Source organism: Lepidochelys olivacea (assembly GCF_965140295.1).
Source record: "Lepidochelys olivacea isolate rLepOli2 genome assembly, chromosome: 28".
Lineage (NCBI taxonomy): Eukaryota > Metazoa > Chordata > Testudines > Cheloniidae > Lepidochelys > Lepidochelys olivacea.
The window spans coordinates 5356434-5426948 of NC_140438.1; the positions used below are offsets into that span (position 1 = coordinate 5356434).

Below are 70515 nucleotides of genomic sequence, written 5' to 3' on the forward strand. Positions count from 1 at the left end.
TGTGTCCACATATCTATTCAGGGGACACCATCATAGGGCCTAATCACATCAGCCACACTATCAGAGGCTCGTTCACCTGCACATCTACCAATGTGATATATGCCATCATGTACCAGCAATGCCCCTCTGCCATGTACATTGGCCAAACCGGACAGTCTATACGTAAAAGAATAAATGGACGCAAATCAGACGTCAAGAATTATAACATTCAAAAACCAGTCCGAGAACACTTCAATCTCTCTGGTCACTCGATTACAGACCTAAAAGTGGCAATTCTTCAACAAAAAAACTTCAAAAACAGACTCCAACGAGAGACTGCTGAATTGGAATTAATTTGCAAACTGGATCCAATTAACTTAGGCTTGAATAAAGACTGGAAGTGGATGGGTCATTACACAAAGTAACTATTTCCCCATGTTTATTCCACCCCTTCCCCCCTCTCCCATCCCCGCTGTTCCTCAGACGTTCCTGTCAACTGCTGGAAATGGCCCACCTTGATTATCACTACAAAAGGTTTTTTTCCCCCCACTCTCCTGCTGGTAATAGCTCACCTCACCTGATCACTCTGGTTACAGTGTGTATGGTAACAGCCATTGTTTCATGTTCTCTGTGTATATAAATCTCCCCACTGTGTATTTTCCACTGCATGCATCCGATGAAGTGAGCTGTAGCTCACGAAAGCTTATGCTCAAATAAATTTGTTCGTCTCTAAGGTGCCACGAGTACTCCTTTTCTTTTTTTGGAGGACTGGACCCACTGCGGCTCATTGATGCCATAGCATTGTACCCCCTTTGGCACAGCAGCCGTGAGGAGCATCTTCAGTGACGAAGGCAGCTCTCCGCAGCAGTGGCTAACCGGGTTTCTGTGGCCCTTGAACGGCTGGCCATGGTGGGAAAAACACCCTGAGTCAGCAGCAGAGCGGAGGCGGGCGTGGGCTGGGCTCTGGGACCTGGATGGGCCTTGATTCTGTCCAGCTGGTCTCTGATTGAGGGCAGGGAAAGGGTGTTCCTGCAGCAAGTGGGAGCAGTTGGTATCCGTTCCTCCAGGTTTCTCGTAAGCACAGAGGGACATTAGCGGGTGCTCTCAATGCAGGATTGGCCCAGATGCCATCCGTACCGGATTTACCATGGTGAGAGTGGCGCCATGGCGCCGGGCCCATGCTCCAAAGGGGCCTGGCCCCACCACTGTTCTCCGGCCCCGGCTCTCTCCTGCGGGGGCAGAAGCTTGGTGCTCCCAGCTCCTGGGGCTCCTGCTGCAGCCGGGCAGGCTCCGCCGGCAGCCAAGCTCCTCCCTTGTCTCTTCCCCTAGAGAGCCGCTCAGGGCAGGGAGCTGGGAGCACCCCCACAACCCCAGCCCACATCCCCAGCCCTCCGCCCTGACCCCTGCACCCCCTCACCCTCCACGACCCCAGCCCTGACTCCTGCACCCCCCCCACACACACACCCAGCCCCCGCCACGCCCCAGGCCCAGACTCCTGCAGCCCCCCACATCCCCAGCCCTACCCTGAGCACCCAACGGGAGCTCCCGCACACCCCTCCCCCACATTCCCACCTGCACCCCTCGCAAAAAATGGGAGCTGCCCCAGGTAAGCGCTCCACACCCCAACCTCCTGCCCCAACCCTGAGCCCCCTCCCTCGCCCTAGCTTCTGGAGAGACCCTGCACCCCAACCCCCAGCCTGCTCCTGCACCCTATCTCCCTCCCAGACCCTGCACCCCCCACCCTGTGTTCAGCGCACCCCCACCCTCAGGCCAGTGCAGAGAGAGATGGAGAGAATGGGCTAGAACCAGGGAGAAGGTAGGTACCCGCTCTATGTGGGCAGGGGGGGGATCCTGTTTACCCCCTCCCCAGCCCTGCTGTGCTTGCAGTTTACCCCCGGCCCCTCCCTTGCTCCAGGGACCAACCCTAGCTCCCACCCCACTGTGCTTTTGCCCCCGGCCCCTGCCTTGCTCCAGTCAGCGGGGACTAATCCTCCCCAAATACCCCACTGTGCTCATCTTGCCCCTCGCCCCTGCCTCACTCCAGCTGGGGACCAATCCTTCCCCACCAGGCCCCACAGTGCTCTTTCCCCTGGCCCCTTCATGCCACAGGGGGGCCCAGAAATATGTTTGGTGCAGGGACCACAAAAAGCTAATCCGGCCCCGGATAGCGTAATGTGATGGGGATGGCGTTTTCCTTTTTTTTTTTTCCCCGCATTTTCCATGGCATTTCTGTCTGTGATTTCGATTGGCTTTGTAGAACCATGTTTTCTTCTGGGGCCAATATTTAACTGAAAGAAGAAGAAGAAGAGCTCATGGCACTGGATGGAAGAGCAGGCTGGGGCTAGGGCTGCTAAGAGAGCAAGAGTGGCAAGTGGGGGGAGGGATAGCTCAGTGGTTTGAGCGTTGGCCTGCTAATCCAGGGTTGTGAGTTTAATCCTTGAGGGGGCCATTTAGGGATCTGGGGCAAAAATTGGGGATTGGTCCTGCTTTGGGCAGGGGGTTGGACAAGGTGATCTCTTGAGGTCCCTTCCAATTCTGTTTTCTGTATTGTTACCAGCCCTCTTTTTCTTGACTAGTTTCTCTTCTGCACCAAACTTGCTCTCTCCCAATGGGAGCCTGGCTAGCTCAGTTGGTAGAGCATCAGACTTTTAATCTGAGGGTCCAGGGTTCAAGTCCCTGGTCAGGTGCACAGGAGGATCATTTTCCCTTTGTGGTGTCCCCCAAGAATATCAAGAAGCAGCTCTTTGAGGTTACTTTTTTTAACTTTTCAGGACTTGGGCTTTCCTAGGAAGGGCCCTTTACTGCCAGGGACTGAAGGGGCAACTTCCTCACACGTCCGCCGGCCTCGCAGCCTGGAGGAAGAAAGGCCTCTGGGTCGACAGCAAACCGCTGGGTGCCGACTTGTTGAGCAAATGCAGGGCTGGCCAGGGAGGCAGGAGAGGCCTTGAGCAAGGGAGGCAAAAAATTGTCCACCCAGGCTCTTCCACGCCGGAAGTCAGAACACGCCAAGGTCTGGTCCCATGGTGTCAGGGCCAGCCCCCAAGGCTTTGAATCCTGCAATCCCAGTTCAAGCCTCGGTTAGGACCTTGGCAGAGCTCTTTTGCCACCTAACCCTACTGGCTTCTTCTTGCTCTCTCTCAAATGACGTGGGAGCCTGTCTTTTGCCCGCTAGCTCTTGTGACTTGAGCGCAAGAGGGGACGTTTGATCCAGAAGGCTGGCCGCGCCTGCAGGATGCGAGCTGCCTTTCCTCTGAGCCCTGAAGCGGGGCTGCAGCCTGGCCCAGGAGGCCGCCCAATTGGTTGACCCACTGGCATGGGTGGCGAGCTCTATGGGCCCATGCTCCCTGGGCACCAGGAATCTTCCTGGCCCGGGGCCCGGGTCCAGCAATGTTCGAGGTCGGGTCTCTCCCTCGGCCCTGCCTTCTGCCCCGGGGTGTCCCCGCCCCGCGCGTGGCTCCAGGCCATTTAAAATGACCTGGGCCCCGCAGTCACCACCGGCCGAGTGGTCTCCTGCCTGCTCACTCCACGTGGCTGCCGGCCCCGCCCTGCTGCCCCTGTGTGGGGTGGGTCTGTGTCCAGAACTGGGGGGTTTAAAGGGCCATGGTGCCCCGGTGGCCAATGGGAAACTGCGGGGGCACTGCCCGGGGATCGCAGCGCAGGGAGGCCCCCCAGCCCGCCCTGCCTAGGAGCCGCAGGTAAGCGCTGCATCCCCCCCCCCACCTCCTCCCACCCCTTTCTCGCACCGCCCTTCCTGCCCCCAATCTCCCTCCCAGAGCCCGCACCCACTCTCTCCGCACCCCCTCCCACCTCCAAATTCTCTCCCAGAGCCTGCACCCCCACCCCCTTCCCACACCCCCTCTCCGGCCCCCAAACTCCCTCCCAGAGCCTGCACCCAAACTCCACCCCAGAGCCTGCAACCCAGACCCCCCACCCCCACCCAAACTCCCTCCCAGAGCCCAAACTCTCACCCCTTCTGCACCCAAACTCCCTCCCAGAGCCTGTACCCTGCACCCCAGTTCCCTGCCCCCGACCAGGGCCTGTACCCCAGACCACCTCCCCCCACACGAACGCCATCCCAGAACCTTAGGCAGGTGGGGAGCAGAGTTTCGGGGGTGGGGGGCTGGGCTCTGAGCATTCTGGGAATCACCAAAATTTCTACAAACTTCCCGCCTCTGCCTACGGGTCCAAAGTCACTTGGGCGGCGTTGGTGTTCCCCAGGAATGCTGAAGGGAGGGAGACTTAATACTCCTCCCTGTCGGTCAGGGCGGAAGAGGAGGGCCGCAAGAGTTGGCAGGCTGATGAGCCGGGCCTTCTCGCATGAGGTGGAGAATGAGGTGGGGAACGCGAACTGGGAGAGGCAGTCGCTGGCCTGCGAGGAACGGCTCGGCCGATGGCATAAGCGGACCTTGTCGTTAGTCTGGAAGGTTGTCGTGCTCAAGACCTGTGTTTTGGCCCTGGGGAATTTCCTCAGCCATGTGTTTTCCCCCTGCTCCGCGAGCGCGGCTGAGACCGAACACGGTGGCCTTCCACTTCCTGTGGGGCAAGAGGATGCCCCTGCCTAGTCAGGAGAAGTGCGGCTTTTCTGCCGTATTATAAGCGGGGGTCGAGCCTGGTGGGCTTTGAAGCCTTTTACGGCTCTCCTTTTTCGGTTTTCCATTGTCAGCGGGTGGCTGAGCCGGGGGGAGCAGGTCAGGCCCGAGGGGAACGTCGGGGGCCACGACAGAGAATGCAAACGAGTCTTTGGATCTGGCCGTATTTTTTTCCAAGTTCAAATAAACTTCTTGTCAGGAGTTTTTGTAGACATAATTATTTTATCTAAAACCGTCCAATTATGAAGGGTGTCCGATGGTGACGGAAGGAGGAGGAGATTAGAGGGGGCCGCCCCTCGCTCTCTCTCTCTAGTGTTCATCCACTCCCGCCTTACAGGCTTTTCAGTGGGGGTCTAGGTGGAAGGTGCTTGCAGGATGGTTTCAGCCACAAGCTTGGCCGCCCCCACAGCAGGGGCAGCCAATCTCGGCATCGGCAGCGAGGCCGTCCCGCTTCAGCTCGGTCTATACGGAGGTCAATATACCACCGGGTGATCAAGGCCAATTTCAGGGAGCTTCCTCTGAAGGTGACCAACTGTCCCCAGAACTTAACGACAGGCGTTTTAAAGGCTTTGCAGATGGCACGGGTGCCCGGTAAGTACCGAGATGCGCGATGGCTCCTCGTTCGTGGGGGAACTTGTCGTTCCACGCAAATGTGCGCGGCCGACATGTGCAGAGTAAAGGCTGCCCAGGGGCGCTGTGTCAGGCTCTGGCCCCGCTTGAGACGACGGCCCACCCTCTGGTGGCTTGTTTTCTTACTCGGCAGGAGTGGGGGCGCCTGGCCCCACCGTGGCAGTTGCCAGAGTTGGGCGGACAGGATTATTTACGGCTAGCCTTAGGCTTGTTCCTGGACGAAGGAGGGCAAGCCGCAGGGCACCAGCAAAAGTTGGAGCAAGGGTGCGCTCAGTGTCACGGGACATAGATGCATGGGACACACCGTGCCCAAACGATGCCATGGTATCGTATCGCCATTGTCAGGGGCGACGTCAGCAATGAAGGCAGTTCCCCGCCGCAGTGGCTCACCGGGTTTCCGTGGACGCTAACCGTCTGGCCGTGGTGCAAAAACGCCGTGCGTCACCAGCGGAGTGGAGGCGGGCCTGGGCTGGGCAAGGCTCTGGGCCCGGGACTGGCCTTGATTCTATCTTGCTAGTATCTGACTGATGGCAGTGAAGGGTTTTTCCTGTGGCTACTGGGAGCAGTTGAGTTTCATTTTCAGGCTTTGATATTGCGTCCTGCAGGTTTTTGGTATGCACACAGGGAGCTGAGCGTGTGCTCTCGATGCAGGATTGTCCCGGATACCATATGTTGATAGGGATTGAATTTTCCTCTTTTTTTTCTTTTTCTTTTGTCTTTCCACTGGCATTTCTGGGTGTGATTTCTTTTGCTTTATATAATGGTGTTTTCTAGCCGATGCTTTCCTAACCAAAGAAGAAGGCATCAGGGTGCTGAATGGAAGAGCAGGCTGGGGCTCGGTCTGTTAAGAGAGCGAGAGTTACAGTTTTTCTGTAGTCTTTCCCCCTCACTTTTTCTTGACTACACCAAACTTGCCCTTTCCTCATCCGAGCATGGCTAGCTCAGCTGGTAGAGCACCATACTTTTAATCTGAGGGTTCAGGGTTCAAGTCCTTGGTCCAGCAGATAGAACTTCTCCCCATGTGGCATCCTCCAAGGTCTTCAGAAGGCCATGTCCTGCTTCACGTTACTCCCTTCTTTTCAGGACTTGGCCTTTCCTAAGAAGGAACGCCTTCTTTAATTAATGCCTGGGACTGAAGGGGCATCCTCCTCACATGTCCACTGGCCTTGAAGTCTGGAGGAAGAAAGGTCTCTGGGCCTGGAGCAAAGCACTGCTTGCTGACTCTTTGGCCCAAAGCAGGGCTGACAATAGAGGCCTTGAACGAGGAATGCAGAAAATTACCCCTACAATGTCCTCCCTGTCGGAAGTCAGCAGCGCTCGAGGGGTTTCCTGCCGGTTCCATGGTGTAAGGGCCAGCGTTTAGGGCTTTGAATCTTGCAATTCCAGTTCAGTTCGTGGGGGGACCTTGGGATACTTTGCTTGCCACCTATCCCCGGTGGGTGCTTCAACGCTATTACAGTCTGTGAGTTGGAGAGGAGGGCAGGTATTGGGGCTGCTGGCTGGGATCTGGAGGCGCGTGAGAGGTCTGCAAGAGGCGTGGGGTTGGAGGGGGAGTACGTGTCTGCAGTGCCTGGGAAACTTGGGTCCAGGCCTGAGTTGTCTGGAGACCGGGGGGGAGGAGGGAGCAGAATTGGTGGAGCTGGGGAGTGGAGCGCCAGGAGCCGCTCACCCCACCTTGGGGGCACTGAGCTCTCTTTGGGGAGGGATAGTGATGGGCCACCAGAGGATGGGGAGCTACAGTCAGAGGTCTTATTCAGACAGCTAAGGAAACACCCTTATGGGGGGAGCACTGACCCAGGGGTGAGCACAATACCTGTTGCTCAGCTCCCATGGTGTCCTTGGACCTGACATGAGACCGGGGCCTTTGGGAAGAGCCGGCTGAAGAGCCTTCCTAGTAACTGAGAGATCCTGGCTTCGCCTGGTAGTTTTTCCTTGCTGATCGAAACTTGACCATTTGGGCTCCCTTTTTTGTATATCTTTCTCGTAAACAGAAAAGAAGTTCTTGGACAATCCTTGAAAGTGCTTGTTCAAGACACAGCGAGCCTCTGCACTGGGGCAGGGGGGGCCGGGGTATGGGAGGGGGCCAGGGGGGGTCATGCTTACTTTGAGCGGTGCGGTTCACAAAGTGACCGGCACACACTCCCCTCTGGCAGAGGCTCCTAGGTGAGGGGCTTGGGGGGCCAGCTGTGGAGTTTGCACCGGGGTGGGGGCAGCGTGCAGAGACACTCTTCCCCCAAGAGGCTGCAGGGACATGCCAGCCACTTCCAGGAGTGGTGCGTCATGGAGGGAGGAGGGCAGAGGGGGCGCGGAGCTGCCTTAGCCCTGCTGGCATCTCTCGCATTGCTTGGGGGGGACAGTGGGTCTCCGTGGGCTGCCTGGGGTGGAGGCAGTACCTGAGGGGGCTCCGGCCACCCCTTTGTCTCCTTTCTCTGGGCTCCCAGCTCATCTTGCTGGCTGACAGGGATTTTGGGGTGCAGGAGCGCAGGGAGCGGGAAAGGCAAACCTTGGCGGCCACGTCCCGCACGTGCAGGAAAACGGCTTGACCTGCTGGCCCCACGGAGTAAGTCACCCGGCGTCCAGCTCGCCACATTCGACTTAATGGGTTGACTTGGTGGCTAGAATTATTTCCGGCCTGGATTTCCCACCAAAGGTGCCCTACATGGGTTCAGGGTCCTCTCCAGTACAGGCCACACAGGAAGGCTTAATCCTTGAGCTGCAGCTCCCCAAGGCAGGAGAGAAGAAGACGACTCAGGCCCCGGAGGGGCAGACTGGGGCTTCCTGGATCCCAGTAGCTCACAGGCAGCCCAAACCATCAGTCATGTCCCTGGGTCGAGCACAAAGGAGCAGCCATTCTCGCTGCCTCACAGGTGGCAGGGAGTCTCTCAAGACGATTACCACACACCCAGCTTGGCCTGAAAGGAGTACTGGCCCACGACCACTCGGACTCAGCTTTGCCTGTTTTCCTTCCACCCAGAACCCCTCTTCTTCTCCTGGGCTGCAAGTAGCCATCCCTGGGATGCCAAGCGGCAGGCACAGGATTCTGCCTCCCAGCAGCCAACTTCACCTCCCCAGGCTTTGGCAGAACGAACGGTGGTGCTCTAGTAACCCCACTTAGCCGCCTAGCTTCTGCCCTGCCTTCCTCAGCGTGACTTTCCTCTTTTGCCCCATTCCTGCCTCACTTCCTCCTTTGGCAAGTCACACAAAGGAGGCCAGCAGGAAGAGCCGGACTCCATAGGCCAATCTCCAAGGGCAGAGGAGGCCAAGCCACAAACCTCCGAAAGGTGACGTGCCTAATTCTTCTAGGCTCTCCAGACTGACACCAAGGCGCTTTCTCCGCTGATGTCACCACCCTCTGTCGTGCAAGGGTTGGAGTTATCCCAGGGACAGGCCAATAGCAGAAGGAGAAGTGCCTTCCTGGACAGTAAGGGGGTCCAGGAGAATGAAGCCAGGAGGTTTTGAACCAGGGGCCTTTTGCGTGTTAGGCAAACGTGATAACCACGACACAACAGAAACTCCACCCTAGTGCTCTGCCCCTCCCTTCAAATTCCATCCACTTGGCTGGCTCTCGCCCTGGCACACCCGAAGGGCGAACCTGGAGAAAGCGGTGGCAGCCCTTCGATAGGTCAGCTGGGAGAGCAAAGGACTGGAGCCGGTGCTCAGGAAGTCGTCCTTACGTCGCCCTTGTGACTCCAGCTTGAAGGAGAGCTTCTTTTTCTTCCCCTGGCTGAGAAAGAGCAAGAGAAGAACGGAAGGTCTGGTGGGGCAACTCAGTGCAGGGGCTCACGATGTCTTTTCCTGCTGCATAGCCCGAAATGAGGGCCTCATGGGAGGTAAAGACACTGTTGCACTTTCCGAAAACAGCCCACCCCTGCACAAAGAGGGATGGAAGAGCATGCTTGTTAGAGAGCTTATTCCTTCACTCTCCCACTTCCCTGGTCCTTCTCACATGAACAGAGAGCAACAATACCCGAAGTCCGAAGGTGCAAACAATTCGATGTTTATTGGGGTGAACTTCCAGCAAGCTTAAATACAAGTTCCTTTTCCTTATTTCCGAATCCCAACTTACTTCCTGTTTGCCCCTAATTTATATAGTAATATTCTTAGCTATACCTTAACCAATCATTCTACTAAAATTTAACTAACCAATCCTAACATATTGTAACATGATTATGTAACCAATTATATCCCACCACCTTAATTAGTTTACACCCAGCAAAATTAATTATACAGCAGACAGGAACAATCACAGAACCAGACAGAGATTATACAGACAAACAATAGCAAAGTGGGAACTATAATGGCAAGACAATACAGAAGTGAGGATTTCACATCCCAGTATTGATAAGTGAGTTCTTGCCAGACAGGATGCTATCAAACTAAGTTTTCTTTTACATTTTCTAGGCACTTCCCTTTCTCTGGAGGTGATAGGAATACAATCCTGTCCTGATAGTGCCTAACAGCCCAATAGCACCTTTTTTCAATGTGACTAGTTTGGAATGTGAGGATGTGACCGGTCGCTTCCCAGCTTATGGCTGCCTCTGCTGCTTAGCCAAAGGCCTTAGCCTAAGAACAGGGCCCCAGACTGTCACAGTAAGAGAAGGACCTTACATTGGCAGACAGTGATTTTGATTCTTTCTTTTATACCTCTAACTAGCCAAGTGATAAGAATACACCTAGATTCTTAAAGTACAGGCCTTTACAGGCAGGCCTGAATATCTATATCCTAACAATGCTGAAGGCCAGGATTGAACCAGGGACCTGTAGATCTTCAGTCTGGCACTCCCCCAACTGAGCTACTTCAGCAGTGTCTTGGCTTCTTTTTGGCTTGCTGCTTTTCTGGGACGATGGCTTCTGCTTTGGCCTGGGATGATTTTGTCAGCTTTGGCACAGAAAAAGGACGTCCTTACGAGGGGCCCACGAAGGCAAGATGAACTTTTGCCTACCTTGCTCAGCTTGACTTGCTTCCTCGCCCTCTTCCTGCCTGAGTTCCTGGGTTACCTGAAGGCGACTGGGGCCCAGCGGTACGATGAGCAAGTTGGGCAGCTAGACCCTGGTGGCAAGACTCCTGCCTCCACTTGCCACCCCGCTCTCTTCTCCCAGCTTCACCTATTGGCTGCCAGGGACTTGGTGCCCAGCAGCACAACGGAAGGCAGTGGACAGAGCAACCCTCACCTTGAAGCTCCGGCTCATTGAACCATATCTTCAATCGCCGGTGGCCCCTGAGAGACCGACATCGCTTGCTGTTTTCGCACTTGAAAATGCCATTGGCCCGTCTTTGGATTTCTCTAATGCTGCGTTTCAGTTCACGAGGGCAAAGACGAGAAAAGTGACCTTTGAACTAAAGCACTCGGGTTAACATTCGAACGCTGTCTCTTACTTTAACACTATTTAATATTAGTCCACCCCATGTGGATGACCGTTCGATTTCTAGATGTTAGTACGTTTCAGTTACTGTGAAAATTAAAAAGTTTCTATGGGCTTAGAGGAAATGAGTTTGTTTTATTTGCTCATATATGGCACCAAAAAACCCAGGTTTACGGATCCTAGCCTGCAAATGTATCGTCTTATATGACAGAGAAAATCATGCATCCAAATTGTGCATCAAAATCATGAAATGAGCTACAAATGCAATAAAAAATAAGGTATTCAAAGATTTAACATATGGGGAGCGGGGCACCAAAGATTTTTCCTGGGGTGCCATTTGGTACAGGGGAAGCCCCTGTCAGGGAGAGCAGGAGTTAGTTTCACATGTCTATTTTCAGGCTGTAATCTGTGGGCACCCTGCTCTGTGGGAGGGATCCCAGGAGCCCAGACTCAGGGCTGGAACAGGCCCCTGAGTTAGGGGGTGGCTGCATGGTTTACAGCGCTTTGACGTCTGAGACCATCTGTCCCTCCCAAAGCCTCAGATCTGCGTCCCCAGAAGGCTCCTGGACCGCCTCCGCTCCTTTCACATTCTTGAGAAAGGAGCAGCATCGAGGGTTAGGGATGAGCCATAGGGCACTAGGTGGGTGGCAGAGGCTTCAGGAGCCCAGCGTGTTTGCCCATCTGGGGCAATTTGGCTGAGAGCTCAGGGACACATTGTGAGGCAGAATCCCAGGCATCTACATGAAAGGAGCATAAGGACATAAGGACGTAAGAACTGCCTTACTGGGTCAGACCAAAAGTCCTTCTAGCCCAGTACCCTGTCTTCCCATAGTGACCAAAGCCAGGTGCTTCAGAGGGAATGAACAGAACAGGTCATCATCAAGTGATCCATCCCCTGTCACCCATTCCCAGCTCCTGGCAAACAGATGCTAGGGACACCATCCCTACCCATCCTGTCTCATAGCCATTGATTGGACTATCCGCCATGAATTTCTCTAGTTCTTTTTTTGAACCCTGTTATAGACTCGGCCTTCACACCATGCTCCAGCAAGGAGTTCCATAGATTGTGCGTTGTGTGAAAAAATATTTCCTTTTTGTTTGTTTTAAATGTGCTGCCTATTCATTATATTTGGTGACCTCTAGTTCTTGTGTGATGAGAAAGAATAAATAACATTTCCTTATTTACTTTCTCCACACCAGTCATGATTTTATAGACCTCTCTCATATCCCCCCTTATCTGACTTTTTTCCAAGTGGAAAAGTCCCAGGCTTATCATAGAAGATCAGGGTTGGAAGGAACCTCAGGAGGTCATCTAGTCCAACCCCCTGCTCAAAGCAGGACCGATCCCCGACTAAATCATCCCAGCCAGGGCTTTGTCAAGCCTGACCTTAAAAACTTCTAGGGAAGGAGATTCCACCACCTCCCTAGGTAACACATTCCAGTGCTTCACCACCCTTCTAGTGAAAAAGTTTTTCCTAATATCCAACCTAAATCTCTCCCACTGCAACTTGAGACCATCACTCCTTATTCTGTCATCTGGTACTACTGAGAACAGTCTAGATCCATCCTCTTTGGAACCCCCTTTGAGGAGTTGAAAGCAGCTATCAAATCCCCCCTCATTCTTCTCTTCCGCAGACTAAACAATCCCAGTTCCCTCAGCCTCGCCTCATAACTCATGTGTTCCAGTCCCCTAATAATTTTTGTTGCCCTCCGCTGGACTCTTTCCAATTTTTCCACATCCTTCTTGTCGTGTGGGGCCCAAAACTGGACACAGTACTCCAGATGAGGCCTCACCAATGTCGAATAGAGGGGAACGATCACATCCCTCGATCTGCTGGCAATGCCCCTACTTATACATCCCAAAATGCCATTGGCCTTTTTGGCAACAAGGGCACGCTGTTGACTCATATCCAGCTTCTCGTCCACTATAACCCCCAGGTCCTTTTCTGCAGAACTGCTGCCGAGCCATTCGGTCCCTAGTCTGTAGCGGTGGATGGGATTCTTCCATCCTAAGTGCAGAACATTTAAAGAAAGGCGTGCCAGGACCAGGGTTAATAGTTAGGGCGAGGCAGGTGGGAGGAAGAGTCCCAGGCTGGAGCCCAGCACACCTTTCCTCCGCTGGGCACCTAGAGCAGAGGCAGCTGCTGCTGACCACTCCAAAAGAAGGCTTAAAAGCCACAGAGCAATCAAGGGAGGGGCAAGAGGTGGGGAGGACCGTGCCTATGCATGGCCAGCTGATGGCCACAAAGACTCCCGACCAGCCTGCTCCCTGCCCTGCCAAACAACCGCTGAAGGCCACCGGCAGACCATCATGTGGGGCAGCTGCTGATGCTCTGTGGCCCAAATCAGAAGGCGATACGAAAGCAGGGCCAGCCCCCCTGGTGGGGCCTCTTACCGTTCCCATGCAAGGTGCTCACGTTTGCAGTGGGACAGGAGACTTTTTCCCCAAGAGGCTTTTCTGCAGCTGGTGAGATGCGGAGAAACAGGCTCCAAAGGTGCTATTGAGCAAGCTCCCTCACGCATGGGGACAGGCGCACGTTTGGAAAAGGGAAACTACACTCCACACACTAACCCGGGCATCCACCCAATTTCTTTGGCAAATCAGAAGTGGCAAAGGCTAGCCTGGAAGCACATAGGGCTCACACCCTAGCCTTTGTGATGCCCTACCCACAACTCCTTTCCAGGGCACAACTCCTTCCCAGGGCTCTAGCTGCAGCCAGAGCATTGGCCAAGAAGAGGTTCCAGCCCTGAAGAAAGCAGGACTTCCAGCAAAAAGGGAAAACTACACAAGCAGAGATGCAAAGGGACTCAACCTTTCAATCATCCGATCTGAAGTCAGACGCCTTATCCTTTAGGCCATGCGGTCACAGAAGAAAAACCTTTTCAAGCACTTCTTTAGAAAAGATGGACACTGTTTCTCAGGTCATCTACTGAGGGGGCCGAGAGTCTCCAGGCACAAGAAGTAGAGTTCCCAGTGAGATTTGAGACTTAATTCTATGGACTCAGGGGCAGGACTTTGGCAGGGAGGCATCAACATGGGAAATTAAGGTGCAGTGGATGGACTGGCTGTGTAGGTGAGTAGATTTATTTGCCCTGAGGCCCAGGAGGGAGGAGGAGGAATCCTGCTGATAGGCAGAGGCCGTGGAGAAAAAGAGGAAGGGTTCCTGGGACTTTTTTTGCCTCTCTTTTGCCTGCCTGCTTGCTCTTGTCGTGGCAGGAACATCAAGCTCTGAAGGTGAAGAATTCAAGCCCCTGTCCGGGCAGTAAGAAAAGGAGGACTTGTGGCACCTTAGAGACTAACCAATTTATTTGAGCATAAGCTTTCGTGAGCTACAGCTCACTTCCTCGGATGCATTCAGTGAGCTTTTAAGTTGCCTTGTGTGCCAGGAGCCAAATGATTGCTGGTGGTGTCCAGCGCCACACACGGATTCCCAGAAGCAGTGGCAGTTTCCTGGAAAGGCCCCTTTCTCCTGCTGAGTCCTTAGAAATCTGGAGGTGGGCTCACGTCCACAGGAGCAGGCCCAGACAGTGCAGTCTCCGAGTGGCAGGAAGCGCTGTGGGGCCAGGTGCTGAGAAAGCCAACGGGTGAGAGGGAGCAGCTGCGGTGAAGTAATAAGTACAGAATGCAAGTCTCAAGGGGGGTATGACCCCGCTATTGTGGTGAACTTTCCTGGCTTATACACTACCCCAGTGGAATTGGCTAGGAAAAGGATCTGAGTCCTCATTCCCACCCCCTTACCCAGAGGCCTGCCTGACCTCAAGGACTCTCTTTCTACTCTCATTTGTGGCAGAGTCCTCATAACCCTGACAAGGCTGGGCCCAGGATTCCTGAGGGGTTCAACCCCCAGTCTTGTCGTGGTCACTTAGAACAGGGGCTGTGGTGTTTCTTTTACCCCGAGGCCTTGCTTATCTCTTGCTGTCACGGACGAGTGGTTAAACTGTTGGCCTGAAAATCCATGGTGATTTCCCTGCACAGCTTTGAATCCTGCTCACAGTCAGAGGCAAGCACCAGTCCCATCAAGACCAGTAGGGTTAGTGCTCCTCAATCACCTTGGTACAATTGAGAATCCCAACCCCTCTGCTTCTGCGGATAATCGTCAATGATAAAGGAGAAGGGGTGAAACTTTGAGCCCTGGGGGAAAGGTCCCATCTGCCCAGACTAGGAGACTCGTCTGTAAAAGGAAGCTTATTGAAACCATAGGCACCGACTCCGTGGGTGCTCCGGGGCACAGGGAAAAATCCCACCGGCAGCTCCCCACACCCCCGCCCAGCTCACCTCCTCCTCCCCTGAGTGCACTGCATGCCCGCTTTTTCTCCCTAGGTCCCAGCGCTTGTGCTGTGAAACAGCTGTTTCGTGCGGCTGGGAGGGAGGGGGGAGGAGGGGCTGTGGCGGGGATTTGGGGAAGGGGCGGAGTTGGGGCGGGGCCAGAGGGGCGCGAGCACCCACCGGCACCGGGGAAAATTGGCGTCTATGACTGAAACATCTCTGAGGGTGAGGTTTTACCTGTATTTAGTTTTATTACTGTCTCAGAGATAGATTTGCGTGTTTTATTTTATTTTATTTGGTAATTCACTTGGTTCTGTCTGTTGGAAGCACTTAAATCCTACTTTCTGTATTTAATAAAATCACTTTTTACTTAATAATTAACCCACAGTATGTATTAGTACCTAGGGGGGCAAACAGCTGTGCATATCTCTCTATCACTGTTATCGAGTGCGAACAATCTATAAGTTTGACCTGTAAAAGCTTTATACAGGGTAAAACGGATTTATTTAGGGCTTGGAGCCCATTGGGAGTTGAGCATCTGGTGAGTGTCAAAGACAGGAACACTTCTTAACCTGTTTTCAATTGAGCCTACAGCTGTTAGGGGACGTGGTTCACACCTGGGTCTGGGTTTGCGGCAGGCTAGCGGGTCTGGCTCAAACTGGGCAGGGTACTGAAGTCCCACGCTGCCAGGGCAGAAAAGCAGGGGCAGAAGTAATCTTGGCACATCAGTTGGCAGTTCCCAAGGGGGTTTCTATGATCCAACCCATCACAGCAGCCTCCGCTCCTGGGTCCTCCCCAGGGACAGAATATTTTGTTGCCAAATAAAGCTTTTAATTGAAAGGAGTAAAATGAAATGGGCACACGATGGTGCCAGAGACTACGGAATGAAAAGCCCCACGTTTCCTAAATAGTAGAATCATAGAAGATTAGGGTTGGAAGAGACCTCAGGAGGACATCTAGTCCAACCCCCTGCTCAAAGCAGGACCAACACCCACTAAATCATCCCAGCCAAAGCTCTGTCAAGACGGGCCTTAAAAACCTCTAAGGATGGAGATTCCACCACCTCTCTAGGGAACCCATTCCAGTGCTTCACCACCCTCCTAGTGAAATAGTTTTTCCTAATATCCAACCTAGACCTCCCCCACTGCAACTTGAGACCCTTACTCCTTGTTCTGTCATCTGCCACCACTGAGAACAGCCGAGCTCCTTCCTCTTTGGAACCCCCTTCAGGTAGTTGTAAGCAGCTATCAAATCCCCCCTCACTCTTCTCTTCTGCAGACTGAACAAGTTCCCTCAGCCTCTCCTCATAAATCATGTGTTCCAGCTCCCTCATGATTTCCGTTGCCCTCTGCTGCACTCTCCCCAATTTGTCCACATCCTTTCTGTAGTGGGGGTGGGGGGCAAAACTGGATGTAGGACTCCAGATATGGCCTCACCCAGTGCCAAAGAGAGGAACGATCAGGGGAGGGGGTGGGAAGGGGTGGAGTCGGGGCAGGCTCTGTGGCAGAGCGAGGGGCTGAGCAGCGAGCACCCTCCGGCACATTGGGAAGTTGGTGCCCGTAGGTCCAGCCCCGGAGTCAAGGAGCCGCATGTGTCTCCAGAGCCACAGGTTGGCCACCCCTGGAATAATCACCTCCCTCGAGCAGCTGGCAACACTCATATTAATGCAGCCCAATAGGCCATTAGCCTTCTTGGCAACAAGGACACACTGTTGACTTGTATCCAGCTTCTCGTGCATCGTAATCCCCTGGTCCTTTTCTGCAGAAGTGCCGCTTAGCCCGTCGGTCCTCAGCGTGTAGCAGTGCATGGGATTTTTCTGTCCTAAGTGCAGGACTCTGGACTTCTCCTTGTTAAGATTTCTTTTGGACCAATCCTCCAATTTCTCTAGGTTACTCTGGACCCAATCCCTACCCTTCAGAGCTTGGATTCTTTCTGTGCTTTCACAGAGCGAAGAGCACATGTTCCATGATTTCACAGGGCAGAGTTTTATGGCTATGGTGATTCAGACAACTATGCTATAGGGTGCCTTCCCTGTGTGGATCAACATAGATGTCCATTGTGACCCTTCTCAGGGTGCTGAGGGCTGTGACCCTCCTTGTTGGCACCTGCCACTAGGAAGAAGGAGTTTTGCATTCGGCAGCCAGATGTTAGTGACCCAACTCACCCAGCCTGTTGGCCGCTCAAGGATCCTCGTCTGAGCTATAGCAGCCCTGTCAGTTGACATTAGAGGCACCTTAACCCCTGAGTTCCTTAACTGTGTCCCTCTCTGGGTTCCAGCCCCGATCACCAGATACTCAGAGAAATCCCAGATCCTCTGTTCTCAAAGCCATGGTATATCCCAGGTCACCAGTTTTACTGTAGACCACTGCTCCTGTATCACACTCATGTTCAGTTATCGAACACGTGGAAATTTATTCGAGGGAGATTTAAACAGAAACAAACGTGAGTGATGGAAACCAACTGTTACCAACAAAATCACAAAATGCAACCTGCACTTTCTAAGTTACCTTTCCTATCTAAGTAGATTCTCACCTCATACTTTAGTCCATTGCAGTGATTGCTAGTCCCTAGGAGCCAGGGCCCTGCCTTTGATGATGCAACACTGGTTGCTAGCGATCTCCTTGGTGAATGGACCCTGAGTGTTTTTCTCCCCCCGTTATAAACTGACTCAATCTTTTGTCTTTATTCACAGAAAGGACGATCTCTTTATAGTCATAGTGTCCTTTTCATTTCCACAGTGTTTTGATGTCTAGAGTTTGTCTTTGATAGTTTTCCTTTAGTTTTTTGGGGTTGGTGCAAAGGTTGACAAAGGAGCAATACATTGCATAAGTGGTTATCAAGTGACAGCTGACAATTCCCTCTCACTTGAATGGGCCGTCCCCACCAAGACCTATGACTGGGGTGACTCACTTTCATGACAATACCATAAGGGCATAATTTTCCATGTACTTCTATTGCTCCTTCAGTATGACTCACACACGCCTCTCGCAGTGATTAGGGGTAACAATAATTTACAAGCTTTCAGTAGAGAGCTCACTGCAATGCTTCCTGCAGTCATAAAATCAATGTATTTGGTGTGGTGAGTTTGTCAGGTGCGAGACAGGAGTTGCTTGTGAATAACGGTGACCCCTTTGCCAACTGGCACCAATAAGCTTTTGTCACACATGCACTGAACTATGCAGGCACACCCTGATATAACAGAAAGGCCAGCACAAAAAAAGAGGGAAAGGAACAATAAGATACTAAAATGACAATGGTTGGAACTCTCCATTTCTCTCAGTCTTTGGACAAATGGGCACTAAGAGCCATAGCTACATTTGAGGAACCAGGCGACTGGACAGCTGGTTCACCCCTCCATATGAGTAGCTTTTCTCACATACATGGAGATGGATCAAAATTGGAATTGATGTCATGACTTGCTTCCCATAGGGGATCAATCTGTCTAAGGCTCTGTCTACAATTCAAACACTGGAAGTAGTCTTCTGACAACCTAACGTTGTCTACACTATGTCAACATAGCCATCTAAAGGCTGGTCTACGCTGAAAAGCTTTATGGACTTTAGCCTTTTCCTTTATAGTGATGGTTGACAATTGCAGCTTTCCTACCTGCTGGACACATCCTACGACAGATGTCATGCCTTTTGTTTGCAAATCAGAGAAGTGGGGAAGTCAGTGACCCTTATAGTCTAAGTGGGTAAAAAGTTATACAACTTGTCTCCATGAGTAGTTTTCCTTTTAATAGAAATTGATTTTGAAATTAAGCAAAATCAGTGTCATTTGAAATACAGAAAATTAAAATCTCCATTGGGCCAATAGTCTCTCATACACTTTTTCTCACACATATTCTCCCAACCCTAAGCTTTGGAGTGAGGTTTTCTACCAGAACTCCTTATGCTACAGCGGCTAAATTAAATCAAATTAACTTTTCAAGATTTGCCATAATTTCCTGTAAAAACTAACAAAACAAAAAACAAGTCAACTTTCAATTTTCCAAAATAATTCAGATTATCACACAATTAGTCTCTTACTCTTTCACCAATAACTTCACCTATCATTTCATTTTCATTGGTAACAACAACATATTCAAAGATCACAAATTCTTGTCATATATGTTAGTTTTCTTTTATCCCCATTGCCAACAACTGAACCTTGGCTCAAGTTCTGGTTTGTCCCAACCACTTCCGTGAGTTCATATATCTCAGGATCTTCTGCCACGTGTGTTGGTGGAAGGGGTCTCCTATGTGGGAATGTTTGCATCACGAGGAAAAATACCTCTTTTCACACTTTTTAATCTTTCAAAGTAGAAGGTGGTAGAGGAGAAGTGATGTAAATTCATAAAACGGAAGAGAAAACTGTATAGTCTACACTAAAGACAATTATCCGTATAACTATATTGCTCAGGGGTGTGAAAAATCCACACCCTAACCCCCACTTAGGGAAGTGGGGAGAGCTTCTCCTTCCAACATAGCCACCGCTGCTTGCGGAGGCTGGACTAATAAAGTCTGACGGGAGAGATCTCTCCCATTGGCTCAGAGCATCTGTAATAGCAGTGTCAATATCGGAGAGGTAGCCATGTTAGTCTGAATCTGTAAACGTGACAAAGAGTCCTGTGGCACCTTATAGACTAACAGACGTCTTGGAGCATAAGCTTTCGTGGGTGAATACCCACTTCATCAGATGCATGTAGTGGAAATTTCCAGAGGCAGGTATAAATTTGCAAACAAGAATCAGGCTAGGGATAACGAGGTTAGTTCAGTGATTGACTCCCGAGCCTGATTCTTGCTTGCAAATTTATACCTGCCTCTGGATATTTCGACTACGTGCATCTGACGAAGTGGGTATTAACCCATTAAAGAATATGCTCCAATACGCCTCTTAGTCTATGATGTGCCCCACGACTCTTTGCTGCTATACTCGTAGTGCAGCTGCATTGGTGAGGCTGCGCCAACATCAGCTTTATTGTGTAGCCTTCGTGTGCATCCTGAAGTCTGAAACTGGAGCCTGACACATTCGTTGCCTCATTGGTGAGCATCATTTCTACAGCCTGAAAGTCCCTGTTACCCAATCACGCAGCCAGTTTGGGATCCCAGGGGAAGGAATGTCCTATGAAGCACTCTCTCTTTGGATCCAAATGGTGAAAGACGACTGCTCTCAATCTAACCCTGGCATGCTTTGGAACTGTAATCAGTGACACTGAACTAGGAAGTGGAGTTGCACAAACAATTTTCCTTGGGTCATTGGTCACCATCGCTTCCTTTACTGGGGTGGAAACCAAGAATTAAGTGGGTACTCTTTCACCCCCAGTTCTTTCCAAATCCTTGGCCTTGGTTAGGGTAAAATTTGCACATCTCTGAAGTAGAATCCTTTACAAAACCATTCAACATCAGTGTTCTTGAGGAATGGCTTCTCAAACCATACCCAGCTTTTCTTTAATTTGGTGGCACCGTTCCAGGCAAGGGACTGATACAGGCCTGAATCAGAATCTCCGTTAGTTACCAGAGCAGTAGTTTCTATTCAAAAATAGCGATTTTTCTGCAGCTATTAGATTTCCAAACACTGATTTCATTTTATACACAGTTTTAGCACCTACTAAGGATACATTCAACAAAAATCCCACTTCTATTTCCTCAATATCTGCATCATGAAGGGGAGCATTCCCCATACCCTAGGCTTAGCTAGAAGAGATCTTCTGTAGGGCCTGGGTTACAAATGGGCCACTTCTCTGGACAAGCTGAGGGATAACGCTGCTGCAAACGGTTCACACAGCTTTAAAAGTTACTATGTGGGAATCAGGAAAAGTATTAAAGAAAAAAAACGTATTGATAAGCCCTAGAGGTTTTTATGGTGTTGATCTCCCTTGCAGATTCTCTGATGGCTAACATGGGCTGAGTGCCAAGAGAAGGTATTCCCACACTCACGGCATTCATAGGGCCTCTCCCCTGTGTGGATTCTCTGATGTTGAGAAAGGCCTGATCTTTGAGTGAAGCATTTCCCACACTCACGGCATTCATAAGGCCTCTCTCCTGTGTGAATTCTCTGATGGTGAAAAAGGCCTGATCTTTGAGTAAAGCTTTTCCCACACTCAGTGCATTCGTAGGGCCTCTCCCCTGTGTGGATTCTCTGATGATCAGAAAGGGCTGATCTGTGAGTGAAATTTTTTCCACACTCCCGGCATTCATAGGGCCTCTCGCCCGTGTGGATTCTCTGATGACTAACAAGGTGTGAGCTGCGACTGAAGCGTTTCCCACACTCAGGGCATTCATAGGGCCTCTCCCCGGTGTGGATTCTCTGATGTTCAGAAAGGGCTGATCTGTGAATGAAGTTTTTCCCGCACTCGCTGCATTCATAGGGCCTCTCCCCTTTGTGGATTCTCCGATGACTAATAAGGTGCGAGAGGCTATTTAAATTTTCCCCACACTCACGGCATCCGTAGGGCCTCTCCCCGGTGTGGATTCTCTGATGTTGAGAAAGGGCTGATCTGTGAGTGAAATTTTCCCCACACTCACGGCATCCGTAGGGCCTCTCCCCGGTGTGGATTCTCTGATGTCTATAAAGGTCTGAGCTGCTCGTGAAGGTTTTCCCGCACTCACGGCATTCGTAGGGCCTCTCCCCCGTGTGGATTCTCTGATGAACAGAAAGGGCTGAGCTTTGACTGAAGCTTTTCCCACACTCACGGCATCCGTAGGGCCTCTCCCCTGTGTGGATTCTCCGATGTTTAGAACGGGCTGAGCTGCTCGTGAAGCTTTTCCCACACTCCCTGCATTCATAGGGCCTCTCTCCTGTGTGGGTTCTCTGATGAACAGAAAGGTCTGAGTTGTGAGTGAAGTTTTTTCCACACTCAGTGCATGTATTTCTTCTCTTTCTCCTGAGGGTTTCCTGCTGTGTTGTGGTTTCCTTCAGGCCCTTCTGAGTTCCCCAACAGGAAATAAATTTACCCACTTTCTCCCCTGGCTGGTTTCCCTGCTCACTTTCTGGTCTGTGCTGAATCTCACAGGATTTTCCCCGCTCATGACTCCTGGACACATTGCTTTTCCATCTTTGTGATAATTCTCTGTGTTTATCCACTTGCTCAGCATCTTCCTGCTGAGAATTCTGCTCCTCTTTCTCACATGCCATCGCATCACCTGCTGTGATAGAGACAGAAACCACAAACGGGGATGGAAAGGGGATGACCACTTGTTTTGGTTTGGTCTAATAGAGAGGTCAAATAAAAACAGGAACTGAACTCCCCCAAACTCTTCCCCCAAATAGGAGAGAGGAGGGGGATCAATTCAACCTTCACATCCCATCCAAATTCAGAGGGAAGGGAGGAAGCTACTGCCTCGTGTCTGCTAGGATCTATAGGAAGCCATGAGCTGTATGCTAGGGACAATAATGAACCAAGAGAGCTCCCAAGGGCTTCGTAGGGCATCCCAAATGTTTCCTTCAGGCACTTACAGATTCTGAGTTGGTTTAATGTTTACTCACCTGTGCAAGGAGCTCTCAGGCTCTCTCTTTCCTCTGAACGCTTGAGGTCTGGGACCCATGGCTCTTCCCCTTGTTCCACAGCAAGCTGGGGAACTGGAAACCCTGCTCAGATGAAAGAAAAAAAGGAGTTCAGTTGATTTGATAAGACTTGGTCAGAGACATTCTATTAATTTAACTTCAGTGCTTAGTGTGATCTGGTGTGCCTGGGGCAGTCCTCACTGAAAATGCCAAGGTAAGGGCAGGCTGAAAAAGGGAGAGCAGATGCTCCCAAAACTGGTGGTTAACACTGAAGTTAAAATCACGGACCAGTCACAAACTGTCCTACTGATCACCCACACTGGTTATCGAGAAGCTGAAAAAAGAAATCACACAGCCCCCTTTATTGCATTCCAGTTCTGACTCCCAATTGCCACCTAGGTCCAGTACAGTGAGAGGTTATTTAAAAACGCTGCTCACAAACAAAATGTTCTTCTGACATGAAAGGGTCAGCTACTTTACCAGGTCACTATAGCTTTGGATCTTACACAAAATACCACACTGCCAACCTATCCTTTAGCATCTAACAAAGACAGACAGACGTTAAATGGGAATGCAGTCAAATACAGATTTCGGAACCTGTATATCGATTCTCGTCTGGAACACATCCACAGCTTGGATGGGTCATTCAGTCCTTTGTTCAAGGCTTCAGTTTGTAGAGAAGTTGCTCCAGAGGTAGGAAGAGGGATTGAAGAGAAAATGGAGATGATGCAGCTGCCCTTTCTATTCCCTTTGCCTTGTGGCTTGTACTTCCTGTGTCCCAAACACAAGCTTCACAGCACATGGCATGGAAAAACCTTGGAGGTCTCAGTACACAGGCATACCCCTGCACGTCTTGCTGACTCAATAGGTGTATCCCCTTGGTTCTTTTCATGGGCTCATTGTACAGCTGATGACCCTTGACAGGCCAGTGAAGAGGCTCAGCAGTGCTGATGCCAGTCTGTTCGGGGGGTGTCACCCAGAAACACTGCACAAGTCTGGAAACACAGATTTCCCCACAAATCTGTAACTCACCATACAAAGGTTATAGAAACAGAAACAAAATGATCATACTTGGAAAACCATAATATTTTCACTGGTTCCTTACATGGCATATCTAGCATGATTCATTGCAATTTTATCAAAATTGGTATTAATAATAAAATAATAACATAAAGTGTCTCACAATTCCATACAGTGTCACACTTAGTAAACCAGTGAATTCCCAGGACCAGCTCCCTGGGTCCCTGAAGATGCCCAACACTCTGCTTATGAGGGATTGAAATACCCACATATCTGCTGGGAACACACACAGACACACACTGCGTCAGTCTGTACCCCTATGTTCACTCTTCTACAAAATTATGATCAGTTTTTTACATAGTATGGCTTGTGAGGTATCATTTGAAATCATATAATCTATTGAATATTGTCCTGTTAAAATATGTGTAACAACACCGTATGTAAAGTTCTAAGATTTTACTGCATGATATTACTGAAAAAGTTACAATTCTGGGGAACATCCACAGACCAGTTCCTCAGAGACAGCAAGGCAAACAGCTGGTCAAATCGCCATTCTTCGGCAGGGGGAAGGTGTGAAGAAGACATTTACATTCCATCACAGGGACCACTTGAAGCTCATATCTACAACAGATAGCCTGTCATTATGACTCAGCTGAGAACTGAAGTTGCTTCTAGTACAAAGGACTGAATTATAAAAAGAGGGGAGGAAAATGCTTGAGACTCTCTATCTTCCCATGAGAACTCCCGAAGAACTGAACTTGGCAGCAGGGGTTGGTTAGAGGGAGCCCTGGCTGAAAGGAAAGCCAGCCTGTCTCAGCATATGGCAAGAGAAACATTTGCTTTGTATCCATTTTAGCTTGTTAACTTAGACATTAGTTTGTGTTTTATCTTGCATTTCTTTTGTAAACAATTCTGACTTTTATACCTCATGACACGTAGTCAATTAATATGTTTTTTTGCCAGTAGTTAACAATCTTGGTTTTTTGTTTTATCAAACCAGAGTGTTTGCATTAAAGTGTGTTGGAAAATCCATTTGGGATAAGAAGGCTGGCACGTGTCATTTTCCACTGATGAAATGACAGACTTCATATGAGCTTGTGTTGTTCAGTCGTGTGCTGGACAGTGCAAAATGCACATTTCTGGGGGAAAGTCTGGGACCAGAGAATTTTCTGGGGTTCTCCTGTGGTGCACTGTAATTTGTGAGTGGCTGACTAGCAGCGCTCAATACTGTGTAGCTGGGAGCGAGTTACATGCTGGAGAATGTGTAACTGCTCAGGAGTGGCTGTTCTCACAGTAAAGCAGAGTAAAAGGCAACCCAGCTTGGGGAACTGAGGGGACACAGCTGTTAAACAGTCTGGATTGTGCTGTGGTTAATGTCACAGACACTGAATTTCAAAGAGTCTCCTAAAACACAGAGAAAGTAAATCCATGTCCCAGAAATCGAAAACTCCAGACAAAGTGCTAGTCTCCATACTTCTTGCTGACAGAGAAGTCCAGAGACAATGAGAAGCTGGGAACAGTAAGCATGGGCTTGTGGGGTTCAGTGGAGAAAGGGAACAGGAAGGGCAGAGATATCACTGAATGCAGGATCTCAGCAGTGCTAGATGTCAGGATAGCACATACTGCAGCCCATTGGAAAACATAATCCCAACTATACATATAAAATGATGGGGTCTAAATGAGTTGTTTCCACTCAAGAGACGATCTTGGAGTTATTGTGGATAGTTCTCTGAAAATATCCATGCAGTGCGCCACGGCAGTCAAAAAGTAAACAGAAAGGGATAGATAAGACAGAAAATACAATATTGCCTCTATATTAATCCATGGTACGCCCACATCTCGAATATTGTATGCAGATCTGGTTGCCCCATTTCAAAAAAGATACATTGGAATTGGAAGAGGCTCAGAAAAGGTCAAAAAATGATTAGGGTCTGGAACAGCTTCTGTATGAGGAGAGATTAAAAAGACAGGGACTTTTCAGCTTGGAAAAGAGACGAAGGGGGGATATGAGAGAGGTCTATAAAATCATGACTGGTGTGGAGAAAGTAAATAAGGAAGTGTTGTTTACTCCTCATAACACAAGGACTAGGAATCACCAAATGAAATTAATACGCAGCAGATTTAAAACAAACAAAAGGAAGTATTTCTTCAAACAACACAGTCAACCTGTGGAACTCCTTGCCAGAGGATGTTGTAATGTCCAAGACCATAACAGGGTTCAAAAAAAGAACATGATAAACTCATGGAGGACAGGTCCACCAATGGCTATTGGCCAGGAATGGCGTCCCTAACCTCTCTTTGCCATAAGCTGGGAATGGGCGACAGGAGACGAATCACTTGATGATTCTTTGTTCTGTTCATTCCCTCTGGGGCGCCTGGCATTGGTCACTCTCGGAAGACAGGATACTGGGCTAGCTGGACCTTTGGACTGACCCAGTCTGGCCGGATTTATATGCTAGGGAATCTACTGAGTTCAGTGCGATGGGAGGGAGTAGGAAAATCCCTGGGTGTGGAGAACACTGGGAAATTAGAAACTATCATTCAGGAGCAACAGACTCTAATTAGCCTGGAAAATCAGCGTGTGAAAAATAAGAATCGGGGTCATGTGACTTTGGGAATGAGGGACGCAAAAATCCAAGGAGTCTGCAGAGAAAAGAGATTGTGACTATTGCACGTGGGGATGGGGGAGGAAGACTCGCCAGGTCTCAAGTCATGTCACTACCAACCTAGGCCATTTTCAGATGCTGAGGGGCTATCCAGAGCAGTGAGGAGTTGTATCATCTGTAATCCGGGCTGAGTTTCAATGTTCTGCTGCTGGATCTCCCTTCTCTGGATTCCCCAGCCAGCATTCAAGGACGCCCTGAGTGCCTGTGTGATCAGTAACCCTGGACCAGCAGCTCTGACTCCAGCAGCCTGCTTCTTACACCCCAAGCACATTCAGTTTGAGTAGAGTAGGCTCAGGGTTTGAGAGAAGGCCACGAGTAGGAACCTTCTGTTCGTTATGCTGGACCTAACTCCCCCGTTTTACTTGTGCAAACAGGAGATATAAGACACTGTGCGATTCTGCTCCCGTGCTCTGTTCCCAAAGTGTTCTACAGCAGGGGAGGGTCGCTGGTCGTGTGTGTGTCACTGGCATATTGGGGTGCTGCTGAAACAGGACAGAGCAGAGGTGGCATTGTGGGGGTGGCGTGAACCTTATCTCTTCATTTCTCCTTCCAAGGACTGTGGGGACAGGAATCCTTACCCAGCAAGGTCATATTCTCATAGTTCTCCTGCATGACATATCTGTAGAGGGCTCTCTGAGTGGGGTGCAGCAGAGCCCACTCTTCCCTGGTGAAATACACAGCTACCTCCTCGAAGGTCACCGGCCCCTGAAAGAACAAGATTCCCACACTCAGTGCCTGCTGCCCCACTCACAGCCCCACTATTCGTGGGGGAGAGGAGCCAATCAAATGGGAGCTCTGGGTGGATCACAGTCAACAGAGTCCCACCCCCACCCTGGTCAGAGCATCCAGGTTGAAGGGACGAAGAGAGCGCCCCTTGGCTTCTCCAGGAGATCCATCACACACCTACTAGCTACACACTATAGGAGATGAAGCCCCTAGCAAGGTCCAGTAAGAGCTCCCTACACCCTCCTCCTTGTGAGGAGCTGGATATAAAGGGAGCGGAATCTCCCCTAGCCTGACTGGTGGGTGCCCCCTTCATATCTCACAGCAGCAGCTGGTTAGTTGGGTCAGGCTCCAGCACTGGGAGTCTAGTCGGTTTTCCCAGCTCCATGTAGGTGGGTTATTTTCTGTTCAACAAATTAGGGCATTTCCACCTCCGAACCTCATGGGTCTGTTCCTAGAATCTAGGCCACTTATTAAACAGCCCCCAGCAGGTTTGCTACCCCCTGTCCTCCTCCCTTTCTCCACCCTGTGCATTTCCCGCCCCGCTCCAACCTCCAAACCAGACGGTGCAAACCTTCCCCTCTCCGGTGTATTTGCTGTCCCTCTCCCTCCTGCAGGAACCCACCAGCCACCCCGCCAATAATCCCTACCTGAACTGGCTCCTCTGCAGCCATTTCTCTCCCCTGTCCCGTGGGAGGACGGGATGAACTGGAGCGAAACATGGACGTCATTCTGCAGCCTGGCCGGGTGAGAAGGACAGTTGTGAAATTAACTAAAGGCTCTTCTGAAACCTCCACATCACGATTCCCCCAGGCTCTTTCCCTGCAGAGAGACACCCTAAGATTCTGCCATGATGAGAAAATGATTGCTCTCTTTGTTACAGTGTAGACATGCACCCTCCTGCTAGGCTAAGCCCACAGACACATTTTTAACCTCCCTTCTCTCTCCCCCCATCCCATAACACAGTCTCTGAACACAATGCTAGAAAAAAGCAGAACCAAAGGAGTCACTTCCAAGGATTCCCTCTGATACTGACCCCATGGCAGCCACACCCCAGCAGGAGGGCTATGGAGTCAGGAACTGGGTTTTCCTCTGACTGATCCTCATCTTAGAATCATAGAATATCAGGGTTGGAAGGGACCCCAGAAGGTCATCTAGTCCAACCCCCTGCTCGAAGCAGGACCAATTCCCAGTTAAATCATCCCAGCCAGGGCTTTGTCAAGCCTGACCTTAAAAACCTCTAAGGAAGGAGATTCTACCACCTCCCTAGGTAACGCATTCCAGTGTTTCACCACCCTCTTAGTGAAAAAGTTTTTCTGAATATCCAATCTAAACCTCCCCCACTGCAACTTGAGACCATTACTCCTCGTTCTGTCATCTGCTACCATTGAGAACAGTCTAGAGCCATCCTCTTTGGAACCCCCTTTCAGGTAGTTGAAAGCAGCTATCAAATCCCCCCTCATTCTTCTCTTCTGCAGGCTAAACAATCCCAGCTCCCTCAGCCTCTCCTCATAACTCATGTGTTCCAGTCCCCTAATCATTTTTGTTGCCCTTCGCTGGACTCTCTCCAATTTATCCACATCCTTCTTGAAGTGTGGGGCCCAAAACTGGACACAGTACTCCAGATCTTGTCCACAGGAAAGTGATTCTACCCACGGTGCAGTAATGCAGCTGTCTGGGCAGATTAGAGAGCTGGAAGTCTCTCTCGAAACTCTTCTCTCCTACAGCCCCTTTCAGTCTCTCTGTCTCCTATCTCCTTTTCCCATCCCCTCTCCCTGCCCACCTGGATTCTGGCAGAAGCTGATCAGGGAGAAAGACCGAAGTCAGGACTATCCCCCAGAGTCCCTAGCCAGGGACCCCAGATACCCCTCAGAGCTCCACCGGCCATGGAACCCCCACCAGACCATCACTGCCAGGCTGGGAATCCCAAAGGGTTCCCCCCACCGAGAACCCCTACCTGCCAGGGACCACCCCTCCCAGGGGAACCCCCACTGGGAATTCAGTCCCCCACTGCCTGCCTAGTACCCCCACTTGTCCTCGAGCAGGATCTTCCATACCGTTTACCTGGGACCCCCTGATGCTTTACAGTGGGACCCCTCAGTCTGCTTGCCTGGCATTCCCTGACCTAGTGCCAGGGACTCCCCTCCGACCCAGTTCTGTGCATTGGGCATGACAGAGCCCCTGGCACAGCACCAGGCAGCGTCTAACCCCCTGCCCCACCTCCCCAAGAGACCCCCACCCCCACTGGTCTGCAGCCAACAGGCCCCCAGCGATACCCACCTCCAGGACCCATAGCCTTAGGGCTGGGCACATCACAACCACCCCCCGAAACCCCAACCCCCCCAGAACCCATCAAACTCACTAGGCTGCCCCCTGCCCAGTCACCCAGAAGCCTCCCCCTACCCCAATGCCCCTTCAGCTCTAGTTCAATCTCCCCAAACAATCTTCCCTCACAGTGTCTGATAAGCGGGTAGAAAGTTATCACCACCCCCTGCTGGCCACTCACACAGGCAGAGGGAGCCCAGGGGAACACTTCTTTAACAAGTGAAGGGAAGGCAGGAGGGGCAAAGTAGGTAAGAAATTTCCATGCCCTGTCACTAGCCAATAGCAGCCATCGTGGATCCACCAGAGGTGGCTACATCTTTGCACTGCGGGAAGCCACCCCTCACGGAGACCCTTTGTCATGGGGTTTGGGATACTTCTGGACCCACGCTGCACTCAGAGGGACCTCCTCATCCCGTGCCGGCTGAACCCTTTCTTTTCTCCAGCTAACTCTCTTGTCACCAGGTAGGAACCACTGATCCCCCAAACACAGAGAGGCCTCTGGCTTTGACGTGTATTAAATATGTATAGAGAGGAAAGTGGAAAATGAGAGGGATTTTATCGCAGTTGTTGATAGGAGGTAAAAGCTGAGTGTATTTCCCACCACTATTTGGTCAATGAATAGAGCGGAAATGGGCAACACTGGCAAACGTTTTAGATCCATATTCAGGAATCTGAGAAAAGGTGTAAATCTGAGATTTTTGTCATAATTTATAATTACAGAGACAGGGAAAAGCTCTCAGAGGCATATTCAATTAGAAGTAGACAACTAGAGTAAAAGTGGGGCAAACTTTTTTTTATCAATCTTTGAGACGTACAGAGAAAACGTGTCACAAACCACGCAACTGAGAACATGGGATAAACGCCAAGACCGGGGGGGATTTTATGTGGCTATTAAAGAACTAGCTGGAAAAGGGGGGACCGTTTGTGATATAAAATCCAGCCTGTCCAATAAATAAAGATAAAGTGATGGTCCGTCCCCCCCCCCCCGGCCCCCGTTCACCTGGGCAGCAGGGAGCCCTCTGAGGGGCTGACTGAAGGGGGCGGGGGGGGGAGCTGGAGGGCTCCCTGGGGGCGGGGAGGGGGCGGCAGTGGGGGATGGGCAGGTGGGGGGCAGGTGGGGGCTGGGGGCAACGGTGCGGCAGTTGGGGCATCAAGTGGGACTGGGAAGCCGGGATCGGGGGCAGCCCCATGGGGGACACGTCCCCTCCCTTCCCCGCCCCGGCAGAGACCCGGCGTCTCCTCCCACCCCCACGCCGGGGCAGCCAGGTTGGGGGATGGCTCCGGGCTCCAACTTCCCACCGACACCGGGACAAATCGCTGCGGAGAAAACGGGGGGGGGGGGAAATCCCGCCCCCCCCCACGGGAGGGGAGTTTCAATGGACATGTGAGGAGGAGGGAGAGACGGGGGGGGGGGATCGGGGAGACCAGAGAGCGGATCAATGGGGGGTTGGGGGGGAGTTTACAATCACGTGGGAGCTACCGAGAGGGAAAAGGGGAAAACTGGGGGGCATTTGTGCCCGGGGGGGGAGGGGATCCAATTAACTCCCCCGCCGCCCCCCACTTCCCCCCCCGGGAATTTCCTGGCTGCACAGAGACAATTCAACCCCCACCCCCCGCAACTCCGGCTTCTCCCCCCAACACCCCCCAAGGGACCCCGCCCGCCGGGCCCCAGTCTCTGCCCCCCCCCAATCCCAGCCGTGCCGGGGGCAGAGAGTCACTTTCCTGCCCCCCCCCGCCGCGCGGGGTCTCCCACTCACCGGGGCGGGGGCGGGCAGACGTGCCCCCCCCACCCAGCACAGACCCCAGGGGGGAGCCGCGGCTGCTCAGCCCGGGCTCCCGCCTCACGCGGGGGCAGCAACGGAAGTGACGTTGGGGGGGGTCGGTCCTCAGGCTCTGGGCATGCGCAGACCGGCGGACGGGCCAGACAGCGCAGGAGCGGCCCCGCGGGGCAGAGGGACTTCCTGACTCTCCCGGCAGCGGAAGTGACGTGGTGGTGGGGGGGGGGGCCCGGCTGCGAAGGCGCGCGGCGGCTCTGCCGGGCTCGTGCGGGGCCGTTGGCGGGTTGTGTGGCTGCCGGCGCCGGGCATGCGCAGAGCGGGGCGGCGGCGGCGGCGCTGCAGCCTCCAGGTACCGGAGCGAGCCCGGGGGGGGGGGAGACCTGAGGGAAGGGGGGAGGGGAAAATGTCGGCGCAGCCCGGACGTGGCCGGGGGAGCGGGGAGAGGCGGCGGGGGAGGAGGAGGAGGGGGGGGCTGAGATCCCCCCCCCCGCTCCCGCCCTGCCCCCTTTCTGTCCCCACAGCAGCGAGGGGGGGCCGGGGTGACCCCCCCCCTTCCCCCACGTCACGTCCCCTGGGCTGGGGGGGGGGGGCCCAGGAAGGGGAGGGAGGAGCAAGCCCCCCCCCCATGGAGACTTCCCCCCCCCCAACCCAGCAGCCCCCCGCCCATCCCCCCCCCCACCGCCTGCTGGTCCCAGACCCCGGCCCCGCCCCACAGCCAGTGACCTTCTGGCCCCCCGCCCCACGGGGTTCCCCAGCGAAAGGGACGTCACCCGGGGCTCCCATCCCCCCCCCCCCTTCCCCCGCGTGCCGGGCGCTGCACGGACCTTGACCGAGTCTGGGGCAGGGACTGCACGGACCCCGACCGAGAGCAGGGACCTTGTCGGGCCGGGGGGCTACAGGGACCCTGGCTGAGCTCCGGGCCCCTGTTGTCCCAGGCCCTGCGTCAGCACGAAGTGAGATCAGGCCCCCATTGTGCCAGGCGCTGCGGACACGGCAAACAAAATCAGGGACCTGGTTGTTCCTGGAGCTGCGGAGACCCAAGTGAGATCAGACCCCCATTTTGTGCCAGGAAAACTGAGGCCTGGACCGAGATCACGGCCCCCCTTGTGCCAGGCAGCGCACGACTGCGGCCCAGACTGCGGCCTCCGTTGTGCTGGGCACTTCAGAGACCTCCTCTGAGATCTGTGTCCCCGTTGGGCCTGGCCCTGCACGGACCCTGATGAAGATCATGCCCCACCACTGTACTGGACACTGCACAGATCCTGCACCCACATTTTGCCAGATGCTGCAGGGACCCCAAACAAAATCCGGGATCCTGTAATGCTGGGAGTTGCAGAGACCCCAAATGAGATCAGGCCCCCTGTTGTGCAGGGCTCTGCACAGATACTGAGCAAGATCAGGGTCCCCATTGTGATGGGGGATGAAGAGATGCCAAGGGTATCTCTACATTGTCATTTAAAACCCACAGCTGGCCCATGCCAGCTGACTCAGGCTTACCGGGCTCAGGCCAAGGGGCTGTTTAATGGCAGTGTAGATGTCTGGGCTCAGGCTGGAGCCAGGCTGTAGGATCCTGCGAGGTGGGAGGGGGCCAGACCTTGGGCTGCAGCCCAAGCCGGACCATCGAGGCTGAGGGAGCTGGGATTGTTTAGTCTGCAGAAGAGAAGAATGAGGGGGGATTTGATAGCTGCTTTCAACTACCTGAAAGGGGGTTCCAAAGAGGATGGCTCTAGACTGTTCTCAATGGTAGCAGATGACAGAACGAGGAGTAATGGTCTCAAGTTGCAGTGGGGGAGGTTTAGATTGGATATTAGGAAAAACTTTTTCACTAAGAGGGTGGTGAAACACTGGAATGCGTTACCTAGGGAGGTGGTAGAATCTCCTTCCTTAGAGGTTTTTAAGGTCAGGCTTGACAAAGCCCTGGCTGGGATGATTTAACTGGGAATTGGTCCTGCTTTGAGCAGGGGGTTGGACTAGATGACCTTCTGGGGTCCCTTCCAACCCTGATATTCTATGATTCTATGATCGACACCCCCATTCAACAGCCCCGCAGCCTGAGCCGTGTGAGCCCAAGTCAACGGGTACGGGCCGGCCGCCGGTGTCTAACTGCAGTGTAGACGTGCCCACAGCGACGGAGATTCCTTGCCCCAAAAAGCTCAAAGGCTAAATCGTGCAAATGGTGGGAGGCTAATCTCCATTTTACAGATGGGGAAACTGAAACTCAGAGAGCTGAAGTAATTTGCTCAAGTTCGCATGGAGAATTTGGGGCAAAACTGGGAACCGAACCCAGATTGTTTGAATCCTTGCCTCTCCCCTTAACCGCAAGCCCAGCTTCTGTGTGTACAGCGTTGTTTTGGTCTGTGTTTGCATCTCATTGGCTTCCAAGGGAGGTTGTGGAATTTCCTTCACTGGAGGTTTTTAAGACCAGATTGGAGGTACACCTGTCTGGGAATGTCTAGGGATACTTGGTCCTGCCTCACCACAGGAGGCTTGCGTAGACAACCTCTCAAGGTCCCTTCCAGGCCTACACTGAAATAATTCCCTTTTGTGCTGTGTCGTGTTCTATACTGAGCTGCTTTACATGGTGCCATTTGGAACTGTGATGCACCATGTTGTGTTGCATAGTTTTGCCTCAGCTTGTTTGGTGCCCGTGTTGTGTTGGTTTGAGCTGAGCTCTTTTCCGTTGTGTACTTTTGTCCTAGGGTGTATTAGTTTGCCTTGTTTTGCTTCCCTGCCCCCCCCCCCTCTTTGTACTGTCTTTTCATGGTGTCGAGGGTAGTGGGGTTTTTTTGTTTTTTTTTCCCCCCTGAATTGCCTGACATGTTGTGTAGGGTTTTTTTCCCTGTATGTTGTGTTTTATACGTATATATTGCATAGCATCATATAAATGTAGGGCTGGACAGGACCTCAAGATGTCATCAAGTCCACCTCTCTCGGCTGAGGGAGCACCAAGTATATGTAGATTATCTCTGACAGAGGTTTGTCCTGCCTGTTCTTCAGAACTTCCAGGGAAAGAGACTTGGCAGCCACCCTTTTAAGACTATTCCAGAGCGGAACTACCTTAGCTCTGGGGACACCTACACAGATTTAAGTGGTGAGCAGCTCTGGAGAGAGATTTCAGAGTAGCAGCCATTCGATGAAGTGAGCTGTAGCTCACAAAAGCTTATGCTCAAATAAATTTGTTAGTCTCTAAGGTGCCACAAGTCCTCCTTTTCTTTTTTCTGGAGAGAGAGGAGACCCCCAGTGAGTGGGCAGCTAGGTAAAGACACTAAAGGTGGGAGGAGAAACTTTGACGTGTCCAAGGTCATCCAGGCAGTCCGTGACAGAGCTAGAAATAGATCCCAATTCTAGTGCCACCGTACTGCTGTTGTGGGTACTTAAGGTCTCTGCCACACTGGTGTTTTAGGCACTGGTGCAAACCCTTAGAAAAGGCAGAATTTACACTAGTGCACTCTGATTGGCATTGGTGCGCCATGTCCCCGTCTGAAGGCTTTCTGGGGGGACAGTGGCCTCACAGAAGCTTGGGGCTGGCTGAACAGTGCAGCTGGTAATGGAGGGTCAGCTGTGAGTGCTGGAGCACAGCCCCACAGGACTGGACACTGACTTCTCCTGACCCATGACACACACCCCTAGCTGTGTGCAGGGACTGCAGCTGAGCTGCCCTGCCAAGACAGCCTGTGCATCCATGGACAAGCCACGTCTTCCTGCAGCCTAATACAATGGGGCCTGGGGACCTTTCCAAGCTGCGGGTGATGGGGCTCTGGAGTTACCGGGGTCTATTCCTGGCTCTCTCACTGACGTAGAGACTGCTTAGTGACCTTGGGGAAGTCACACCCCATCTCTCTGTAACGCTGTCCTCAGTAACTCGAGAGCACGAGCACCAGCCTCAGGCAGACTGGTAAGAAGCAGGGCACAAACCCCAAATTGGTTGTGAGGTCTGTATGTAGATTTCACCAATCAAGAATCCAGTGTAAACGCTTCAGGCACTGTAAGTGTATTAACGTGGAATCACAGAGAGTCCCCTTGGGTCATCCCGTAGATCTCACCATGCAGGTGAGCTCACCTTTGTGACAGATGGTCCCTTACACCAGGGGTTCTTGACCTTTTTCTTTCTGAGGCCCCCCCAACATGCTATAAAAACTCCACGGCCCAAGTGGGCCACAATAACTGGTTTTCTGCATATAAAAGCCAGGGCTGGTGTTAGGGGGTAGCAAGCAGGGTAACTGCCTGGGGCCCCATGCTACAGGGCCCCCCACAAAGCAACATTGCTTAGGCTTTGGCTTCAGCCCCAGGTGGTGGGGCTCAGGGCCCCAGACTTCAGCCCCATGTACTGGGACTTCAGCTTTCTGCCCTGGGCTACAGTGAGTCTAATGTTGGCCTTGCTTGGCAGCCCCCTTGCAACCTGCTCGCGGCCCCCCAGAGGGCTCCAGACCCCTGGTTGAGAACCACTGCCTTATGCCATGAATCACAGCAATGTTCAGGTTACTGCCAGTCCCAAAGGACCAGTCACTTACATAGGTCAATTGAACCTTAGATTTCCCAACAAAGACATCACTTGTAGCCAGTCCTGTAATAACCTTTATTAAGATTTACTTGAAAGGAAAGGAGAGTTGTTTTTAAAGTTAAAGCAGGTTATCATTTTGATTCAGATGAGTTACAGACTTAAATTTCAAAAGGTAATAGAAGCTTCTATAATAAGCAATCTCTCCATATTCTTTAGGACTAACCCAGGCTAAGCAGCTGGGGATCTCTTGCTTATCCCTAGAAACTTTGCCCCCCACAGTCCAAGCAGCATACAGATCATCAGTTCCTTCTGTATGGGTTTTTGTCCCCTTCCTGCCACGTGCTCTGAGCTGCAAACTCAGCTAATGGGAAGTCAAGAGCACAACAACAGTCTTTTGTCTTCTTTAACACCCCATAATAGTCTATCTGGTGTTGATGGACCTTTCCTGCCAGGCAGGGTGTCATGCATTCTGTTGCCAATCAGCACTTCACATAGATAAAGTCTCTCTCCTGTCTGGTGATTTACATAGCCGATGCAGCTAGTCAGATATTGACTCTCAAGCATTCAATAAAGTCTAAAGACAGGTTTCAGAGTAGCAGTCGTGTTAGTCTGTATCCGCAAAAAGAAAAGGAGGACTTGTGGCACCTTAGAGACTAACAAATTTATTTGAGCACAAGCTTTCGTGAGCTACAGCCCACTTCATCGGATGCATGCAGTGGAAAATACAGTGGGGAGATTTTATATACACAGAGAACATGAAACAATGGGTGTTACCATACACACTGTAATGAGAGTGATCAGGTAAGGTGAGCTATTACCAGCGGGGGGGAGCGGGGGACGACTTTTGTAGTGATAATCAAGGTGGGCCATTTCCAGCAGTTGACAAGAACATCTGAGGAACAGTGGTGGGGGGGGGGCGGGTGGGAATAAACATGGGGAAATAGTTTTACTTTGTGTAATGACCCATCCACTCCCAGTCTTTATTCAAGCCTAAGTTAATTGTATCCAGTTTGCAAATTAATTCCAATTCAGCAGTCTCTCGTTGGAGTCTGTTTTTGAAGTTTTTTTGTTGAAGAATTGCCACTTTTAGGTCTGTAATCGAGTGACCAGGGAGATTGAAGTGTTCTCTGACTGGTTTTTGAATGTTATAATACTTGACGTCTGATTTGTGTCCATTTATTCTTTTACGTATAGACTGTCCAGTTTGGCCAATGTACATGGCAGAGGGACATTGCTGGTACATGATGGCATACATCACATTGGTAGATGTGCAAGTGAACGAGCCTCTGATAATGTGGCTGACATTCCACACAAAGATGGACTACAAGCCGTCAGGAACAGTATCCCCGATAATGTCACGGCAAACCTGGTGGCTGAACTTTGTGACTTTGTCCTCAGTCACAACTATTTCACGTTTAGGGACAATGTTATACCTCCAAATCAGCGGCACTGCTATGGGTACCCGCATGGCCCCACAGTATGCCAACATTTTTATGGGTGACTTAGAACAACGTTTCCTCAGCTCTCGTCCCCTAACATCCCTACTCTACTTGCGCTACATTGATGACATCTTCATCATCTGGACCCATGGAAAAGAAGCCCTGGAGGAATTCCACCATGATTTCAACAATTTCCATCCCACCATCAACCTCAGCCTGGTCCAGTCCACACAAGAGATCCACTTCCTGGACACTACGGTGCTAATAAGCGATGGTCACATAAACACCACCCTATACCGGAAACCTATTGACCGCTATTCCTACCTACATGCCTCAAGCTTTCATCCAGACCACACCACACGATCCATTGTCTACAGCCAATCTCCACGATACTACCCCATTTGCTCCAACTCCTCAGACAGAGACAAACACCTACAAGATCTCTATCAAGCATTCTTACAACTACAATACCCACCTGCTGAAGTGAAGAAACAGATGGACAGAGCCAGAAGAGTACCCAGAAGTAATCTACTACAGGGTAGGCCCAACAAAGAAAATAACAGAACGCCACTAGCCGTCACCTTCAGCCCCCAACTAAAACCTCTCCAACGCATTATCAAGGATCTACAACCTATCCTGAAAGACGACCCATCACTCTCACAGATCTTGGGAGACAGGCCAGTCCTTGCTTACACACAGTCCCCCAACCTGAAGCAAATACTCACCAGCAACCACACACCACACAACAGAACCACTAACCCAGGAACCTATCCTTGCAACAAAGCCCGTTGCCAACTGTGTCCACATATCTATTCAGGGGACACCATCATAGGGCCTAATCACATCAGCCACACTATCAGAGGCTCGTTCACCTGCATATCTACCAATGTGATATATGCCAGCAATGCTCCTCAGCCATGTACATTTGCCAAACCAGACAGTCTCTACGTAGAAGAATAAATGGACACAAATCAGACTTAATAAAGTCTAAACACATTCTTATAATTCTCATACATGTTTTAACAATACTAACACAGGTGAGCCAGACTGATTCCAGCTCTGCGTTTGTCCCCGTTCAGTTAAGACATGGGGGCTTTTGCAAGAGCGAACACCTCATCTGCCAGTGTCACAGGCAGGATGGGCAAGAATGGTGTCTCTCGCCACTGTTTGCCGGAAGTTGGGAATGGGTGACAGGGGATGGATCACTTGATGATTACCTGTTCTGTTCATTCCCTCTGATGCACGTGGCATTGGCCACTGAGCTAGATTGTTCTGACACAGTGGGCTGCTCTTAGATTTACAATCTCTATCAGGGGTCTCTACTCATTTGAACTCACTGGGGAGGCACAGAAAGAAACAAGGTGTGCTTAGGCAAGAAGGCCCAATCTCATAGCTCCCAGGGTCACGCTTTCCAAGAGCTAAAACTAGGCCCAGCCCATGAAAGGTGGCACTCCTAGGAGAGACTGTATAAAGGCTGGAGTATCAAACAACTTTATAACCCTGAGACAGCTGCCTTGGGGACAATGACAGGGAGAATCCCCCAAAGCGACTCCTTGGATTCTGTTCTTCTCTGTCCTTTGTTTCATAGAACTGTAAGGGACCTTGAAAGGTTACCTAGCCCAGTCCCCTGAACACAAGACTGGACTAAATATTTAATCTAGACCATCCCTGACAGTTATTTGTCCAGCCTGCTCTTAAAAATCCCCAATGATGGAGATTCCACAACATCCCTAGATCATTTATTCCAGTGCTTAACCACTCTGACAGTTAGGAAGTTTTCCCTAATGTCCAATCTAAACCACCCTTGCTGTAATTTAAGCCCATTGCTTCTTGTCCTATCCGCAGGGGTTAAGAAGAACAATTTTTCTCCCTCCTTGTAATAACCATTTATTTACTTGAAAACTGTGATCATGTCCCCTCTGTCTTCTCTTCTCCAGACTAAACAAACCCAGTTTTGTCGATCTTCCCTCAAAGGTCATGTTTTCTAAACCTTTAATCATTTTTGTTGCTTTGCTCTGGAATTTCTCCCATTTGTTCACATCTTTCCTGAAATGTGGCACCCAGAACTGGACACAGTACTCCAGTTGAGGCCTAATCAACACCGAGTAGAGCGGAATAATTACTTCTCGTGTCTTGCTTACAACACTCCTGCTAATACTTTCCAGACTGATGTTTCCTTTTTTTTTTTTTTTTTTTTTGCAACAGTGACTTATATTTAGCTTATGATCCACTATGACACCCCAGATCCCTTTCCGCAGTACTCCTTCCTGGGTAGTCATTTCCCATTTTGAATGTGTGCAACTGATTTTTCCTTCCTAAGTGGAGTACTTTGCATTTCTCTTTATTGAATTTCATCCTACTTACTTCATACCATTTCTCCGGTTTGTCCAGATAATTTTGAATTTTAATCCTATCCTCCAAAGCACTTGCAACCCCTCCAGCTTGGTATTGTCCACAGACTTAATAAGTTTCAGAGTAGCAGCCGTGTTAGTCTGTATCCGCAAAAAGAAAAGGAGTACTGTGGCACCTTAGAGACTAACAAATTTATTTGAGCATAAGTGTAACAGAGAGACTTTGTTACTGGCAGGGTTTCGCCCTGTCTCAGAGGGTTACACCCTGGTGGGAGGGGGCTAGGCCTGCACTGGAATAAGGTCACTCTGTGCTTCACAGTGTGGCAGAACCTAGAATGTCCATTAGCAGGGAAAAATCCTGGGGGGAATCGGCATGTGAAATGGACAAAAGCCCTGTCTAAATTCTCTCACATTGCCCTTCTCACCCTGTCAGGCTACAGAGTAACGTCCACGTTTCGCTCCAGATCATCCCATCCTCCCAGGGGGAAGGAAATGGCTGCAATGGAGCTGGCTCAGGTAAGAGATTATCAGGGAGCTGGTGGTGGGTTCTGCTTGGAGGGAGAGGAGCAGTACAGGCATAGGAGGGTGGGAGCTGCAGGAGGTGGTGGGAGGCAGGAAATATCTAGGGTGGAGAAAGGGAGGGGACAGGATGTGACAAACCTGCTGAGACTTGTGTAATGTAGGGTGTGATGGGTTGTCACCCCCAGGGTGCAGTCTGGGGTGCTTATGGGAACTGCTGTGCCTTCTAACCCTCAAGCTGGTCTGGCCCTTCTCACACTGCTTTGCTGGAGATTCAGCCAGCCTCTCCAGGACCTGTTATCACCCAACATGACAGCAGGTGGCACCATACACCTAACTAAGCTACCTGAGTGCTTTACCTAAGTCACTCAATGACAGATAGAAGACAACAGCCAATTTCCCAGCTCCCCAACTTTGCATACCTGCTGTAGTATAAATCCAGAATTATACCATCTTATAGTGCACAGGGATCTCTATAATGTAAGCTCAGTAAGATAGTTTGCCTTCCCCTTGATGTGGGAAAGATATGCACAACAAGCTTGTGCTAACCAAGCTGACATTTTCCCCAGACACTTCACTCAAAATACACTGGTTAAGATAAAGCATAACACAAGTTTTTATTAACTACAGAAAGATAGATTTTACGTGATTATTGTTAGAAGAAAAAAGGAGCAGATTGACCTGGAGGCGGATATGAGTACAGGCTTCTTTATTGCGATGCCTGTTCCCCTCGACCCAATTATCGAGTAAGCGCTGGATTACTTACGTCACACTCCTTTTATCTAAATTAGTATGTAAATGCCTATATCTGTTACAACACCCCCAAAACCCTTATTAAGTAATAGAAACACCCATACTATTAGTATACCCACCCCTATCTATTATTCACAGCATTACGCATGTCATACAGGCATTTTTACCTTGAAAATACAGTTCTTTGCAATAATGTCTTGCCACAAATTTCCTTAATCAGCAGTTCTCAGAGGACGGAGGAAGGGGCAATGAGCAATTCTCAGGGGAGGGAGGAAGGGGCCATAAACCAGGGCTTGTTTATGTAGCTGGGAAAGGAAGGGAGGGAGAGATAACATTTATTTTACCTTCTTTCACATGAAGGGCATTCATTCCGACAACTAGATTTCTCATGCAGCTGCATCCTTATCAATTCTTACAAGCAACAGGGAAAGCAAAAATATGGCACCTTATTTATTAAGCAAAGAATTACTGCCTCCTTATGTCTTTGTCCCCTAATGCCATGTCAGCACATTAGCAGCTTCCCAGGTCTTTTACTTAACCCTAACATATCCCCAACAATTATAAGTGAGAGCAAAGAAATCAAAGTAGATTACTTAGCAAATAACCAAAAACTCAAACTAACTAAGCCTAACGTGCTAGATGGATAGAATCTGAATTCACAGTTTCTCACCCTGACTGATGATACAAGTAGTCCACCAAGTTTTCATACACAAGCTAGAAATCCCTTTACCCTGGGACCAGCACTTCCCCCAGTTCAGTCTTTCTTCCTTAGGTGTTTCCAGGAGTTCTCTTGTGTGGGGAATGAGGCCAAGAGATGATGTCACACCCCACCTTATGTACCTGTTCCATATGGCAGGACTCCTTTGTTCCAAACTCAGTTCCCAGGGAGCCACCAGCACGGTCCAGAGACAGCTCCATCTCCTCTATCAAGCTCTGACTAGTAGCTATGTGATAAATGTGAAGACCCTGCCTCCATCTGTCAGCTGGGAGACACAAAGGTTCTCTCTTTCTACCCTGTGAAGTATCCTGGCTGCTCTAAGCAAGATGGGGTGGGACTCTGTTAACATGTGCCTCCCGGAGCTTCCATTTACCTGGCGCTGCTGTTCCGTGAATAGTGGGGCTGTGAGTGGGGAAGCAAGTACTGAATGTGGGACTCTTGCTCTTTCAGGGGCCGGTGACTTTCGAGGAGGTGGCTGTGTATTTCACCAGGGAAGAGGGGGCTCTGCTGGACCCCACTCAGAGAGCCCTCTACAGAGATATCATGCAGGAGAACTATGAGACAGTGGTCTTGCTGGGTAAGGAGTCCTGTCCCCTGGGCTATTAGAAGCTGTGGGGTCTCTAAAGAACCTGAGTAGTAATAACTTTATACCTTTATTCCTCATACAAGTTTTGACAAGTGTCCTTGCCCCCCTTTTTTGCCTTATCTCCCACCCACTAGAAACTTTTTTGGACATGTGCCTTTTGGTACCATCAGTCATTTAAAAATTGCATTTTATATATCCTTATTGGACACATTAATAATGACATTAATAACTGTAGCTTTCATGTCTTTTCCTCATTTTAAGAGGAAAATATGCCACCTGTAGAATTCTAAATTGAGTAAATAGGTGTATGGCTCATGCATGGCTTGTGTGACAGTCAGATGAGCTCCTCTTTTGATAGGAGAGCGTATAATGTTGACATTCAGGACCCCATGGGTGAAGAGAGAACAGAGCTGTGGGAGGGGAGGAGAAGGGGGGGAGTAGATAGTTCTGGGGTGCTAGGAGATGGGGAAGGTGTGTGCAGGATTAGAGCTAAGAACCATCAGGGAGGGATGAGGTAGTGAGTGACGAGGAGGGAACACAAGAAGCTCCGAAGGTGCTGGAAGGTGGTGATGGCTGAGAGTAATGGGAAGAAGGGGAGAGGAGTGTGGAGGAAGGGCACCCAGGAAGTGGGCTGGTTGGGTCAGTGGGAGGGAGATTTTGGGATATAGAGCTGTGGGGGATCCCAGACCCCAAATCCCTACCCAAGCCTTGTTGGTTTAGAGCCTACACTCCAGTTTTATTTCTGTTCAGTTTCACTTCATTATACATTTTTTGCCCCAAATATTATTTTAACTCTTGACCTCCCTCTCTCATTACCCCCCTCCCCATATAACCTCCCCATCTCTATGCACAGCGACCCCGGCCACCGATCCTGAGTCCTTGCTGCATTCCTCCCTACCATAGCAGAGCCGCTACCCAGGCACAAATGGGCACGCTGATGATGTCACAGGGTGGTACTGTAGCCTGTACCTTTTTTACACCTATAAGATTACGTATTGGGGTACAACTTGCCCTTGTCCATGGCTACTGAAAGTTAATTAAGAAGATGGAATTTGGTGAAACAGACAGAAACTTGATTTAATACAGACGGTTATAATTGAAATCGTAGGCAAGGATCAATACACATAACGATTAGACTAAGATAAATATGGTAAAGAGGGTCTTGCCCTGGAGAGCAGGGGCAATGGCTTGCCCCATTCTGGCACTCCGGCCGGGGAGCAGGGTTAGGGGCTTGCCCCGCTCCACATGTGGTCTGGCTCCGCACAGCTCCTGGAAGCACCAGCATGTCCTCGCTCCAGCCTACACATAGGGGCAGCCAGGGGTCTCCACACACTGTGCCCACCCCAAGCACCACCTCCACAACTCCCATTGGTCGGGAACTGCGACCAATGGGAGCTGACTGGCCGACCCTCCGTGTAGGAGCTGGAGGGGGGAGATGCCGCTGCTTCCAGGAGCTGCTTCAGGTAAGCGCCAACTGGAGTCTGACCCCCTCCTGCTTCGCAACACCCTGCCCCAGCCCTGATCCCCCTCCCACCCGCCTAACCCCTCTGTCCCAGCGCGGAGCACCCTCTTGCACCCCTAACCCCACATCCTTAGCCCCACCCCAGGGACCGCATCCACCAGCCGGAGCTGTACCCCTCTCCAAACCCCAACCCCCTGTCCCAGCCCGGAACCCGCTCCCATACCCTGAACTCCTCATTTCTGGCTCTACCCCTGAGCCACACCCCCAGCCAGAGCTCTCACTCCCTCCCACACGCCAACCCCCAATTTCGTGAGCATTCGTGGCCTGCCATACAATTTCCACACCCAGATGTGGCCCTTGGGCCAAAAAGTTTGCCCACTCCTTGACTAGGTCATAGATCATAAAATCAAGTCGGGGTCAACAGGAGTGAGAATTTGGAGAGAGTCTTGTCCCCCCTCTCCCCATCTGCAGTAGCCGCAAGCTGTCTTCCCTCCAGGCTCCTTGGAGGGAAGCGTTGAAGCCAGAGGCTCAGTCTCTGGTGTTGAAGCTCCACGGCCCATCCTTGTGGAAGAGTGGGACCCCTTGGGGGTCTAGTGCACTCAAGGGGCAACTCCCAAGGACTGTTTAAAAGCCAGGGCATTGCACAGATCCTAAGGATCCATGTCAGCGTGCCTTACAGGGAAAAGATATAAAACAAGAAAGGGATCTGAATGCGTATTTACCATCGCCCACTCATCAGTCCTCGTGGGAATCCCTGATCCATTCCAAAGTGTATTAAAATCTTCCTTAAAGGCTTACCTCTTGGTTTTCAGGTCATGATCATTTTGTTAGAGGGCTTTCCCTTCAGCCTCCCACTTTCTTGGTTCTTGTCACGCAGACAGCAATCAGCAAATGACCAGAAGTCCGAAGTGCAGATTATGCAAGGTTTATTGGGGTTAGTTTCTAAGCAATACTCCATATTTGGAATACTCCATATTCCAAAGCCCTTCACACCGCTTGGGTTTATGTCTATATGCCTAAAGAGTCTGTTCCCCATTGTTCCCTTTCCAGCTCTGATGCCACAGAGCATTCACCCCGTGTATCTCTTCCCAGCTCTGACACTGCAGAGCGTTTACCCTGTGTCCCTCTTCCCAGCTCTGATGCCGCAGAGCTTTGCTTGTGTCCCTGTTCCCTCCCTTAACAAACATGATTCCAATTTCCCTTTCCCCTCCAGTTCATATAGTAATATTCTCATCTATATCTTAACCAATCATTGTACTGAAATTTAACTTACCAATCCTAACATATTGTAATATAATTCTCTAACCAATTATATCCCACTAGCCTAATTAACTTACACCTAGCAAAATTAATTATACAGCAGACAGAAACAATTAGAGAACCAGACAGGTTAACAATAGAAAAGTGTGGGACATAAATATAAAGCAATACAGAAATGAGGGTTTCACAACCAGAACCATTAATAAGTGATTTCTTGCCAGACAGGATGCTATCAAATGAAGTTTTCTTTAACCATTTTAAGATCCGTTTCTTTATCTGGTGGTGATGGGAACTATTAGGACAGGATCGTCTAACAACCCAATACCACCCTATTTCAATGTGACTGGTTTGGGATGTAATGATGTGACTGTGTGCTTCTCAGATTATGGCTGCCCCTGCTGCTTAGCCAAAGGCCTTCGCCTAAGAGCAAGGCCTCAGACTATCCTAGTGAGAGAATCATAGAATCATAGAATATCAGGGTTGGAAGGGACCCCAGAAGGTCATCTAGTCCAACCCCCTGCTCGAAGCAGGACCAATTCCCAGTTAAATCATCCCAGCCAGGGCTTTGTTAAGCCTGACCTTAAAAACCTCTAAGGAAGGAGATTCTACCACCTCCCTAGGTAACGCATTCCAGTGTTTCACCACCCTCTTAGTGAAAAAGTTTTTCCTAATATCCAATCTAAACCTTCCCCACTGCAACTTGAGACCATTACTCCTCGTTCTGTCATCTGGTACCACTGAGAACAGTCTAGATCCACCCTCTTCGGAACCCCCTTTCAGGTAGTTGAAAGCAGCTATCAAATCCCCCCTCATTCTTCTCTTCTGCAGGCTAAACAATCCCAGCTCCCTCAGCCTCTCCTCATAAGTCATGTGTTCCAGTCCCCTAATCATTTTTGTTGCCCTTCGCTGGACTCTCTCCAATTTATCCATATCCTTCTTGAAGTGTGGGGCCCAAAACTGGACACAGTACTCCAGATGAGGCCTCACCAATGTCGAATAGAGGGGAACGATCACGTCCCTCGATCTGCTCGCTATGCCCCTACTTATACATCCCAAAATGCCATTGGCCTTCTTGGCAACAAGGGCACACTGCTGACTCATATCCAGCTTCTTGTCCACTGTCACCCCTAGGTCCTTTTCCGCAGAACTGCTGCCTAGCCATTCGGTCCCTAGTCTGTAGCTGTGCATTGGGTTCTTCCGTCCTAAGTGCAGGACCCTGCACTTATCCTTATTGAACCTCATCAGATTTCTTTTGGCCCAATCCTCCAATTTGTCTAGGTCTTTCTGTATCCTATCCCTCCCCTCAAGCGTATCTACCACTCCTCCCAGTTTAGTATCAGTATTTAGTATTTAGTAGAAGGCCCATACACAAGCAGACTGATTTTGATTCTTTGTTTTTATACCCCTGTAACTTGCTAAGTGATAAAAATACATCTAAGTTCTTAAAGTGTAGGCTTTACAGGCAGGCCTGAATATCTATATTCTCACAGTGGGTTCTATCCCTTCCCCCATTCTGTGTCTGTCTTGTCTATTTAGATTGTAAATTCTTCCAGGAATAGGCCGTCTACTATTCTGTGTTTGTACTGTGCCTAGCAGAATGGGGACCCACTTTTAGTTGGTTCTTAGGCACTAAGATAATGAATATGATTTATAATAATAATAACTCTCCTGGCACTTTGAGCCAAGGAAGCTGGCCTTGGGATGTTACTGCTTAAAAATGAGCTGGTCTTAAAACCAAGGAATATTCTTTGTGACAAGTATCTGACAAATTCCACTGACCTTCCTTGTTTTCTTTGCCTTGAGTAGGGTTTCCAATTTCCAAACCTGATGTGATCTCACAACTGGAACAAGGGGAAGAGCCATGGGTCCCAGACCTCCACGGCTCTGAGAAAGAAGTGCTCCTGAGAGCTGCCTGCGCAGGTGAGGAATTGGTTAAACCAACCCAAAAACTGTCCGTGAATACTTGGGATGCCCTACAAAGATCTTGTGAGCTCTCCAAGTTCAGGATTGTTCCCTGCAGATGTGGAATCATTAGGCAGAGGTCACTTATGGCTTCCCACCTATACTTTGACAACTGGCAGCAGGTCCCTCCCCAATGTAGCTTTCCCCTGAGTGTTCTGGTGAGATGCGGACCAAAGGTAATCCCTTCCTCTCTCCTCTGGGGAAAGGTTTGGGAAAAATCAGCTCCAGATAGGTTTGATCTCTCCCGCACATATTTTGGTTTGTTCATCCCTTTTTCCATACCTTTCTCTGAGATTTTCTTTCTCTTCGGTGCAGGGAGTGACCTATGTCTGTATTCTCTCTGTCTCCCATCAGGTGATGGGATGGTGAGTGAGAATGAGGAGGAGAAACCCCAGCAGGAAGATGCTGACCAAGTAGAACCACATTTGACATTCTCAGGAAGATCCAAAGGGAATGTTTCCGGGAGTTGTGGACTCCCAGAAAAAGAAAAAGCGTGTGAGACTCGGCAGAGGCCAGAGGAAAACTTCACTTGCCACTCAGACCTTATTACACACAAGAGAATCAACTTGGAAGAGACACGTTACACATGCCATGAGTGTGGGAAAAGCTTCAATGGGAGTTCACACCTTATCACACACCAGAGAATGCACAAAGGAGAGAAACCCTACACCTGCTCTGAGTGCGGGAAAAGCTTCAGTCGGAGTTCAGCCCTTATCACACATTGGAGAACCCACACTGGAGAGAAACCCTACACCTGCTCTGAGTGCGGGAAAAGCTTCAATCGAAGCTCTGCCCTTATCACACATCGGAGAATCCACACGGGTGAGAAACCTTATGGATGTTCTGAGTGTGGGAAACACTTCATTGATAGTTCAACCCTCATCTCGCATCAGCGAATCCACACAGGAGAGAGGCCCTACACATGCTCTGAGTGTGGGAAAAGCTTTAGTCGGCACTCACACCTTATCACACATCGTAGAATCCACACAGGAGAGACGCCCTTCTCGTGCTCTGAGTGTGGGAAAAGCTTTAATCAGCACTCACACCTTATCACACATCTTCGAATCCACACAGGAGAGAGAGCCTACACGTGCGCTGAGTGCGGGAAACACTTCAATCGGAACTCAAACCTTATCACACATCGTAGAATCCACACGGGAGAGACACCCTACACGTGCTCTGAGTGTGGGAAAAGCTTCAGTCGGAGCTCACACCTTATCACACATCAGACAGTCCACACGGGTGAGAAACCTTATGGATGCTCTGAGTGTGGGAAACGCTTCATTGATAGTTCAGCCCTCATCTCACATCAGCGAATCCACACAGGAGAGATGCCCTACACATGCTCCGAGTGTGGGAAAAGCTTTCATCAGAACTCTGCCCTTATCACACATAGGAGAATCCACACAGGTGAGAAACCTTATGGATGCTCTGAGTGTGGGAAACGCTTCTATCGGAGCTCACACCTTATCACACATAGGAGAATCCACACGGGTGAGAGACCTTATGGATGCTCTGAGTGTGGGAAACGCTTCATTGATAGTTCAGCCCTCATCTCACATCAGCGAATCCACACAGGGGAGACGCCCTACACGTGCTCTGAGTGTGGGAAAAGCTTCAGTCAGCACTCACACCTTGTCAGACATTGGAGAATCCACACAGGAGAGAAACCCTACACGTGCTCTGAGTGCGGGAAATGCTTTAATCGGAGCTCACAGCTTATCACACATCAGCGAATCCACACAGGGGAGATGCCCTACACGTGCTCTGAATGTGGAAAAAGCTTCAATCAGAGCGCAAATCTTATATCACATCGTAGAATCCACACAGGAGAGACACCGTACACATGCTCTGAGTGTGGGAAAAACTTCAATCAGAGTTCAAACCTTATTAGACATCAGAAAATCCACATGAGAGAGAACTGTAATAAATGTCTTGACTAGGGCTGGCCAAAGATTTTTTTTTTTTTTAATCACATTTGCTAATTGCCACATAGTGATCTTTCAACCGTCTTCACCATGGTTTCTCAGCTCCCCCCAGATGAGTTGCCTGCTTCTGCTTTTTGCAGCTCATCCTTCTTTGGGGTCAGTCCTCTGATCTTTTCTATTGAGTTGTAGGAAAGTGTGTCATAGAATCATACAATATTATGGTTGGAAGAGACCTCAGGAGGTCATCTAGTCCAATCTCCTGCTCAAAGCAGATGCAACACCCACTAAATCATCCCAGCCAAGGCTTTGTCAAGCCGGGCCTTAAAAACCTCTAAGAATGGAGATTCCACCACCTCCCTAGGTAACCCATTCCAGTGCTTCACCACCCTCCTAGTGAAATAGTGTTTCCTAATATCCAATCTAGACCTCCTCCACTGCAACTTGAGACCATTGCTTCTTGTTCTGTCATCTGCCACCACTGAGAACAGCCTAGCTCCATCCTCTTTGGAACCACCCTTCAGGTAGTTGAAGGCTGTTATCAAATGCCCCCTCACTCTTCTCTTCTGCAGACTAAATAACCCCAGTTCCGTCACCCTCTCCTCGTAAGTCATGTGCCCCAGCCCCCTAATGATTTTCTTTGCCCGCCACTGGACTCTCTCTAATTTGTCCACATCCCATCTGTAGTGGGGGGGACCAAAACTCGATGCAATACTCCAGGTGTGGCCTCACCAGTGCCGAATGGAGGGGGATAATCACTTCCCTCGACCTGCTGGCAATGCTCATACTAATACAGTCCAATATGCCATTGACCATCTTGGCAACGAGGGCACACTGTTGACTCATATCCAGCTTCTCGTCCACTGTAATCCCCAGGTCCTTTTCTGCAGAAGTGCTACTTAGCCAGTTGGTCCGCAGCCTGTAGCAATGCATGAGATTCTTCCTTCCTAAGGGCAGGACTCTGCACTTGTCCTTGTTGGATCCTCATCAGATTTCTTTTGGCCCAATTCTCTAATTTGTCTCGGTCACTCTGAACCCTATCCCTACCCTCCAGCATATCTACCTCTCTCTCCCCATTTTGTCATCTGCGAACTTGCTGAGGGTGCAATTAATCCCATCATCCACATCATTAATAAAGATGTTGAACAAAACTGGCCCTAGGACCGACCCCTGGGGCACTCTGCCTGATACCAGCTGCCAACTAGACATGGAGCCATTGATCACTACCCGTTGAGCCCGACAATCTAGCCAGCTTTCTATCCACCTTATAGTCCATTCACCCAATCCATACTTTTTTAACTTGCTGGCAAGAACACTGTGGGGGACCATATCAAAATCTTTGCTAAAGTAAAGATATATCATCTCCACCACTTTCCCCATGTCCACAGAGCCAGTTATCTCATCATAGAGGACCCTCCAGCTCGGACCATTCTTCAGCTCTAGGTGGGAGAGAGAGGTTTGATTCCCAACAAGCTACACTGAGGCAAAAACTAACCGTGCCGTACATCCACTAGGACTGTACATGGTGTTGGCTGCTCACATTAGTGATCTTGGTGTAAAAAGACAATTATAGTTGTAGAGCAGATGCAGCTGAGGTGCAGTGGTTGGCAGTAGCTTTCCCCGTGACCTGACCTAAATTCCATCACTTTTCCTAGTCTAAACAAACCCTGAGCATCCCAGTTATACTGTTCTCCCATTTCAAATCAATTGTTGGTCATCAAGTTCCCCCTTTGGGAACAAATGGTTTCATTCCCAGTTGCTCTGATGTTGCTTCAGGTTGTGCTGGAGAGCAGATACTTTTACTACCATTTTCCTCCCTTAAAATATATTGAACTGTAACAAAGAGCAGGAGCATTGCAGAGATAGCGAAAAGTGTCATTTCACCCTTTGTAACCACAGAAGAAGATAGGGTAAGTCAGAGGGATTCCCTTATTCCTCATCACCATCTCAATCCCCCCTATTGTTCAATTGGTTAGGTCAATATTTTCTCTAAAGGGCTGGGAAGAGGATTCCCTAGTAAATGACTTGTAACTAAGCAAAATACCCATGCATTTGCCTCCCAAAGCAGTTGTGGCCCAGGCCCTGCAGGAGGTCTCTCCTGAAGATCTCTCCTTCATAATCAGATGCATGTTCACTATTATTTGGGAAATGCAATCCCTATCATGGTAGAGATGGGAAAGATGGAAGTGACCTTTCTGTTCAGCTCACCCCTGGGAGATGCTGCAAACGTGTAGAAAATGAAATCCATGTTGAATGTGATAGAGCTGCAGAAAGATGCGTATTTTGAATAGATACCTGACATTTGGTGTCTTACAGGGATTCTAAGCCGCACCTGCATTTAGTTCCTATTTTAAATCTGTGCCACCAGATTAAGGAGGTAAAAGGGCATACTTGGGGAAGTTATACCTCACTATTGCTACTGATATGTTGTGTGGTTGGTGAAGAATTCTGCACCAGAGAAGTGTAAAATTACTCCAAGTAAGGTCAACGATTTGACAAGAACTCAGATAGAAATTGCAGATACTAGTGGTTGATTTTCACCCTAGAGATGGACGCTATGGTGACCTGTGGCCCAGTGAAATTGTTTTGAGAATGCTGCTCCCTAGTGAAGTGGCATTGATCGCACTTCTAAAAGATGCCAGGATGCAATTGGGAACAACTGTCTTTTATTCTTTGGATCCAAAGTTTCCTGAAGCACAGAGAGAAACAGCTGATTCCTTCAGAGCCATCCCATGCCTATGGGTTCCAATCTGGCTGCCTCACTGGACAAGAAGCACTTCCATGCTGGGGAAATCATGGTAGCTAATGAGGGAATGTGTCAGATTCCAAGTTCAGACAGCAGGATACATGACTGCTGAGTCCCGAGTCTGTGGTTTGGTCTCTTCGTTTTGCTCTAGAGTCTAATGCATGTGTCTCACTTTTCCGCCTCCTGCTACTCTGGAAGATTAGAAAGTGTGAAAGTAGAGCACAGGTGGCTTTTTCTCATGATGGCAACCTTCCCACGTTGTGTGAGACCCCTTCCACCCACACTTCTGGGAGAAGACCCAGGGAGAAATGAACCCTCAGAAATGGAAGGCTCCTAGGTTATGGGAGAATGTGACTTCACACAAAGCTCACTGGGTGGAAATGGGAAATAAGAGAAAACTGCCCTATAAGTTTATATTTTGTAATCTTTGAATAAGTTGTTACCAGCGACAATGAAATTAAACATGAAGTTAGTGTAATGTAAGAGGCTGATTATGTGATCACTTTCAGTATTACAATATAATGCAGGTTTTCTTCTAGTTCTCTCCCTGCCCCCCCCCCACACACACACTATATCGGAAATGGTGACTAATCCGGAAATTAAAACCTCACTCCAAAGGAATTAGAGTGGGAATATGTGAGAGAAATAGCATATATGAGAATAGAGACCCGGTATAGATGGTAATTATTTCTATTTCAAATGGAAATTCAAATTGATAACTTTTAAAATAAATCTTCTGTTAGGAGGAAAATTGCTCAAGACAAGATGTGTAACCTTTTGCCCAGTGTGACGAAGTTCCTGCTCTACCTTGGTGGGTCTTGCGCTTATTGGCAGATTTGCTTGCCTTGGAGCTTCACGGCAGCCCTCAGCTTGGCCGTTTTTCTGAACCCACAGTCCAGGTCGACGACTCCTGTGTCTGACCAGGAGTTGGGAGGATTTGGGGGGAACCCGGGCCCACCCTCTACTCCGGGTTCCAGCCCAGGGCCCTGTGGAATGCAGCTGTCTAGAGTGCCTCCTGGAACAGCTGTGCAACAGCGACAACTCCCTGGGCTACTTCCCCATGGCCTCCTCCCAACACCTTCTTTATCTTCACCATAGGACCTTCCTCCTGGTGTCTGATAATGCTTGTACACCTCAGTCCTCCAACAGTCCATGTTCTCACTCTCAGCTCCTCGCACCCCTTGCTCCCAGCTCCTCACACACACACACACACACCACAAACTGAAGTGAGCTCCTTTTTAAAACCCGGGTGCCCTGATTAGCCTGCCTTAATTGGTTCTAGCCGCTTCTTGATTGGCTGCATGTGTTCTAATCAGCCTGTCTTAATTGTCTCCAGAAGGTTCCTGATTGTTCTGGAACCTTCCCTGTTAGGAAACGGAACGTCTTTCGCTTGCTCCTCAGCTATCTGCTTTCTATTCTTTCCTACAGCCCCCTGGCCCGGATTTTTCTTACTTTTTGCACCTGCCTTAGTCCCCCCCCGACCGGGCCAGACGCTTTTTTGATTTTTCTTTTCATTTTTTGTGTTTTTTTTCCGTCTACGTCCTTCGCCGGCCATCCCCCCCCCACGCCTGCTTTCGGGCGCAGCTATTTGCCTCAGCTGAGCCCCCGGAGGAGGGGGGGGAAGATTGCCGATTTTGCTGTCCGGAGGGGGGAGTGGAAACCCCCAGACCCAGCCGTTTTGCCAGCAGCTCGGACCTTACAACATTCTTAACATACCGGAGGACTTGGAACACAGCCAACACAGCCGGAGACGGAGATTTCATCAGACAGAAGAAATAATATAAATTATTGTGACGAAGGCCGTAAGATTGAGTACCTTTCTGAATTATACTCTCGTGGGGGGGAGTTTGACTGTGATTACTTGCGTTTGTGGCGGCACAGGGGGTGTGGCGTGGAGACCCCCACCCCCGATCCATCGGTGCCCCTACCCCCCCATCGTTATTACAACTGTCACGGCCCCCCCGCAGTCTGTCCCTGCTGGCAACCTACCATCTCCCTTCGGATCCAGCTGTTTGCTTTGAACTTTGCCTTCCGGACCGGACCTAACAACCGACCAACCGAGACTCTTTGGACAAACGTGTGTGGGTCTGCACCCCCCCCCCCGGATTGCTTATCCCACAACTTGCCCCTTTTACTGGACCCCGATTTTGTTCCCCCTCCTCCTCCCAGCCCCCCTCCCTCAGCATTTTTTCCCTTCCCGTCCGCAGCCAGCGGAAGGAGGGGCTATTCCGCCTTCTCCCCTCCCCCCTCCTCCTTCCGGTGTCTCCCTGTCTCTCCCTGCTCACAATGGCGGGGAACGCGAGGGGCGAGACTGCTTTAATAAAATTAGTTGTCCCTTCCCCGCCACCACCCCTGCCCAACCCCCAAGGTCCCCCCCCCTATTACTATTGTTAAGGTATTTACCACCCCCCCTGCTGGGGCACCGGTAGCAGGAGGCACCAGGGTGATTGCTGCTGCTGCTGCACCCACCACCCCCCCAGATTTTAGGAAACCCCCCCCCCGGTTCGCCAGAAGGGCCAGGGCGGGTGGAAAGGAAAGGGCCCCGCTAAAACCACTGAGTCCTCCATGGCAGGGGCTGCCCCCACCGCTGCGGCCTCGTCATCAACCGTGGCGCCCCTCCCAGCGTTTCCCTCCACCAGCTCTGCGATTGTCCCTCCCCCGGCCCCCAGGACGTATGCCCGGGCGGCAGCGGGCTCCCCGCTGCCTGCCGCCTCGTCATCTCGCCCCCCCCCGCCTCCGCCACCATCACCAGCGGCCGAGGCCCTTTCCCCGCCTTGACCAGGAAGCACGGCGTCCGTTGCCTCCTGGTGCCCGCCTCGCCCCACGTGGAGACATACGTGCAGGCGTTGGCGAAGGTGGTAGGACCCACGGCTATTGTGGCGGCCTCCAAGATGTATGGGAAGGTCGTTTTCTTCTTAGCCTCGGAGGATGCCGCCCAGGAGGCGGTGGAGAGGGGCCTGACGGTAGGGGGGGTGTTTGTCCCCCTAGAACCGTTAGAAGACCTGGGCGTTCGCCTCGTCCTTACCTCCGTTCCTCCCTTCTTACCCAATGCTGCCCTGTTACCCGCTCTTTCCACCCTGGGGAAACTTGTTTCTGTCATCAGCCCTCTCCCGTTGGGCTGCAAGGACCCCACCTTCCGTCACATTTTTTCGTTCCGCCGGCAAGTGCAGCTTCTACCACCGGCAGGGGCGCGTGACGGAGAGGCGCTTGAGGGGTCCTTTCTAGTCCCCTACGAGGGAGCCCGCTATCGGGTCTTTTATTCTACCGGAGAGGCCCGGTGCTACCTCTGCCGCTCAGCGGGGCATGTCCGCAGAGACTGCCCTTTGGCTCGGGGGGGAGGGGCACCCGAAACCCCCGAGACCGGGCAGGACATCGGCCCCGTCGCTGCCGACGCCCCTGGCTGCCCAGTACCTGAAACCAACCCTCCTCCTACTCGACCCATCGCTGCTCCCGTCCGGGCCCAAGAGATACCTTCCCTACAATGCCCAGGCGAGCAAGGGGTTTCCACCCTTGCTAGTACCAACCCAATAGAGCCCATGGAGGAGGGTGTGGCAAGGATATTATCGGGTATAAGAGAGGGCCCTCCCCAAGGAGAAGCCCCCGCCCCTCATGTTGCCCCACCGCTACCTCCCCGAACCCCTAAACCATTGCCTCCGCCCCCCGACACGACCCCTGCTAACCAACCCCCAGATGATGCTATGGAGGGCTGGACCCTAGTCCAGGGGAAGCGAGGCAAGCGGAAGGCTCGAGCTCCGCTGCATCCACCCGACGCGGAAGCCCCCCGGAAGACCAGGAAAGGAGGCACTGCTATCGAGCCTCCCGCCACGGCCGCGAGCGAGATCCATCCGCCGGTGTCGGGAGGGGAAGACGGACTGGCATTGGAGGGCAGAATCCCCCCTCCACGGGAAACCCTCCCCTCCGAGACTTCTGAGGACACCCCTTCTGCCTGGACGCTACCCGAACCCCCCGCGGACCCCGAGGCGGCCGTTGAGGCGGGCCCTAGAGGAGAGGCCCCCGGGGTGGCAGGAGTTGGCCTCTCCTCCGTGTATGCGGAGATTGAGGCCCTAGATTTGACCCCGGTCACCCAGGGAGGGGATGATTTGCTGCCGGCTGGCCTCGAGCTGGGCAGCCTTACCCCAGCCTCCCTTTCCCCATGCTCCCTCCCCCTTTTTGCCTTCCCGGGTGAGCACCCTGCAGAAGGCGGTCCACCACCTGATGCCGTGACCACTAAAACCACTATGGAGCCAGCACCTAGCATTATTGGGAGCCCCTCCCCTTCCCCCTTAACCCTTGACTCTGCTCAGGAGGCACTTTCCTTTAGCTGCTCGCCTCCTGCACCCCAGAGCCTTACCCCTGCCCCCACCCCTGCCCCTGCCCAAGGTCCCTCCTCCTGCAATGTTAATGCCGCCCCTGGGGTTATTTCCTTTCCACCTTTTGCAGACTCCCCCCAGGGAGCAGTCTTTGCACTTTCTAGTCTCGACCCGTTAGGAGTGGCAATTTTTCCCCTGCCATCCCCCTCCACCCTAAGGCGTGTAATGAATTTAATAACCCCAGCCTGTCAGACGCCCCGTCGGTGGTCCGCACCCTGTCTACCTGCCTTAGCGGACCATGAGGCTGTATTAAGAGGCCCATCAGGGAATACCTCGGGAATTGTAACCCCACCCCCCCATGAGCTGCGGCATGCGCTACGGAAGTTCCTAGAGCACTCCCGTGGCGCCCGTGATAGGGCACAGCTGGCTCTTCGGCTATGGGGGGACTTTGATCAACTCCTTCAGGCCACAAAGGCCCTTATAAAGGAGGGCAGGGGGCAAGGAAAGCGCGGTGCTACGGCCTACGAGTGAGCCCGCAGCTTCCGAAGCGATCTACTCACCCACGGGATGGGTCATGGGTTGCTGTGCAACCCGCCGGGGGCCCTGAACCCCCCCGCCAATACGAGACCCCCACCCCCTCAGCCCTCCGTATGACGCCTCTTATTATTGCGACCCTGAATACCAGGGGCTGTAGGATGGCTCTCCGCAGGTCCCAGGTGCTCTCTTACCTTCGGGAGGGGAGGTACTCTGTAGTTTTCCTGCAGGAGACCCATACAGACCCGGCCGCCGAGGACAGGTGGCGGCTGGAGTGGGGGGACGGGGTATACTTTAGCCACTTTGCAACCTGGCAGGCTGGAGTGGCAACCCTATTCTCTCCCAACCTACGGCCTGAGGTGCTAGGGGTCAATGAGGCCGTGCCGGGCCACGTGCTGCACCTTCGAGTCCGTATGGAGGGGCTCGTGGTTAATCTTGTTAATATCTATGCCCCGCAAATGAGCTCCAGGCGGCCACAATTTTATCAGCAGGTGTCCGACTTTCTCGGCACCCTGGATTCGCATGAGTGCCTGGTCCTGGGAGGGGACTTTAACACCACCCTCGAGGAACGGGACCGCTCAGGGGCCGAACCGAGTCCGGCCGCTGCGAATATTCTCCAAGGGATAGTCGACCATCACTCCCTAGTGGACGCCTGGCGCGACCATCACCCAGATGGCACCTCCACGTTCACCTTTGTCCGGGTGGAGGCCCATCGGTCACACCACTCTCGGTTGGACCGTATTTACTTATCCCGTTTCCATCTTTCACAGGCCCACTCCTCCACCATTTGGCCGGCCCCATTCTCCGATCATCATTTAGTCGCTGTAACGGTTTCCCTCCATGCAGAGAGACCGGGGCCGGCCTATTGGCACTTTAATAACAGTCTGTTGGAGGACGAGAGCTTTGTGATGTCCTTCTGGGAGTTTTGGCTGGCCTGGCGAGAGCAGTGGCGTGCCTTTCCCTCGGTGCGGCGATGGTGGGATCTCGGGAAGGTGCGCGCCAAGCTCTTCTGCCGTGACTACACTCGGGGCACCAGCCGACGGCGAAATGCGGCGATAGAGCAGCTGGAACGGGAGGTCTTAGAGATGGAGAGGCGCCTGGCCGCCGATCCCGAGGACCCGTCCCTCTGCGGAGCGTGCCGGGAGAAGCGGGAGGAGCTCCGGGCCCTTGAGGACCACCGGGCCCGAGGTGCCTTCGTTCGATCCCGCATCCGCCTCCTTCGGGAAATGGACCGCGGCTCCCGCTTCTTCTATGCCCTGGAGAAAACGAGGGGGGCCAAGAAACACATCACCTGCCTTCTTGCGGAAGACGGCACCCCCCTCACGGGTCCGGAGGAGATGTGTGGGAGGGCCCATGACTTCTACACAAGTCTTTTCTCCCTGCATCCGAGCGATCCTGGCGCTTGCGGGGTGCTCTGGGAGGAACTCCCCATGGTCAGCGTGGGCGACCGAGACCGACTAGAGCTGCCTCTCACCCTGGCTGAGTTCTCGGAAGCCCTCCGTCGCATGCCCACCAATAAATCTCCGGGCATGGACGGGCTGACCGTGGAGTTTTACCGCGCGTTCTGGGACATTCTCGGCCCAGACCTAGTCACCGTCTGGGCTGAGTCCTTGCAGAGCGGGGTCCTCCCTCTGTCATGCAGGCGAGCGGTGCTCGCTTTGCTGCCGAAGAAGGGGGACCTCCGCAATCTACGAAACTGGCGTCCCGTTTCACTCCTTAGCACGGATTACAAAATCGTAGCGAAAGCAATCTCGCTGCGGCTAGGGTCCGTGATAGCGGACGTGGTCCACCCAGACCAGACCTATACTGTCCCGGGTCGCAGCATTTTCGACAACCTCTTTCTAGTCCGAGACCTTTTGGAACTCGGGTGGAGAGATGGTCTATCGTTCGCCCTCCTGTCTCTTGATCAGGAGAAGGCGTTCGATAGAGTAGATCATAGGTACCTCCTGAGCACTCTGCAGGCGTTTGGATTTGGACCTCAGTTTGTGAGTTTTCTCCGGGTGCTGTATGCCTCCGCGGAGTGTTTGGTTAGGCTCAACTGGACCCTGACTGAACCGGTCAGCTTCGGGCGAGGAGTGCGGCAGGGGTGCCCCCTCTCGGGCCAGTTGTATGCTCTGGCGATCGAGCCTTTCCTCTGTCTCCTCCGCAGGAGGATGACAGGGTTGGTGCTGCGGGAGCCGGAGCTGCGGCTGGTCCTGTCGGCGTACGCCGATGACGTACTCCTCGTGGTCCAGGACCCGGGCGACTTGGCGCGAGTGGAGGCATGCCAAGCCATCTATTCGGCAGCCTCCTCCGCCCGAGTCAACTGGGTCAAGAGCTCTGGCTTGGCGGTGGGGGACTGGCGGCAGGTGAGCTCCCTCCCACCCGCGCTTCAGACCATCCGGTGGAGTGCGGGTCCACTGCTCTATCTCGGTGTTTACCTTTCCGCCACGCACCCTTCCCTGCCGGAGATCTGGCAAAATTTAGAGGGCGGGGTGATAGAGCGGATCCGGAAATGGACGAGGCTACTCCGATGTCTCTCCCTCCGAGGGAGAGCACTGGTGCTTAACCAACTAGTCCTGTCCATGCTCTGTTACCGGCTCAACACCCTGGCCCCGGCCCCGGGTTTCCTGGCCCACCTCCGGAGATTGATTCTAGAGTTCTTTTGGTCAGGAATGCACTGGGCCCCTGTTGGGGTTCTTCATCTACCTCTGAAGGAAGGAGGGCAGAGCCTGAAGTGTCTGCACACTCAGGTCTGCGTTTTCCGCCTCCAGTCCCTGCAGAGGCTCCTTTATAGTGCAGGTAGGTCGACGTGGAGCATATTGGCACATGCCTTCCTGTGCCGCTTCCAAGGGCTCCAATACGACCGGCAGCTCTTTTATCTCTGTCCGAGAGGTTTTCCGCGAGACCTCTCCTGGCTGCCGGTCTTCTACCAGGACCTCCTCCGGACCTGGAAACTGTTCTCAACGACCAGGTCCGTGGTGGCCACCGTGGGAGCAGATCTCCTCACGGAGCCCCTGCTACACAATCCCCAACTCCGTGTGCAGGTGGCGGAGTCCCGCTCGGTGCACCAGAGTTTGGTCCTGGTGGAAGTCACGAGAGTCGGAGACCTGGACTACGACCAGGGAGACTGGCTGGATCTCCTGATGCTCACCCGGTGCATGGGGCTCTCCAGCCCCCGTACCCCACGGTGCGTACTTCAGGAGGTGAAGGCCGCCTTAACCCCCGCTGCTTGGGCTCATGCTAACAGAGCCTTGTGCGAGGGCGCATCCCGCCCATCCTCTACCCCAAGCCCGCCGGACCTTTGCATTGGGCCCCTACCCCATAGATCCCAACAAACCCGTCACCCTTTCACTGCAAGCCGGCTACATGAACTGCAGCCGGTCAGCTTCCAAATCGCGCCACGGAAATATCTATACACACTCACGCTTCACCTCCTTCACGCCCACACCCTGGTGTCCCGCCCCCATACAAAGTGGCGGGACCTCCTGCCACCTTTGGAGGGTGAGCAACCTTGGTGGGCCAGCCTGTATTCCACCTTGGTCCCGAGGCCCGTTGGGGACATTAGTTGGCGGCTCCTTCACGGAGCAGTGAGCACGGGCGTGTTTTTGACACGGTTCACCCCCATCCCGGATACTTGCCCTTTTTGCAACGTGAGGGAAACCCTGGCTCTCGTATATTTAGTGTGTGCCAGATTGCAGCCCCTTTTTTGGCTCCTCACAAATATTTTATTACGCTTTTGGCTACACTTTTCCCCTCACCTTTTTATCTACACACTCCCCATCCGTGGCCCCACAAAATCTCGAGATCTCCTGGTTAACCTCCTCCTAGCCCTAGCTAAAACAGCCATTTATAAAACCAGAGAGGGGAGATTGGCTAATGAAGCGTCCTGCGATTGTAGGGCTGTTTTCCGATCCTCAGTACATTCACGTATCCAGCGTCCACCGACTCCCTTGACACCTTCGAGGAGCTGTTGGCGCTGTCCGAGGTTCTCTGCTCGGTGACCCCGTCTGGTTCCCTCCATCTGACCCTTTGATTGAGGGGACGAGCGAGAGACCCCAGCCCCAGTCGTTGCCGCTGTGGATACCATCATCATTGTCACCTAGGAGGGGTCCTATAACACGTGGGTGTAACCCCCCACAAACTGCCCACCCCGCAGCCGTTCCCATCTTGTCGGGCACTCTCAGGAGGGGAATAATTGGTGACACTGGGCATGGCACTAGGTAACTCGAGGGGGTGGAAGACCACGAGTGTTGAGGAAGCCCTCCCGCTCTAGGCCACCAGGTAACTCAGGACGGTGGAAGACCACGGGTGTCAAGGAAGCCCCCCCGCTCTGGGCCCAGGCTAGCCTGAACACTTCTCCCTCCTGAAGGCTGCTGTGTTATACCTTCTGTTTGCTCTTGTTGCATAAAAAAAGTTTTGCTTTATCCTCTTTGGTGATTCTTTGTAAGTGTTACACAAATAAAATTCTTTTCAACTTCAAAAAAAAAACTCTCCTAAAAAAAAAATAAATAAATTCTCTCCTAAAGCCCCCTGGCCTGGGCTTTTCTTTCTTTTTGACCCTGCTTTAGTTCCCCCCCGACCGGGCCAGACGCTTTTTTTGTTTTCCTTTTTTTTTTGCTCTTTTTTTTTGCTGCTGTTCGAGTGCTGGTCAGTTGCCAGCTTGCTGCCAGCTCCCCCCCACGCCTGCTCTCGGATGCCGTTTTTGCTCCAGCTGAAACCCCCGGGGGGGGGGGGTGAGGACTGCCGACCCGCTACCCGGAGGAGGGGAGTGGAAGCCCCCAGACCCATCCATTTTGCTGTTATTTCTAAACCCGTACCGAGCTAGGAAGGTTCTTCTTATCTCTGCAACATTCTTGGCCTGCTGAAAGCCTCATTACAAAGCCAGAAGAGAAGATAGCCGACAGAAAAAAATCACCCAGGGAAGCTACAAACCATCGTGGAGTGGGCCGTAAGACTGAGTACCTTTTGAATTATACTCTCGTGTGGGGGAGTTTGACTGTGTTTTAATTGCGTTTGTGGGGGCACAGGGGGTGTGGCACGGAGCTGCCCCCCGATCCATCGGTGCCCCCCCAACACTATTACAACTGTCACAGCCCCCCCGCCCTCCGTCCCTGCTGGCAACTTGCCATCTGCCTTTGGATTCAGCTGTTTGCTTTGAATTTTGCCGTTCGGACCAGACACAACAGCCGACCAAACGAGACTCTTTGGACAAACGTGCGTGGGTCCACGTCCCATCCCCCCCCCCCCCCGGACCGTTTACCCTACAGTTTGCCCCTATTACCACACCCCAATTCCTGTTTTCCTCCCCCGTCCATTCCTACCCCTTTGGCACACCCCGCCCCGCCTGCAGCCCAGCAGCGAGGAGTGGTTAATCTGCTTCCCCCCCTCCTCCTTCTGGTATCTCCGCGTCTCTCCCTGCTCACAATGGTGGGGAATGAGAGGGGTGAGGCCCCTCTAACAACCTCAGTTGCCCCTCGCCCACCTCCCCCCCTGCCCAACCCCCAAGCTCTCCCCCCCACCAATACTGTTAAAATGTCTGCCACTGCCCCCGCTGTCCACCGCCCCCCCAGATTCTAGGAACCCCCCTCCCCAGTTGGCCGGAAAGGCCAGGGTGTGAAGAAAGGAAAGGGCCCTGCTAAAACCACCAGGCCCTCCATGGCAGGGGCTGCCCCCACCGCTGTGGCCTCGTCATCGACCATGGCGTCCCTCCCTGCTGTTCCCTCCACCAGCTCTGCGAGCGTCCCTCCCCCGGCCCCCAGGACATATGCCCGGGCGGTGGCACCCCCCCGCTACCTGCCGTCTCGTCATCTCGCCCACCCACCGCCTCCGCTACCATCAATAGTGGCCGGGGCCCCTTTCCCACCATGACCAGGAAGCATGGCGTCCATTGCCTCCTGGTCCTCACCTCGCCCCACGTGGAGACATACGTGCAGGCGTTGGCGAGGGTGGTAGGACCCACTGCTATCGTGGCGGCCTCCAAAATGTACGGGAAGGTCGTTTTTTTCTTAGCATCGGAGGCTGCCGCCCAGGAGGGGGTGGAGAAGGGCCTGGCGGTGGGGGGGGGGGTGTTAGTCCCCTTGGAGCCGCTAGAGGGCCTGGGTGTCTGCCTGGTCCTGACCTCTGTCTCTCCTTTTCTCCCCAATGCCGCCCTGTTACCCGCTCTCTCCACCCTGGGGAAACTTGTCTCTGTCATCAGCCCTCTCCCGTTGGGCTGCAAGGACCCCACCCTCCGTCACGTCCTCTCGTTCCGCCGGCAAGTGCAGCTTCTACCGCCGCCGGTGGCGCGTGACGGAGAGGCGCTCGAGGGGTCCTTCCTAGTCCCCTACCAGGGAGCCCGCTATCTGGTCTTTTACTCCACCGGAGAGGCCCGGTGCTACCTCTGCCGCTCAGCGGGGCATGTCCACAGAGACTGTCCTTTGACCCAGCGGGGAGGGGCACCCGAGACCCGGCAGGACGTCGGCTTCGTTGTTGCCGACGCCCCTGGCTGCCCGGCACCTGAAACCACCTCTCCTCCTGCTCGACCCACAGCTGCTCCCATCTGGGCCCAAGAGACACCCCCCTGCAACGCCCAGACGAGCAAAGGAGTCCCACCCTTGCTATCAACAATCCAGCAGAGCCTATGGAGGAGGGTGCAGCAAAGCTATTACCGGGTATAGGAGAGGCCCCGCCCCAAGGAGAACCCCCCGCCCCTCATGCTGCCTCACCGTTACCCCCCCAAACCCCTGAACCATCGCCTCTGCCCCCAGACACGACCCCTGCTAACCAACCCCCAGACGACGCTATGGAGGGCTGGACCCTAGTCCAGGGGAAGCGAGGCAAGCGTAAGGCTCGAGCTCCACTGCACCCATCTGATGCGGAGGCCCCCCGGAAGACCAGGAAGGGAGGCACTGATATTAAGCCTTCCGCTATGCCCACGAGTCAGATCCATCCGCCGGTGTTGAGAGGGGAAGACAGAATGGCATTGGAAGGTAGAGTCTCCCCTCCACGGGAGACCCTCCCCTCCGAGACCCCTGAGGAAGCCCTCTCTACCCGGATACCACCCGAACCCCCCGCGAACCCCGAAGCGACCGTTGAGGCGGGCCCCAGAGGAGGGGCCCCCGGGGTGGCAGTAGTTGGCCTCTCCTCCATGTATGAGGAGATTGAGGCCCTAGGTTTGACCCCGGTCACCCAGGGAGAGGATGATCTACTGCCAGCTGGCCTCGATCTGGGCAACCTCACCCCAGTCCCCCTTTCCCCATGCTCCCTCCCCCTAACCGCCTTCCCGGGCTGGCACCCTACAGAAGGTGGTCCACCACCTGATGCCATGGCCGCCAAATCCACCACAGAGCCTGCGCCTAGCATCACTGGGAGCCCCCTCCCCCACCCCTCAACCCTCGAATCTGTTCGGGAGGTTACACCTTTCAGCTTCTTGCCTCCCGAAGCCCAGAGCCTCGCCTCTGCCCCCGCCCCCACCCCTGTCCCTGCCCAATCCACCTCCTCCTGCAATGCTATTGCCACCCCTGGGGTTATTTCTTTCCCATTTTTTGCAGATCCCCCCCAGGGAGCAGCCTTTGCGTTTTCCTGCCACGACCCATTAGGAGCTGCAATTTTCCCTCCGCCATCCCCTCCTACCCCAAGGCGTGAGAGTGTCGAGGAAGCCCACCCGCTCTAGGCCACCAGGTAACTCAATGCCTCCTCTCTCTGAGCAGACTGTCTCCAGGGCAAGAAGCTTACACAGCTTCGACCTTCCTGGCTCTGACTTCGGAGAACTCAGCATCCCCTTCCACACTGTTCACTTCCTGCAGTGAGTCCGCCCAGGCGGGGCTCCTGGGGAAGCCAGAGGGCCCTGCACCCCAATTCCACAGTCAGACATGACTCTCAGCCGGCCGGTAACACAGAGGGTTTATCAGACAACAGGAACACGGTCTAAAACAGAGCTTGTAGGTATAAAGAACAGGACCCCTCAGTCAGGTCCATCTTCGGGGGTAGGGAGCCCAGACTCCAGTTCTGGGCCTCCCTCCGTTTCCCCAGACAGCTCTAAACTGCCACTTTCTAGTCCCTCCTCTAGCCTTTGTCTCTTTCCCGAGCCAGGAGGCCACCTGATCTCTTTGTTCTCCAACCCCTTCAGTTGGCACCTTGCAGGGGAGGGGCCCAGGCCATCAGTTGCCAGGGGACAGGGTGTTGGCCATTCTCTGTGCAGACACCATCACGCTGGCCCTCTAGGGCTCTGCAACAATCACACACCTTTATCCCACCACCTAGATACTTAAGGAATGCAAAGGGGAAACTGAGGCACCCACAGAGTATTTTGAGACAACATTAAGAACATTCCCACTTCATCACACATGGCCTGCTGACAGCCACAAACACACCCAGCCAGCCTGCTCCCGGGCATGCCAAACACTCACTGAAGGCCACCCGCGGGCCAGCAGGTGGGGCGGCTGCTGATGCTCTGTGGCCAGCCTCAGAATGTGGTAGGAAAGCAGGGCCAGCCCCTCTGGTGGGGCCTCTGACCGGTTCCATTTACGGCGCTCACTTTTGCAGTGGGGCGGGAGATTTTTCCCCCAGAGGCTTTTCCCCAGCTGGTGAGAAGCAGAGAAACACCCAGGCTCCAAAGCTGCTATTTAGGCCCCCTCAAGCACAGGGACAGGAGCTCATTTGGAAGAGGGAAACTGCTCCACACACTAGCCCGGGCATCTGCTCATTTTCTTTGGCAAGTCAGGAACGGCAAAGGCTAGCCTGGAAGACCCGGGGCTCATGCCCTAGCCCTTGTGAGGCCCTACCCCCACCTCCTTCCCGGGGCTCTAGCTGAAGCCAGAGCACTGTCCTGAGCAGCCAAGAAGAAGCTCCAGCCTTGAAGGAAGCAGGACTTTCAGCACAAAGGGAAAACTGCAGAAGCACGACGGGACTTGAACCCTTCATCATCTCATCCATTAGGCCATACAGTCACCTGCAAAAAGTCTGTCCAAGCACTTCTTCTGAAAAGGCAGACACGGGTGTTTCTCGGCGGGTCATCTACTGAGGGGGCTGAGACACCGTGGGCAGAAGAAGTTGAGGTCCCAACGAGAGGTGAGACTTAGTTCTATGGAGCCAGGTGCAGGATGTGGCCGGGAGGCTTGAGCATGGCGGATTGGGGTGCAGCGGATGGACCGGCTGTCTAAGTGTGGAGATTTAGTTGCACTGGGGCTGAGGAGGAATCCCTCTGATAGGCAGTGGCGATGGAGAAAAAGAAGAAGGGTTCCTGGGACTTTTTTTGTCTCACTTTTACCTGCCTGCTTGCTTTTGTGGTGGAAGGGGGTAGCTGCACTCAGCAAGCCGGGCTAGCTTAGTCAGTAAAGCATCAAGCTCTACATCTGAAGGTCTGGGGTTCAAGCACCATGTCTAAGCACTTAGCTTTTTAAGTTGCCTTATGTGGCAGGAGCCAAATGAGTCCTGGTCATGTCCAGAGCCACACACGGATTCCCAGAAGCCCTGACAATTTCCCGGAAAGGCCCCTTTCTCCTGCTGAGTCCTTAGGAATCAGGAGAGAGGCCCACACTCACCTAGACCTAGACAGTGCAGTCTCGGGCTGGCAGGAAGCGCTGACGGGCCAGGGGCTGAGAAAGCAGAGGGAGAGAAGCAATGAGGGCAGAGTGAAAGAGTAAAGTGGCTTATGGTCCTGCTATTGCAGTAAACTTTCCTGAAAACCGAAGAATTACCTTTATATTTTGTTTGTTTGTTTGTTTTGTACAAAGGATACTTGCTGCATACCTAGGCAGGGGAGGCCTGTCTATGTAAACACGGTCTGTTCCTGAAGTCTTTCCCCCAGCTCATCACTAGATGTGAGGGGGGGAGGTCATTCAGACCCTCCTTACACTTCGTATTTAAAAACGCACCCAGAGCAAAACTCCACCACTTCCCAGACAAGCCTAGCACACACCATCCACCCAGGTATTAGCCTTCAACAGATCACGACTTTTACAATGATAGCTCACCAGGCCGACTCTGTACAAACCATCCCTTAATTCTATGAGAGTGGTGGCTATGGGGCTTCCAGGGTGCTGCTTTGAGCACAGCCTGCCACCCCTGGGCTGACATTGCAATGGAGACGTCCCCGTAGAGTCCCTCTCTCCCGGGATAAAGATGGCAGCAGGGCTGGCCTGGGTCGCCTGATGTGGGCTTCTGGAGCTCAAGCTGTGGGGCTCAAAAGTGGGGTGCAGATATCACATTAATCCAGGACAGTGGCTTGGGCTGTAAAGTTGCAGTGTAAGTGTCTCGGCTCAGGCTCAGGACCCTGCTCTAGGAGCCCAGAAGGTTGGGCGGGAGTTTGGCAAGTGAAAAAGGTAAAACCGCAGTGAAGTATTCCCCTGGACTCAATGGCATTTCTCCATTTTTCTCTCTGCTTCAGGGCAGGGACAAAAACATGTCCTGTTGCATTCGTTATTTCAAAGGGAGGTTTAGGATTTTCATTCTCAGACATGGTGCACAAAGCAGGACTCAACCCTCGGCGTAAACTGAATGAGTCGCCCACAGATTCTAGCAGCCCCAATGAGCCACTTGGTGTGAGAGCTCGGACCTGCCCCTGTCCCAGAGGGAGGGGGTCGTTTGCGAGGGGACTGGAACACTGGCCTATCAGCCCTTCACACCCAGACTTTCAGTCACTCTATTATCAGTGCCTATGAGTGTAATTTAAACAACAAAACCAGCATCACTGGGCTACACCAAAGGTCCACCTATCTCTGTATCTTGTCTTCTGACAGCAGCCAGTACCAGGTGCCCCAAAAGCCACTCAACAAGGCACCACTGGGAGTTGAACCCAGGATCTCCTGTTTACAAGACAGGTGCTTTAGCCAGCTAAGCCATGGTGCCCGTCTCTGGCTAACGTATGGTGTCTGCCCACACCTGACTCCCTGCCAACGCCCCCCACGGCCGGACAAGCGTTGCTTGTGTTGGATTCTGTAAAGCAGAGAAGCAGGTGAAGTTTTGCTCCCAAGGTGTGTGTGTGATTCTTTGGACAAGTCTGCGCTACAAAATTAGGTCAGTGTAACGACATTACTTTGGGGGGTAAAAAATTTAACCCCCCTGAGCAATGCCATTATGCCAACCTAATCCCAGTGTAGATAGCACTGGATTAACAGGGGGACTTCTTCCCACCCACTCTGTCTCCGTTGGCTGAGGCCTGCTGGTCCACCTTTCGCTCGCTCCTCTCCTCCCCCAAGGCCTCATTGCCGGCTGCTCGTGCCTCTCCGCTCCCTACCCCACAGTCTGCCTGCCACCCACACTTCTCTGCCCCCTCTCCTGAGACAGACTCTGCCCGCCACCCACACTTCTCTGAGCCACCCACACTTCTCTGAGCCCTCCCATGAGACCTGCCCAGCCTGCCACACTCCTCTCTGTCCCCTCCCCTCACCTGCCCTGAGAACCGCTCACACCTCTCTGCCCCTCCCACGAGGCACCTGCCCGGAGGAAGTTGTGGCTCTTCAGTTTCAGTGCCTGAGCATCCTTGGCCCCAGTGGGAGCCAGGCTACGTCTACACGACAGAGTTATGCTGCTTTAGTTAAAGCGTTTTAATTAAGCCGCTGTTGCATGTCCACACTAGGCTGCTTGTGTCACCAGAGCGCATCCAAGCTAGCAGCTCTTGGATCGCCACAGAGAGCAGTGCATTGTGGGACGCTATCCCACTGTGCAACTGGCCGCAGGGTGCTTTGGGAAGGGTTTGCAATGCCTCGTGGGCAGCCACACGAGGCAGGTTTCTCTATCCCATTGTTCCATGGGCATCCGACTCGATTGCCAGCTGCTTTTCAGCTGCCGTGGGCGTGGTGGGCAGAGAGTGTGTGTGTGTTGGGGACAGACAGTGTGTGTGTTCGGGGAGCGTGTGTGTTGTGGAAGAGTGAGTGTGTTGGCACGCTGTCCCTAAGTTCAGACAGCTGCTGGAAGCAACCAGTCCTGAGTCAGGGGGAGGGGGGACACCCCAGTCCTGAGTCAGGGGGAGGGGCGACACCCCAGTCCTGAGTCAGGGAGAGCGGGACACCCCAGTCCTGAGTCAGGGGGAGGGGAGACACCCCAGTCCTGAGTCGGGGGAGCGGGACAGCCCCGACATCAGCCCCCACTTCCCGCACTGGCTCAGCACAGCCCAGCAGTCTCTGTCACATACACACACTCACACACGCTGCTGCCTGCCTGGCTGTGTGTCAGGGTGCAGGAACACGGGGGTTCAGAGGGCCATGGGCTCAGCACTTTTTACCAGCCGTAAGGGTGGACAATGGAGGGGGGAACACGGTGGAGTCTTGGGCGGGGAGAGGCGTTCTGTGGCTGTGGCCTCAGGGGGAGGGGTGTGGTGAGGCATGGGGGAGCAGGGGCAGAGTGAGTGAGGGGCCTTGGGGAAAGGGGTGTCATGGGGGCACCACAGTTCAGACGCCGGTGGCCCCCCTCATAAGGAAAATTCTCCCACTGTTATTAGTGCTGGTTAAGAAGAGGGGAAAGTATCTGCATCTACCAACCTTTTATGGCTGTACAAGAAGCAGGGACAATACAGAAGGACCCACCTGGAAGTGCCAAATGGCTGGACTGGCTAATGCAACCTGCAGAAGTCCATGGCACACTGGGATATAGAGTCGAGTGTACATCACCGTCATTATTGCAAAGGGATAATGATAGGAAGGTTCACAATTGACTAAGTAGTTACATGCAGAGCTCATTGGCTATTCCTGCTCATTAGCGTCGCTGTGGACTGAGCTTTTTCCCCTCTCTGTCTCCCTTCTCGAAGAGCAGAAGTACCTCGAGCAGCGATGTGGCTCCTTCACACACCCGCTTAGATTTCAGGATGCTGGGAAGGTGTTTGGAGACTGTGCGAAAATCAAAGCTCTGTCCAGTGACGAACAGCCAACTGTGGGCATGTTCCCACCTTAAATCCCAGGCTTTATACCCTTTAAAACAAAGACACCTGTGCAAATAATTTAATTTTTTGCTTGCTACCGAGCCAAACCGAAATCATAAGAACAATAATATTTCCGTTTGACTCAAGGTGCATTTTTTGGAGAAAGTTGCCTGAAAAAGCCTAGCATCGGCTGGAAACTGTCACTTCCCTCGTGGTCTTGTGGTTAGAATGGATTCCATTCTCAGTCAGGGAAACTTTTCATCAACACATATTGAAACAAGCAGGCTTTTCTAGATCCTCAGAGCAGAAATTAGGCACGTTCCCAATGTGGATGGTTTATACAAATAGAGCTGTGCGAATCATTTGTTGTTTTGCTTTCTAGCGAGACAAACCAATGACATCATCACCATCCTCATCATCATTCACGTAGACCCCAGATGTAGACCCTGAAACATGTAGATCCTGAAACATCATTCACGTAGACCCTGAAACAAAGCTAAACAAAATTTCACTTTCCTCAAACCAAAATATTTCAGTAAATAAAATACTCATCCAGAAAACCTTTCGCCCAGGGCTATAGACAAGTCTTTGGAATTAACCGTCTGGAGAGAAGGCTCATTAGCCTCTTAATTGTGGGTTAAGTGGCCGATCGATTTCTAGCCCTCTGTCCAAATGCCCAAAGTGGTGTGTTTGTTTCACACAAAAATAAATTATGTTGAAACCTAACGCTGCGATCACGACACAGCATTGTGATTGTAAGTAAAGGAGAAAATTTTGACGGAGTTCAACAGAAGGAAGGTTTTCTCATCAGCTTCTAGCAAATGCTCAAAGTTCTGACGGTTCTTGGAACTTCCAGACGTATCGGCCAGAATTTTCCAAAGGTCCGGCACTGGCCCGCACCTCTAGAGCCAGATTGTCCAAAGACGTCAACACACTGAGTGCTGAGCTACTTTGAAAAATAGCTGGTACAGATCGTGGGTGCTGGACGATACGGTGCACGGTGCAGAAGTCTGAGGTTCACCATTACCTTCTCATAAAGCTGGATGTCTGGATTCTGCCTCAGCCCTGGTGCACTTCTTTCCTTCACATAATAAGTCAGCGGTAAGACTAGAACACCTTGCTCAAGGGACTCCAGGAAACCTGCAAATTGCTCTCAGGGTGATTGTGTATAAAAATGAACTATGCTGTAGAAGGGCCCTAGAATTTGTTAGAAATATGGCCTCTTGGCCTCCCCAAACAGCTCATAACACTAAAGAAAACAAGGAGCGTTAAATTCATGCTTTTGTGGTGTCTGAGTGGTCTAAGGCACCAGACCTCGAACTTTATTTTCTCCTTACTTGTGTGTTCTGGAGGCTTGGGTTCAAATCCCACATCTGAAAAGCGAAAGTCTTTCAACCCCCAGCAGTGTGTGTGTAGACGTGGGATCGTTTCAACTCAAGAACTAGCACTAAAAGATAATAAATTTACCACTGAAGTGAAAAATGCACTGAGGTGATGGATTACGGGGTTTGTAGAAACAAGCTGGGAAAAACCAGCCAAATAAAAATGACTGCACAAACTTCCCACCTAAGAGACTTGTTGCCGGATTTCTGCTGCATTCATAGCCAGAGTCACTTAAAAACTAGCTCCAGAGTAGGCCACTCTGTTTATTGAACCAAAGATGGTTTATTAACACATTGCTCTATACCTTTGAAAAGCATCACTATCTGGAGTATAATTCGATGGTGGATGTGAGCAGCTTTGCCATTGTCTTTTTGTAACCTGCCCACCTCCAGTCTTGTTTTCAGTCACATACCAAGGCAACGT

The 70515-nt window shown here is 52.0% G+C and overlaps 2 protein-coding genes across 2 annotated transcripts; one reads left to right on the forward strand and one right to left on the reverse strand.

Annotated features, from left to right (window-relative positions):
- Positions 1–20218: 20218 nt before the first annotated feature.
- On the reverse strand, positions 20219–30818 carry LOC311514162 (uncharacterized protein). The gene is made up of 5 exons (XM_084616592.1): positions 30806–30818; positions 27374–27462; positions 26579–26705; positions 22297–22398; positions 20219–21956 (listed from the first exon to the last, which is right to left on the reverse strand). Exons 2-5 carry the CDS (start codon positions 27452–27454, stop codon positions 20659–20661), a joined length of 1608 nt encoding a protein of 535 aa, XP_084472718.1. The 5' UTR covers positions 27455–27462; positions 30806–30818; the 3' UTR covers positions 20219–20658.
- Positions 30819–31059: 241 nt separating this feature from the next.
- LOC311514160 (uncharacterized protein) lies at positions 31060–51531 on the forward strand. Its single transcript, XM_084616589.1, has 5 exons — positions 31060–31175; positions 39551–39633; positions 41558–41684; positions 46222–46335; positions 46732–51531. The coding sequence occupies exons 2-5, from the start codon at positions 39610–39612 to the stop codon at positions 48318–48320; spliced, it is 1854 nt and encodes a 617-aa protein (XP_084472715.1). The 5' UTR covers positions 31060–31175; positions 39551–39609; the 3' UTR covers positions 48321–51531.
- Positions 51532–70515: the final 18984 nt, after the last annotated feature.

What these genes read in the sequence shown, in the direction of transcription:
- LOC311514160 (XM_084616589.1), top strand. Translation starts at nt 39,610, where the DNA reads ATGGCTGCAATGGAGCTGGCTCAG. An exon ending in TGAGACAGTGGTCTTGCTGG is followed by an intron (nt 41,685 to 46,221) that starts GTAAGGAGTCCT and finishes TGCCTTGAGTAG; the next exon opens with GGTTTCCAATTTCCAAACCT. An exon ending in CCTGAGAGCTGCCTGCGCAG is followed by an intron (nt 46,336 to 46,731) that starts GTGAGGAATTGG and finishes GTCTCCCATCAG; the next exon opens with GTGATGGGATGGTGAGTGAG.
- LOC311514162 (XM_084616592.1), bottom strand. Translation starts at nt 27,454, where the DNA reads ATGACGTCCATGTTTCGCTCCAGTTCATCCCGTCCTCCCACGGGACAG. An exon ending in CTGCAGAGGAGCCAGTTCAG is followed by an intron (nt 26,706 to 27,373) that starts GTAGGGATTATT and finishes TTGTTCTTTCAG; the next exon opens with GGGCCGGTGACCTTCGAGGA. An exon ending in CCTGAGAGCTCCTTGCACAG is followed by an intron (nt 21,957 to 22,296) that starts GTGAGTAAACAT and finishes TCTCTATCACAG; the next exon opens with CAGGTGATGCGATGGCATGT.